Here is a 72,089-nt window from a genome sequence, read left to right as displayed (position 1 = left end):
GCTGGGTGGTATCTTGAGCATATATGAGACCTGAAAGCCTTCCTCCACAGTGACACACTTCCTCCAAAAAGACCACACCTACTCTAACAAGATCCCATCTCCTAATATTGCCACTCCATTTAGGGGCCATTTTCTTTCAAAGTACCACATTCTACTCCCTAGTCCCCAAAGGCTTGTAGCCATATCATACTGCACAAATGCATTCAGTCTAACTTCAAAAGTCCTCATACTCTATCACAGTCTCAGTAGTGTTTTAAATCCAAAGTTCACAGTATATTCTGAGATTCATGCTATCTCTTATCCATAATCTCCTCAAAATGAAAATCAAAAGGCATATCACGTACTTCCAGCATATAAAGGCACAGGATATACATTACTATTTCTGAAACATAAGGAAGGGAGTTTAGTGATGAAATACTGGACCAAACCAAGACAGAAAACCAGCTAGGCAAAGTCCAAACTCTGTATGTTGATGCCCGATGTCCTTCAGATCTCCAACTCCTTTCAGATTTGTTGACTGCAATGCACTTCTTTCTCTTGGGCTGGTTCCACTGCCTGTTAGCAGCTTTTCTTGGCAGATACCCCACAGCTCTGGCAGCTCCAACATCTTGGGGTCTCCAAGGCATTCCAGCGTTCACCTTCATAGTTTCATGCAACGCCCTCTCTAGGCTTCCATTTGGGAACACACCTGACACATGCCTGGCCTCAGTGCCTTTCCTTAATCATGGAGGAAGATTCCATAATGCCCTTTTTTTAATCCTGGAAGCCAGAAGCACATGGCCAAAGCTGCCAAGTGCTGCTTCTTACTGGGGCTGGAACGTGGCCTCTTCATTCAATTACATTTTCACCGGCTTTGTGTCTCTCACTGCTTATGCTCGGCTGTCGTAAAACTTGCTCTGTAGACCAGGCTACACTTGAATGCAGAGATCTTTCCCTTCCATCATCCCTAGCTTTCTGTTTTTGATGATTACCTCTTTTACCTGGGCTTGGCTGTTTGGAATTTGCTCTATAGACCAGGCTAGCCTCAAACTTAGAGATTCATCAGACTCTACCTTTCCAGTGCTGGAATTAAAGGTGTGCACCACCATACCTGGCGCTAAAATTTAATTCTTTTTCACAAGTTGGAAACTTAGCTGGGTGGAATCTTGCCCTCAGGCTGCCATTCCCTTTATTTCATTTCTTAATCTATTTATCTCCTTGAACATAGAATTTAGCTCCATCCCACTTCCCAGTGCTCTTTTTCTCAAATTGTTCATTTTCACTGTAAATCTTTAAAAGCATGAACACTAGTAACCACACGACAGAGTTTATATTAGGCTGTTTTGAGATTTCCTCTGCCAATGTAATTAATCTAAAACTCTTCATGTTAGCTTTAGGCAGACTCTTCAGACAAGGGTAAAAAGCAGTCATACTTTTTGCCAAAACATCAAAAGATCAATCTCTAGGCCACATATTAATATTCTTCTCTGAAACATCTTGGGTCAGCCCTTACAGCTTAAATCATCGTAAGCACAACTGTCTTCCATTCTTCTACTAGTATAGACCATTAGCAGCACTTAACACATTCAACTCTTTTTCTAATCCACAGTCCCAAGGTCCATATTCCTTCAAACAAAAATATCACCTATCATAGCAATATGTCAATCCCTGGTACCAACTTCTGTCTTAGGGTTTCTATTGCTGCGAAGAGACACCATGACATTAATAACTCTTAGAAAGGAAAACATTTAATGGAATGGTTTACATTTTCAGAGGATAAGTCCGTTATCATCATGATGGAGCAAGACAGTGTGCAGGCAGACATAGTGCTGGAGAAGGAACTGAGAGTCTTATATCTTGAAAGCAACAGGAAGTGAACTGAGATACTGGGTGTTATCTTGAGCATATATGAGACCTGAAAGCCCTCCTCCACAGTGACACACTTCCTCCAATAGGACCACACCTAATCCAACAAGGCCACACCTCCTAATGGTGCCATTCCCTTTTTCTTTCAAACCACCACACCATGTTTCCAAGTGTATCCCCAAGTTCGAAATGCCCAAAACCCTCTATAGTCAAACATAAGCCTCTTTTCATCATTCAGCTAAAAAATCCTTTCACTATTGTCCACAACAAAAGCAGACATGGCCCACCTACCTGGTCCTGTTTGTCTGGAAAGTTTTGTCTGTCTTTGTGTGCAGATGGGTCTGTGTTGTCTGGTTTGTCTGTAAGTCTCATGGCTCACATGGAAGTTGAGACAGAAATGGGCCAGGCTCAGTTGACTATGTGAATGATGGTGACCACTATATGTTTTGTTCCTGACTGGTTTCCTTTGAGTGTGTGAGTTTTCTGTATTCTGTGTTTACTGGTTTGTTTGTTTGTTTTTTGTTTTTGTTTTTTGTTTTGCTTTCTCTGCCTCTGCCGCTGCCAGCCACCAACCACTAACACCACTTGTCATGGCTGCTTTGAAGGCCAGGACTCAGAATTTATCTCTGGGCTTTCTGGTCGTTGGATTCAGTTTAGGAGATTAAATGTCTTTTGAGTATGCATAATAATAAAGTTGTTCTGTTTTATTGGAAAGCTGACTCTGGAGTTTGGTTCTGACACTCCCTCCACTAGATCCAAGCATGTTTGTTTGAAGGTTTTCTCAAAAACCTCTGTCCCATTTTAGGCATGCCACATGACTGACAGAGAGAGAAGAAGAAAACAAAACAAAATGATTTAAAGGAACTTACTTTGCAATGACTGCTATCAGTAATAACTATTTGTGTCTCTGGTAAATGGTTAAATGGAGAATATAAAAGATTAAGTAAGTTCTGAGGATCTAAGAAAATATGAAGGTCTGAGAAGGCAAAAGTTAAAGTAAGTCTGAGGGTCCAAGAAAGTATTATAAAATGTCTGAGGATATGAAAGATTAAGTTATGAGGGCCTAAGAAAGTGTCTGACCCATGCCCCAATACCCCTACCTGTTGCAGACCCAGTTTCAGGCCAGTAGGTAGGACTCCTACAGGCAGGCCTGACTACCACCACCCCCTACTGGACACCTACAAACCCACTCCACCCACTAAACCCACCCACCCCCTGAGACTACAGCTGCTCCCTGAGACACAGACTCTGCCAGTTCCCATTGGACCAAAGGTAAGTTATTATTCTCCTAGCCAGTCACACCAACCTTTAAGTTTTAGGCTCAGGGGAACAACCCATGTACCCATACCACCACCAACTGCAGCCCCAGTTGTAGGCCAGCAGGCAAGAATCATGAGGGCAGACCTTCCTACCAATACCCCCCATTGGACCATACAATGTACAAGCCCCACTCTGTCCCCCAAACCCACCCAACTACTGGAGACCCCAGCAACTTCCTGAGACACAAACACTGCCAATGTCAATTGGACCAAGAGTGCCTCCCTGAGACACAAACACCATTTGCACTGATTGGAGGAAGAGATGGGTAGATGCCAGTGCAAGAATACATTCAACAACATGAAGAGCAATATGGCACCATCAGAACCTAGTGGTTCTACTACAGCAAGACCTGAACATCCCAACATAGAAGAAGCAGAAGAAAATGACATAAAAATGACTTTATGAAGATTATAGAGGCCTTTAAAGAGGAAATGAAAAATTCCCTTAAAGAAATCAAGGAAAAGACAAACAAAAAAATGGAAGAAATCAATACATCCCTTAAAGAAAGTAAAGAAAACCAAAAAAAAAAAAAAAAAAGCAATCAAACAGGTGAAGGAAACAGTTCAAGACTTGAAAACTGAAATGGGGACAATAAAAAAGACACAAACCAAAGAAATGCTGGGAATGGAAAATCTGAGTAAATGAACAGGAACTATAGATACAAGCATAATCAACAGAATGGAAGAGAGAATCTCTGGCATTGAAGATTTGATAGAGGAAATAGATTTGTTGGTTAAAGAAAACATTAAAGCCAACAAAGCTATAAAACAGAACATCCAGGAAATCTGGGACACCATGAAAAGACCAAACCTAAGAATAATAGGGATAGAAGAAGGAGAAGAATACCAGCTCAAAAGCATGGAGAATATATTCAATGAAATCATAGAAGAAAACTTTCCCAACCTAAAGAAGGAAATACCTATGAAAATACAAGAAGCTTATAGAACACCAAATAGAGTGGATCCCCCAAAAAAGTCCCCTTGCCACATAATAATAAAACCAATAAACATACAGAATGAAAAAAAATATTAAGAGATGCAAAGGAAAAAGGTGAAATAACATATAAAGGCAAACCTATCAGAATAATACCCAACTTCTCAATGGAGACTCTGAAAGCCAGAAGGTCCTGGACATATATCATACAGACACTAAGAGACCACAGGTGGAACCCAGACTATTATACTCAGCAAAACTCTCAATCACTATAGATGGAGTAAACAATATATTCCATGATAACACTGGACTTAAACAATACCTATCCACAAATCCAGCCTTACAGAAAGCACTAGAAGGAAAAAATCCAACTTAAGGAAGTTAGATGCACCCATGAAATCACAGGCAATAGATTATCTCACATCAACAAATCCTAAAGAAGGGAAACACACAATACTACCACCTAAAATAACAGGAATTAACAATCACTGGTCATTAATATTCCTTAGTAACAATGGATTCAATTCACCTATGAAAAAGACACAGGCTAACAGAATAGATACAAAAACAGGATCCATCCTTCTGCTGCATACAAGAAACACACCTCAGCTTCAAAGACAGATACTACCTCAGAGTAAAGGGCTGGGAAAAGTCTTTCCAATCAAATGTACTTAAGAAGCAAGCTGGTGTAGCTATCCTGATACTAACAAAATAGACCCTGAAATTAAAATTAATCAAAAGAGATCAATAAGGACATTACATATATTCATGACAGGCAAAAATCCATCAAGATGAAGTCTCAATTCTTAACATTTATGCCCCAGATACAAGGACAGCCACATATGTAAAAAAAAAAAAAATTACTAAAGCTTAAATCACATATCAAACCCCACATAGTAATAGTGAGAGACTTCAGCATCTCATTCCCACCAATGGACAGGTTTGCTAGATAGAAATTTAACAGAGAAATAAGGGAAATAACAGACATGACTCAAATAGACTTAATAGACATCTATAGAACATTCCACCCAAACACAAAAGAATATAACTTCTCAGCACCTCAAGGAACCTTCTCTAAAATTGACTATAATCAGTCACTAAGCAAATCTCAACAGATACAAAAAAAAATTGGAATAACCTCCTGTATTTTATTGGATCACCATGGCTTAAAGTTAGAATTCAACAACAACACAAATTACAGAAAGTGTACAAACTCATGGAAACTGAATAATGCTCAACTGAATCACCAATGGATCAAGGAAGAAATAGAGAAAAAATTAAAGACTTCCTAGAAATCAATGAAAATGAATGCACAATATACTCAAACTTATGGGACACTATGAAAGCAGTAGTAAGAAGAAAGTTCATAGCACTAAACGCCTACATAAAGAAGTTGGAGAAGTATCACACTAGTCATGTAACAGCACACCCAGAAAGCTTTAGAAGAAAAAGAAGCAAATCCACCCAGGAGGAGTAGACTTCAAGAAATAATCAAGTTGAGGGCTGAAATCAATAAAATAGAAACAAAGAGAACAATACAAAGAATCAATGAAACAAATTTTTTTTGAGAAAATCAACAAGATAGACAAACCCTTATCCAATCTAACCAAAAGGCAGAGAGAAAATATCCAAATTAAAAAAAATCAGAAAGAAAAAGGGAGACATAAGGATTGATGATGAGGAAATCCAGAAAAATCATCAGGTCATACTTCAAAAACCTGTACTGCACAAAGTTGGAAAATCTAAAAGAAATAGACAATTTTCTGGATAGATACCACATACTCAAGTTAAATCAAGACCAGATAAACAATTTAAATAAACCTATAATGCCTATGGAAATAGAAGCAGTCATTAAAAGGCTCCCAACCAAAAAAAAGCTCATGATGAGATGGTTTCAGTGCCGAATTGTACCAGAATGTCAAAGAAGAGCTAATACTAATATTCCTCAAATTGTTCTATACAATAGAAACAGAAGAAACATTGTCAAACTCTTTCTATGAGGCTATAGTTACCCTGATACCCAAACCACACAAAGATACAACAAAGAAAGACAATTACAGACCAATCTTCCTCATGAACATTGATGCAAAAATACTCAATAAAATACTAGCAAGCCAAATCTAAGAAGACATCAAAAAATCATCCACCTTGATCAAGTAGGCTTCATCCCTGAGATGCAGGGATGGTTCAACACATGAAAATCTGTCTATAAGTAATCCATCATATAAACAAACTGAAAGAAAAAAACCCACATGATCATTACATTAGATGCTATAAAATCCTTTGACAAAAATCTAATAACCCTTCATGATAAAGGTCTTGAGGAAATCAGGAATACGAGTAACACACCTAAACATAATAAAGACAATATACAGCAAGTCAATAGCCAACATCAAATTAAATAAAGAGAAACTCAAAACAATTCCACTAAAATTAGGAACAAGACAAGGCTGTCCATCTCCCTATATCTATTCAACATAGTACTTGAAGTTCTAGCTAGAGCAATAAGACAACAAAAGGAGATTAAGGGAATACAAATTGGAAAGGAAGAAGTCAAACTTTCACCATTTGCAGACAATATTATAGTATACATAAGTGACCTCAAAAATTCTACCAAGGAACTCCTATACCTTCAGTCATGTGGTAGGATACAAGATTAACTCAAAAAAGTCAGTAGCCCTCCTATATACAAAAAAATAAATGTTCCAAGAAAGAAATCAGAGAAACATCATCTTTTACAATAGCCACAAGTAATATAAAATACCTTGGGGTAACTCTAACCAAACAAGTGAAAGACCTGTATGACAAGAACTTTAAGTCTTTGAAGAAAGAAATTGAAGAAGATATCAGAAAATGGAAAGATCCCCCATGCTCATGCATAAGTAGAACCAACATAATAAAAATGACAATCTTACCTAAAGCAATCTACAGATTCAATGCAATCCCCATCAAAATCCCAACACAATTCTTCACAGACCTGGAAAGAACAATATTCAAATTCATATGGAAAAACAAAACAAAACAAAAAACTAGGATAGCTAAAACAATTCTTTACAATAAAGCAACTTCTGGAGGCATCACCATCCCTGACCTCAAGCTCTACTATAGAGCTATAGTAATAAAAACAGTTTGGTACTGGCATAAAAAACGACATGTGAATCAATGGAATCTAATTGAAGATCCTGACATTAATCCACATACCTATGAACACCTGATTTTTGACAAAGAAGCCAAAATTGTACAATGGAAAAAAGAAAATATCTTCAACAAATGGTGCTGGCATAACTGGATGTCAACATGTAGAAGATTGCAAATAAATCCATATCTGTCACCAAGCACAAAACTCAAGTCCAAGTGGATCAAAGACCTCAACATAAATCCAGCTACACTGAACCTGATAGAGGAGAAACTAGGTAGTTGCCTAATATGCATTGGCATATTACACCAGTAACACAAACACTGAGAGCAACAATTAATAAATGGGACCTTCTGAAACTGAGAAGCTTCTGTAAGGCAAAGGACATGGTAAATAAGATAAAATGACAGCCTACAGAATGGGAAAAGATCTTCACCAACCCCATACCTGACAGAGGGCTGATCTCCAAAATATATAAAGAACTCAAGAAACTAGGCAGCAAAATACCAAACAACCGAATTAAAAAATGAGCTACAGATCTAAGCAGAGAATTTTCAATAAAAGAATCTCAAATGACCAAAAGACATTTAAGAAATTGCTCAACATCCTTAGTCATCAGGGAAATACAAATCAAAATGACTCTGAGATACCATCTTACACCTGTCAGAATGGCTAAGATAAAAAACACTGATGACAGTTTATGTTGTAGAGGATGTGGAGCAAGGGGAACACTCCACCACTGTTGGTGGGATTGCAAACTTATACAGCCACTTTGGAAATGAGTATAGCATTTTCTCAGAAAACTGGGAAATCATACTACCTCAAGACCCAAGGAGATCACTCTTGGGCATATACCCAAGGTATGCTCAATCATATCACAAGGACACTTGCTCAACTATGTTCATAGTAGCATTATTTGTAATAGCCAGAACCTGGAAACAACCTAGATGCCCCTCAACCGAAGAATGGATAAGGAAAATGTAGTACATATACACAATGGATTATTACTCAGCTGCAAAAAACAATGATATCATGAGGTTTGCAGGCAAATGGATGGAACTAGAAAATATCATCCTGAGTGAGGTAACCCAGACTCAGAAAGATAAACATGGTATGTATTCACTCATAAGTGGATACTAGTTGTTAAGCAAAGGATAATCAAACTACAACCTACAGCTCTAGAGAAGCTAGGGAATAAGGAGGACCCTGAGAAGGATGCATGGATCACCTTGGAAAGGGGAAACATAGGAGATCTCCATGAGTAAACTGGGGATGAGGGGGAAGCAGTAGAGGGGAGGGGATGGGGGATGAGAACAGGAAAGAACAGGATGGTCAAGCTGGGCGAGGGATGGATTGAGAAAGCAATGAAAAAGATACCTTGATAGAGGGAGACATTATGAGTTAAGGGAGAAACCTGGTACTAGAGAAATTCCCAGGAATCTACAAGGATGACCCCAGATTAGACTACTAGCAATAGTGGAGAGGGTGCCTGAACTGGCCTACCCTGGCAATCAGATTGGTGAATACCCTGTCATCATAGAGCCTACATCCAGTAACTGATGGAAGCAGATGCAGAGATCTACAACCATGCACCAGGCTGAGCTTCGGGGGCCTAGTTGAAGAGAGCAAAGAGGAATTATATGAGCAAGAGGGGTCAATATCATGATGGGGAAATCTACAGAGACAACTGCACCAAGCTCATAGGAACTCATGAACTTTGGACCCATAGCTATGAAGCCTGTGTGGGACCAGACTAAACCCTCTACATATCAGAGATGTTTGTGTAGCTGGGTCTGTTTGAGGGGCCCCTGGCAGTGTGGTCAGGGCCTATCCCTGGTGCATGAACTGGCTTTCTGGATCTCATTACCTATGGTTGGACACCAGGCTCACCCTTGATGCAGGGGTGAGGGGCTTGGTCGTGACTCAACTGAATGTACCAGGCTTTGCTTTCCCCCCATGGGAGGACTTCCCCTTTTGGGGGAGGGGATGAAGGGTGGGTTGGGGAAAGGTGATGGGGGTATGGGAGGAGGGATGAGAGGCGGATCTGTGCTTGGTATGTAAAAAAGTAAAACAAAAAAAAGTAAAAGTAAAAAATAGAAGACATGGTAGGGTCTGGAGACTACTCCCTCACCAACAGGTTGGCAAAAGGAGATACTTATCCCTATAATACCTAAATCATCTCCTAAAACATCCATCCCCTGTTCTTGCTTTCTCTGTGATCTTACTAAGGAATACTGTCAGTATTGGCCAGAGCCTTATGGAGGATGCCCTTATTGGTCCTGGAGGAGACAGAATGCATGTTCAGGAAGGTGTTCTACCCTTTATGCAGAATGGAGGATCTTTTCTATCTTAATTAAGGATCCACACCCCAGATGGAAGATGGAAGTCATTGGTAAACGTTACTATAGCACTTATCACAGCTACTCATCAGGCATGATCAAAATACAGAGAGGACACATCCCACTCTCTCAACCCCCAGGTATAGACATAGTAGAAGAAGTGGTTCAAAGCTCTTCAGAGGTCCTTATGTCCCTAATATCATCCCTTTGAGATGATGCTGACTCCACTTGCCTGTCACACCATCTCTTGTTTCAGACCTTAACCTCTATGTATCAGTTACTGAATAATGCTTTGCCTGACTGCTTTGGAGAATGTTGGTTGTGTGTCCCTCCTGGGTCCAACTCATAACCACCATTTGTGGCCTCACTTGTGTTATTAGACTCTGTCATCTTGCTACTCATTAAGTGCTCTAAGCCAAATATCATGGCCAGCCCTTATCTCTCCCATGGCTCTCACTTTGGTAACATAGATAGCTGCAATTCCTCAGAAACACACTGTAGGCACACTGGATTGCCCAGTGTGGTGATTTAAAAGAAAAAATGGCCCCAAAAGGGAGTGGCATTATTAGGCGGTGTGGCCTTGTTGGAGGATGTATGTCGCTGTGCGGGCAGGCTTTACGTTCTCTTGATCAAGCTTCATGCAGTGTGACTGTCAGTCAACTTCCTGTTGCCTGCAAGATGTAGCACTCAGCTCCAGCACCATGTGTGCACACTATCACACTCCCCGTCATGATAATAACAGACTGAACCTCTGAAACTGTAAACTCTGAGAGAGGGTCTTTGTTTCTTCCTCAGGGAGCAATGTTGCTTCTGTGTTATTCAATGAGGTATAGTAAAAAACAAGATCCAACAACATCAGACAGATCTCCAAAAAGGTAAGAAACAGCTGGATGCCTCTGGCCAGTGGATCATTGACAGTCCAATATGCAATTGGATATTACCCTTCTTAACCTCCTTCTTCTCATTTTTTAAATTCTATTAATTGCACTCTACCTCATACACTTCTTGTCTAGATTTCCTCAACAACAGATCCAAAAAGGGTTTTAACCAGACTTTTAATCAGTTGCTATTACATAATTGCCAACCCCTAGCTATGGAACCAGAGGCCTAAAACACCAGATTATACTCTGATGATGATCGACCTTGCTCCAAGGACTTTGATGCCCTCATTCAGCAGGAAGCAGTCCAATGACTACATTGCCTCCTTTACTGACCCCCTGACAGTTTACCAATAGTAAACAAAAAGGTGGAGGGGATATTGGCTAGTCATCCCAACTCAGACAGGACAGGTTTCCCTGTCATACTCAGACTCCTTGTAAAACCTGCCCCTGGAGACCTCTGGGCACCAGGCTCCTAGACTACTCTGGTGGCTGGGCATGACCCCTTAAGGTACATGAATGACAGGCTCCCATCTGAGGAGCTCCACCAGGTAGGCCTTGCCCCCTGACTTCCCTAATGGCCTTAATGGCTGTTCCCAGCTCCTTGAGGCAGGAAAGTGGCCAGATCCCACCCTCAGACTTCCCTAGCAGCCTTATTGGCCTTTCCCAGTCCCCAGGCAAGAGAGTGGCCAGACACCGCTTTACAGAAAAATATCCCACCAATCCCTGAGCTTGCCCCCAAATCAGTCCACATAATCCCTCTAATTCCAGGCCATCCTAGAAAGTTCCATCCCCAAGAAACTTTATATAAACCATCTTCTGCTCAGTTCTCTGCTGCTCCTCATATAAGTAAAGGCAGTCACCCTCCTGAGCTTTTCCCTCCCAATAAATCTCTCATGTGAGGTTTGTTATGTGGTGTGACTTTGTGGTATCCCTTGGCTCCAAACGGCCAGGATAACTTTCCATCTGAGGTGATACAGGGTCTCAGATTGCACACCCTTTGAGAGTTCTTTCCAGCCAGTGCACTCTTCCTTGCTCCTGGGGGTCTTGAGACCCCTAAATGTCTGGGTCTAGTCTCAGTGGATCTTACTAAGGTCTCCAAAATGTTACAGGTAGCCTACTAGAGAAGAATACTCACAGTTTATAGCCAAATGAAAAATTTTATTACAGTCAGCTGGGACTATACTTAGGTATTTGTGATCCAAATGTAGCATCCAATGTTTAGGGTAAGGGGTTTTCAAAGGCAAAAACCACATGCTTGTATCTCACTCAGCAGAAGAATGGGAGGTGGGGGTGAGGAGTTTTAGGCAAGCAAGCAGTTTAATAGGAACTAAGAAAAGCCATTAGCTGCAGAGGGAAATCTGTACAAGCAAGCAGTTTAGTAGGGGCTAAGATAAAAGAGCTAGGATATCTTGATGTCTGCTTCCTAGAATAGAGCTGGGTAATATTCCACGGGATTCTTCATCAAGGAGATCAAATTATAGTTGAACCTGAAATGGCTTCAGCAAGAACACAAGATGGAGAAACCTCTGCATTGTCTTGCACTTTGGCAATGTGTGTGGGGTGAGTGTGCTTGTTCACATATGTGTGGAGGCCAGAAACTGATGTAGCTTTTTCTATCTCTCTTCACCTTACCTATTGAATCAGAGTCTCTGGCTGAGCCTGCAGGTCACTGATTGGCTGTTCCACTCTCCTTTTCCTGTTTTGTGATGATTGGGACTAAAGATTGGCTGCTCCATCCACCCAGCATTGACCACAGCGCTGAGCAGCTGAGCAACTGAAATGTTTATGAAGCAAATGTTCTACTCAGCCATTTATTCAGTCCAAATTTGAACTATTTTCAAAAATGATTCTCAAATTTGAAAGAGTAGCAGTGAAAGCTCATTAAAGGAAAACTATTCTACACAGGTAAAAGTATTATTTGTCTTGTATGGAGACCTACCATGCCAGTTAGGCAGGCTAGTCACCTCAGGCAGGCAGATTTACATTAAGGCATGATAAACAGACAGAGGGAACAATTACCTCAGTCATCACATACCATACTTTTCTTTCTCCATTTCCCCACCATCTAGATGGAGTTACCACAGTCATTTTGAAGTTCCCTTGGGTCTCCCAGATTTTAGAGTCCTGACTCAGAAAACTGTAACTTTTCTTATTTTTTTCTTTTATTTTTTTCAGATACTTGCCAGAACCTAAGGTTGACTTTTGTTTTTGTTTTTGAACTTTGGTCTCCCTTATTTTTTCTCTGAAGCTCATATTATTATTTTTTCTGTCAGCTTATTCACCGCATACCTCATCTCCATGCCTAACTCAAAAGAAATGGCTTTCTCTCTTCATCCTCCCTTCTTCTGGCAGGTGCCAAGTTTTACAAGTTGCCTGCCATTAGGGTTTTCTTCAAAACTCTATTTATCCACAAGCTTCTTCTGGAGTCTAGTCTTAAATAATTTTGTTGATGAGACTAAGAACTTTTAGAAGGGACCCAGATTTCCCTGACAGCAAAATGATTGATGCTAAAATATAATCTCAATAAACAAATTTAATTTTTTTCCAAAAATAACTTAAAGTTTGAAAACTAACAGTATGCATGTACTTGTTTCTACTTGGCCAATTTAACTTTTAACTTGGTCATGTGCTGAAAATTCAAATTCTCTAATAATTCTAATAGTAATGTTTTGTTAGGATTGCATTGTGCTAAATAGGAAAGGTTACCTTAGGTTTGTGTTAAAAAATAACATTTATGTCTGCTAAGACAATGTAATGAACTGCTTTCCACTTTAAAAAAAGCAGAAGAGGACCCTTGAAAGAAAGATGTGAAGGTTCTAGGTGACTGAATATTTTCTTTCAAAGAAAATCCAAAGTACTGCCTTTCTCTATTTTTGCCTCCTATAATATTTAACTTTGATTAATTTACATTGTTGAATATTTCCAACATATGTTAAGAAGACTTAGAAAATTATAAACAGCAGCTATGGCCACAAATTGATTTTAATTGATAATTGGTTTATGATAGTTCACTTTAATTGTCAATTTGACACAATCTAGATTCTCCTCAGAAGAGAGGTTCAATGTGGATCGTTGGATTGTCTGCATTGAGTTTGTATGTGGACATACCTGTGAGGGGTTTTCTTAATGGGTTACTTGAGATGGTAAGAACCAATAGGAATGTAGATGGCACCATTTTGTGAGTTGGGTGTGGTGATATTTTATTTGTGCTTTAATAAATAAACCTTGCCTGGAGATCAGAGGAAAAGGCCAGCCATTATAAGTAAACAAAGAAGTCAGGCAATGGTAGCACACACCTTTCATCCTATCACTTAGCAGGCAGGGATCTGTCTGGATCTCTATGTGTTCAAGGCCACACTGGAAACAGAGCCAGGTGTGGTGGCACACACCTTAAATTCCAATACTAGTTAACCATGAAGGTCTGGAGGTCTTTATAGACAGACAGGAAGTGATAGAGCTGGGCAGGAAGAGGAAGTGATGTAGCTGGACAGAGAGAGCAAATCAGATTGCAGTACAGCAAGGCATATAGGTGTGGGTAGACAGGAAGTCACTCACATTTGGAAGCTGCCAAGTTGGTGAGGTGAGGTTAGCATGTGGCTGTTCCTGTTCCTCTGATCTCTCTCAGGCTTTAACCCCTATATCTGGCTCCGTGTTTTTTTTTTTTTTTTTAATTTAATAAGACCATTCAGAAATTCATCTACAGTTGGGCTGATGGATGAAAACAAGAGCACCAGCTGAGCACTGGCAAATATTCACCCACTCTCTTTTTGTTTGTCTGTGTTAGGACTAGCTGTTTCAAGTTCCTGCCATTTTTTTTTCCTCCTTCCAGTAATAGACTATAGCCTGAGATTGTGAACTGAATTTAACTCATTTTCCCCTATGGTATATTTTATCATAGCAGCCCAAAAAGTAACTAGGAGAAATTAATGAACTTCCTATATATCAAATAGATGCAATCTGGGTAGCAAAAAAAAAAAAAAAAAAAACAAACAAAAACAAAAATGTGAGCCTGTGGAGAATATTTTAGGTTCAAATAATAATGCAAAATAAGACTTGGGGTCATACAGTTGATGAGTAAGTCTTTTCACACTTGTAAAAAGAAATACAAATTCATGTTGTATAATCTCATGTTTTGTTTTTCAAAAAGTCAGAATACTCAAGACTTAGTTCTCACTATGAGAAGTTAGCATGTGGATAGATCAAAGTCACAAATTTCAAACAGCTGAGCTATCAAACTTTGCCAAAGGATAAGAATTGGAAGCCCGGCAGTGGTGGTGCACGCCTTTAATCCCAGCACTCGGGAGGCAGAGGCAGGTGGATCTCTGTGAGTTTGAGGCCTGTCTGGTCTACAGAGTGAGATCCAGGAAAGGCACAAAGCTACACAGAGAAACCCTGTCTCGAAAAACCAAAAAAGAAAAAAAAAAGTATTGGAATATTACTCAACATAAAATGAAACTTTTTGGGTCTATTATCACATCTCATGAGGGACACATAGCCAATGATACCAAATCTAGAGGCCTTTGTGTATGTGTGTAGGATATGCATGTCTGTGCAAGCATGTGAGGGATATGTGTGCCTGTGGAGGCTAGGCGTTAATACTGAGTCCTTTTTTATATTTATCTCCAACTTATTTTATTTTTAAAAACAGGGTCTAGACTGGCTGGCCAGTGTCCTCATCCCTTCCTTTCTTTGCCCCTCCCCACTGAATCTAGGGTTAAAGATTTGCGTCATAACAACCAGCTTTTATGAGGGAACTGGAGATCTATTCTAAACAGATATTAATAAGTTTCTTGAAAAAAAATCACCAGGGACCCCCAGGATAACCATCTCCAAGGGCTCAGTGCCAGTGACCCAAGGCCACTCCCAAATATCCTGTCACCACCTCACTAGAGTGTCACTATAGGAACAAGAACAAAGAAGATGCTTGAGTGACACCAAATTATATCCAAACCACAGCAAACAAGACGCACCTGTGTCCACCATGGTGCTTGCTTCGATTACCTAAGCCACAAGTAGAGTTCAATATCTGAATCTACCTTTTTGTTCCTATATAATCTTGGAAACACACACACACACACACACACATTATTATTTTAATCTATGTATATGGACCTCTGGTTTGCATAGCAAGAACTTTACCCCCTGAACCATCTCTCCAGACCCTAGAGCTTCTTCTTCTTCTTTTTTTTTTTCCAGGGACTTGGCCATTTAGCTTCTATAACATCTATATTTGTGTTTTAGCATCCTCACCTTTGGAAGCTATGAATTAAAATATTTCATGGATGCAAGAGAGAAAACAAAAACACAACCATTGTTGGCCATTTCAATTCAGCACAGTTAACATTTCTTTCATCTAGGCCCATCTGCATAGTTTAAAATAATAATGTGTAAGCATGCGTGTGTGTGTGTGTGTGTGTGTGTGTGTGTGTGTGTGTGTGTGTGTGTGTTTCAAAGATTATTATTATATAGTAACAAAAGGTAGATTCAGATGGTGAACTCAACTTGTGGCTTAGGTAATTGAAGTAAGCACCATGGTGGACACAGGTGCGTCTTGTTTGCTGTGGTTTGGATATAATTTGGTGTCACCCAAGCATCTTCTTTGTTCTTGTTCCTATAGTGACACTCTAGTGAGGTGGTGACAGGATATTTGGGAGTGGCCTTGGGTCACTGGCACTGAGCCCTCGGAGATGGTTATCCTGGGTTCCTTGGTGGTTTTTGTCAAGAAGCTTGCTGATAGTACCTGGTTGGATAACCCATCTCTGCTTCTGCTCCTAACATGTGGTTTTCCTCCTGTGTGCTCACCATCCACCGTCTGCATGGGTCCCTTATCTCAGCTGCCAGAACCAGCACCATGCTTTCTAGACTCTCAAGTCCAAAACGGTAAGCCGAGTAAGTCTCTTTTTCTTCCTAAGAATTCTGACATGTCTTCATTACAATGAGGAAAACGTAACTAAAGGACTAGTAATGAAAGAGTCATTTTCATTATAAAGTCACTGCGTTAGAAGCAAAACACCCCAGAGAAGGAAACATTCACAATTACCTTAACAGATGTCACCGGGGAATCTAATTAAACTGTCCTTAATTAAAGTTACTTGGAAAATAAAAGTAGAAATGTTTCTAAGTCGAAAGCTAATATGAGACTAGTTTCACGAATATTAAACTAGAAGGTACTATAAGTGCCATTACTTTGGTCTGCATTCAGAGTCTCTAGATAAAATGAGCAGCAAAAGAAAACAATGTTGTACCAATGAGAGGTGTCTAAATCTTACTTTTATGTAAATAATGTATTTGGATTATTTTGCATAGCATGTCTAATGCCAAAAAAATGATGAAGTAAGTCCACTCTCTGTCACATAAGGTTGCTAAGCACTACGCTCACGTTCTTGGAGAGGGTATGGCATATAATTTGGAGAGTAAGCACAACAGAGAAAGATACAAAATTGAAACAAGTCGATCAAGCAGAGATGAAAGGGAGAGGAAATTGGCAGGATGCCAAGACAAGGGTGAGATTTGTTGTTGTTTTCGAGACAGGGTTTCTCTGCATAGCATTGGAGCCTGTCCTGGAACACACTCAGTAGACCAGGCTGGCCTCGAACTCACAGAGATCCACCCGCCTCTGCCTCCCAAGTGCTGGGATTAAAGGCAGAGGGAAGATGCGCAGGAGGCTTTGTGAACTACTTGTTCGGATTGGACAAGTATGTGAGGAGAGGTTCAGGAGAAATGTTTCTGGGGGAGAAATAGACCTTTCAGTATGTATTCATGAGCTATTTCTAATTAAATCCTCAACCCCTTACCCTCACCCCGGGGTTATTTACACAAGACCCTAACTACTAAAGAGACTTACTGCTCACATTCCTGGGATGATGTTTCAGCTACTTGCTAGTTACTGGGTTAAAGCAGTTACTTCCCACTGACCCAAGGAGATTGCTATCAAGGTCAGGCAGGCCCTAGGTGCCTTCTTTCTTGTGCAAATTAAGTTTTAACTCCTCCTCAGTCAGGTGCTATTCCTAGATTCCCTAAATGATCTTAGCCTTTAGTTGACCCTACCAGAGAACTCCCCTTTAGTCACTCCCCTTTGGGGTTGTAATTAGAAGCTGACATTTTTTTTTTTCTTTTTTCTTTTGGTTTTTTCGAGACAGGGTTTCTCTGTGTAGCTTTGCGCCTTTCCTGGAACTCACTTGGTAGCCCAGGCTGGCCTCGAACTCACAGAGATCCGCCTGGCTCTGCCTCCCGAGTGCTGGGATTAAAGGCATGCGCCGCCGCCGCCGCCACCGCCGCCGCCACCACCACCACCCGGCCTAGAAGGTGACATTTATTGCTTTATGTGTGGATCCTTATCACCTCCGTCTGTGACCCTGAAAACTTCAAGCCTCACATTGCTTTGCCAAAGAGTTACTGCATATGTATATACACTGGTTCTGTGAGAGGACTGGGGGAATGGATTTAGAAGAACAAAGATGAGGACGGAGACGGAAAGAACTAGATAGAGATGAGAGAACAGCAGAAGGGACTGAGAGCGGGAGGGACTGACAGGAGCTAAGTATGAGAACAGAAAAGAAGCTGTGTAGATGGAATTGACTTAGAAGAATAAAGTGAATGAACTAAGGAGCTCAGTATGTTTAGATTCATTTGAGATCCCTCAGATTAGTATCCTCAGCCGCTTGTAGCATCTGTTCTGGACCCTGATAGAAATCCCCTTAAAGCAGGCACTTGGGGGGAATTCGTTAAAGTTAGTGGTGTGCCTGCATGTGGGGTGGGTCGTGTGCGTGTACGTGCAAGGAAACGCGTGGAGGGAGGTCAGAGAACAACTGGTGAGATTTGTTCTTTTCTTTTCACCGTGTGGGTTCCCAGGATTGAACTCATACTATCAGTCTCGGTAGCAAATACTTTTATTTGCTAAACCATTTTATCTCACTGACCCATCAGTTTAAAAGTTAAGTGTGATAGTTCTATCAGTGGCTCAACAGGGTAATTTTCGAAAGTCCATAAAAACTTGAACACCAAGTTTTCATTGTGGCAAGCACGTACCCTGGTTATGGGGGAGGAATAATCACTCTTGATTCAGACTTGGCATAACACTCATTTATTCACACAATAAGATTAAAAGCAATATTTATCCTGTCTTCCAAGTGGAAGCAGGAATACCTCTCCGGGTGTACAGGTCCAGACTCGCCACATCTGTTCCTCTGGATCTCGGGTCAGCCTTCCTGTGATCAACCTGGTGTGCACTGAGGACAGGATCTCACGTCTTTGGCAGAGGAGAGTCGTCTTACTCACTCGGGGGTCTGAAGAGCTCTGTTGGTCGTGTCTGAGGCTTCATCTTTTATATCCCTTTCTGGCTAGGTTTCTAGTCTTATCCCTACTTCCACACATAGCTTATAGCTTATCACTACTCCATTTACGGTTTACTTATGTCATTCTATTGTTTATCACTCCCGACCAGGGTTGTTCACCCTAGGTCTTATATGTTCCTTACATTCATTTAATGAGAAAGTGGGATGATAAGTTTTCTGAGGCTCACTATAGAAAATATAGTTCTCAAATGAAAGGAAATTCTGTAAGTTAAATTATGAACTTGTATAAAGTATTTGATACCGAATACCTACCATTATAAAGCAAAGAAATGATTATAAACTATGCAGATAGATATTTGGAGATGATCTCTCTTCGAATTGCGGAATATGGGGTTTATAAGAAAAATAGTCACTCATGGGGGCTGGGCATCATAGGTTGGGTGGTGGTGGCAGCGGCAGCGTACGCCTTTGATCCCAGCACTCCGGAGACAGAGCCAGGTGGATCTCTGTGAGTTCGAGGCCAGCCTGGTCTACAGAGCAAGTTCCAGGACAGGCACCAAAACTACACAGAGAAACCCTGTCTCAAAAAACAAAAGAAAAAGAAAGAAAGTGCATAGTGACGGTTTGAACAGGAATGGCCCCCATAGACTCATGTGTTTGAATATTTGGTCCACACAGAGTGGCAGTATTAGGAGGCATGGCATTGTTGGAGTAGATGTGGCTTTGTTGGAGGAAGTGTGTGACTGGGGGTGAGCTTTGAGGTCTCAGAAACTCAATCCAGCTCTCTGGCTGCTGGCTGCTGATGCTACTGTCTGCTGTTCCAGATGTAGAACTCTCAGCTCCTTCCAGCACAATGCCTGCCTCCATGCCATCATATTCCCTGCCATGAGGATAATGGGATAATGGACTAAACCTCCAAAAGTGTAATCCAGCCCCAATTACATGTTTTCTTTTATGAGAGTTGTCATGGTCAAAGTGTCTCTTCACAGCAAACTTAGACAGGCATCCTGGTTATACTATATTTATTTTTTGTAAGTATGAGTGCTTACCTGTACATATGGATGTGTTCCAAATGTGAACCCGATGCCTGCAGAGGTTAGAAGAGGATACCAGATCCCCTGGAACTGGACATATGGATTGTTGTAAGCTGCCATGTGAGTGCTAGGAATGGAACCAGGGTCCCCTGGAAGAGTAGCGAGTGCCATCAGAACACCTCTCCAACCCTGTTACTGGGCGCTTAAAACCAAAGAGTGTTGTTTATGAATTCACACTCTATTTAAAAAGCCTATGCTTCAACTTCCTAACTGTATAACTGAGTAATTAGATCATCTCCAATTTGTTTAGTTTTTCTTATAACTATTTAGGAGAAATGAAAGGCTAAGAGAATCAGTATATTTAAGGCATCTAATTTAAATAATGCACTATTAGAAGAAAATAGGCATTACAATTTTTAAAAGTAGTATAAGATACAAAGTAAGCAAAGGCTTACCTCATGCAATGACAAATTTTCAGAGGAATAATCTATACTAATACTATGTAAGATTTGTTCAAAGCATAAACAAGTTGAAAGAGGTAATGGTCTTCAAAAGTAGTGAGTGTGGTTTATGCACTTTAAATTTATGTTAATCCTGATAATGAAATAAATGTTTTTAATGCTGCTGACTCTGGCTGTTTTATTTGTAGACAATGTATATAAAGATATGAACTATTTCATATCGACTCCTAGAGAACAGGTAGGCCTAATGCAGATATTCCCTTTTCTCTCTGCTCCTCCAGACCCAAACCCTGTTTCACCCCCAGCGCTGAGAACCCCCGCTGCAGCCTGTTTTGCTCCACCCTGCATCCCAAGTGTATCCCATTGACCTCTTCCTCCCAAATAGGTTCCCTTCCCTCATCTGTCCCTTTGTCCCAGACCCCAAATCCAGAAGGCGTTCCCTGGGAAACCACAGGCCACTCTGGCCAAGCAGGCAGCTTCACTGCAGATCTCTGCCTCTTGCTCTGCTCTTCCAAACCCAGTTCTCCGATCTCATATCCAGCTATGTAGCAGAACATGCATGGCAGCTCCCCTCCTCCCGTCTTCAGTGGATCATACAGATCTTCCACTCCAAACTTCCTCCTTTCCGCCATTGCTTTGTCCTAGCCCCCAACTTCAGCTGACACTCCCTAGGAACCCACTGGCACTCTGACCAGGGAAGCAAGTAGGCTAAGGGCAGATCTTCACCTCTCCCTACATTCTTCCAATTCCTATCCCCTAGTCACTTCTCCATCTCTGTTCTCCCCAAACCTGATGTGGCCTCTCCTCACTCTCTGCCCCAATTCCCAGGGAACTAACTAAGTAGATCCCGGTGTAACAGCTTGCTTTACTCCTTCCTTTGAACCACCTTGGTAACCACCCAGCACATCCCCATTCCTAAGTGTCAGCTCCCAACACACAGAGTCACATTTTACATGGCTGCCCAGGAGGCCACAGCTGTCAGGACCACAGAAAAATGTCCCAATAAACAAAACATAGCCACTACACTCTCCAAAGAACCAGAGAGGAAAGAAAAAACAAGGAACATAATGCCTACCCAACAAAGACAAGACCAGATAACAGCACCTAGAATTACAATCGTCACAATCTCAGATGCCTAAAACTTATGACAGTATAAAAACAAAATCAATAACAACTAGGACAAAATGTCTCCACTAGAGTCCAGAAACCTTAACCACACCAGGTCCTGAATATTCCAACATAACTGAAGCACAGAAAAAAGATGTTAAAATAGCTTTTATGAATATGATAGAGGTCCTTGAAGAGAAAAATGAATAAATCCCATAAAGAAATCTATGACCTCACACAACAACAACAACAACAAACAAACAAACAAAAAGCAAGGAAGAAAATGAATAAAACAGTTCTTGAAAGGAGACACAGAATTCATAAAGAAAACCCAGACAGAGAAATCTAGAAAAATTTAGGAACTCAAAGAGGAACCTCAGAAGAAAGCCACAGAATACAAGAGATCGAAAGGGAATCTCAGGCACTGAAACCACAATAGAAGAAATAGATGAAGAAATCCCTCAAACAAAGTCAGGAAAACACAAACTAACATTTGGAAGAAATGAATAAATCCCCTAAAGAAGGCCAGGAAAAACCAAACAAGGAGCTTAAGGAAACAATTAATACTTTTCAAGACCTGAAAATAGAAATAGAAGCAATATAGAAAACAGAAACTGAGGGAATCCTAGAAATTAAAATTTAGCAATGCAAACATGAACTAAAGAATACAAGATATGGAAGAGATAATCTCAGGCATTGAACAGAACACAAAAGAAATGGATATATCAGTTGAAGAAACTGTTAAATCTAAAAAATTTAGAGCCTGGACAGATGTACTGCAGACTCCAAGAGACCACAGATGCCAACCCATTTACTATACACAGAAAATCTTTCAATCACATAGATGGAGAAAATAAGATACTACATAATAAAGTCAAATTTTAATAATATCTATTGATAAATCCACATCTAAAAATATACTAGAAGGAAAACTTCAGCTATACCTATGAAACACAGGAAATAATCCTACACAAGCAATACCAAAGGAAGGGAAACACACACACACACACACAGAGGCACACACACACCACTACCAACAACAACAACAATAACAAAATATCAAGAATCAACAATAACTGGTCATTGATATTTTTCAATATCAATGGTATCAATTTCCCCCCCAAAAGATATAGACTAACAGAATGGATGTGGAAACAAGATCCATCCTTCTGCTGCATCCAAGAAACACACCTTAACATCAAGGATAGACATTACCTCAGGGTAAAGGGCTGGAAAAGATATACTAGTTAAATATTCCTAAGAAGCAAGCTGATACAGCTATTTTAATACCCAACAAAACAGACTTCAAACCAAAACAAATCAAAAGACATGGGGAAGGATACATACTTATCAAAGGAAAAATCCACCAAAATGACATTTTAATTCTTTTTTTAACATTTCAATTCTTAATATCTATGCCTCCAAAACAAGGGCACCCACATTTGTAAAAGGAACACTACTACAACTTAAATCACATATTGACACCCCCCCACACACACACACACTTATAGTGAGAGATTTTAATTCCTAACTCGCACCAACAAACAGGTCACCCAGATAAAAACTAAACAGAGAAATACTGGAGCTAACTGATTTTATAAACCAAATGGACCTAACAGATATTTATAGAACAGTTCACTCAAGCAAAAAAATATGCTTCCTTCTCAGCACCACATGGATCATTCTCCAAAACTGACCACATGCTTGGACACAAAGCAAGTCTCAACAGATACAAGAAAATTGAAGTAACTCCACAATCCTATCTGACCACCAAAGATTAAAGCTGGATATCAACAACAGAAATAAAACAGAGAGCCTACAAATTCATGAAAACTAAATAGCTCTCTACCGAATGAAAAATGGATCAAAACAGAAAGAAATGAAGAAGTTAGACTATCTAGAATTCAATGAAAATGAATACACAGCATACCCAAACTTATGGAACACAATGAAAACGATGCTAATAGGAAACTTCAAAGAATTAAGTGTCTAAGTTAAACATCAGAGAGATCACATATTAGCAACTTAACAGTCACAATAGTTAAGTTGCTAATGGATGCTCCCATGCTGATGAATCAATAGGATTAATATAGTAATAAATGAATAAATGGTCATCCTAACAAAAGCATTCCACAGATTCAATGCAAATCCCATCAAAATTCCAACACAGTTCTTCACAGATTCCATAAAGGACAATTTTCAGCTTCATATGGAAACACAATAAACTCATGATAGCTAAAACAGTCCTCAACAATAAAAGAACTGCTGTATATATAACCGTTCCTAACTTCAAATTATACTACAGAGTTATAGTGATAAAAACAGCATGGTACTGGCACAAAACCAGACACTTTGATCAATGGATTGAAATTGAAGCCCCAGACATAAATCCACACACCTATTTGACACCTGATTTTTGATAAAGAAGCAATAAATACGCACTGGAGAAAAAGAGAGCATATTCAACAAATAGTGCTGGTCAAACTGGATGCCTAGGTGTAGAAGAATCCAAATAAGTCCATACTTATCACCCTGCACAAGACTCACCTCCAAATGGATCATAGACCACAACGCTGAACCAGATATGCTGAAATTGATAGAAAAGAAAGTGGGAAATAGCCTTGAACTCATCAGCAGAGGAAAATCTTTCTGAACAGAACACTATTATCATAGGCACTAAGAGTAACAGTTATTAAATGGGATCTCATGAAACTGAGAAACTTTTCAGGGCAAAGGACATGGTAATTTGACAAAGCAGCAGGCAGGCTGCAGCGATGGAGGCATTTTCTCAATTGATCTTCTCTCCTTTCAGATGATGCAGCTCATACAGAGTTGACATAAAACTAGCCAGGACAACTGACTCCTAGTCAGCTTGACATGCAAACATATCACTGCTAAACCACAACTTTTCCTTTCTTGTTCATCCCAAACATCAAACATAAACATCAACATTACAATATAAAACATTTTACAAGTATCTCACTCTTTACAAATTCAAACACTTTAAAATTCAGTCTCTTTAAAAATCCAAATCTCTTTTAAAACTTAAAATCAGCTGTGATCTCCTATAAAATAAAAATAAGTTAAATACTTTCTTAATTCAAGAATGAATAGCAGGGACACACAGTCACAACATGAACAAAGCATAATCAAACTCCAAAAGTGTGAATAACTTAATGTCTAATTATCCAGGATTTGCTCACAATTTTTCGGTCTCCGCTAAAGTCCATTCAAGTCACTTCTCTGGCTTTCCCCTCTGCAGCACACAAATTGTCTTCTAGGCTCATGGTTGGCTCCACTTGGTGATCATTCCATTTTAGTGGCATCTCCAAAATGCTGAGGTCTTTTGTTGCAACTAAGCTGCACTTTACCAAGCCTCTCCTGGCTGTCTTCAGGGACTCCTGACCCACCACACAGTACCAAGCCTCAGCTGTTCTCAGGGACCCCTTCATGCCTTCAAATCCAGTCCAACTTTGGTGACTCTTAAACTACCAGGTTCCACTACCAACAGTAGGTACAACCTCGGCCACTTCTGGAACACACCTTCTGTGTGCTCACTCTGAGCAAGCACTTCCCAGAAGACATTATCTCAGTGGTGCCAATCTTTCCTCAATCACAGCTGATTCTTCAGCCCCAGCTGACCATTCTCCATTGCCCCAGCGAAGCAAAGGTTTCTCTTTAGTAGCTGTTGTTTCTTCTCATCACAGCCAAATCTTCAGCCCTGCTATCCAGAAACATGGATTCTTAACTAGAATAGCCCAGTAAAGTATTTACTTCCTTCTGAAACATCAAAGTCCAGGCCTGCAACATCTGTGCTGGTCTCAACATTATCATCCTCCAAGCTCCTACAGAACAGCTTACTAAAGTCACAATGCTCAGCGGCTTTTCTAGTCCAGAGTTCCAAAGTCCTTCCACAAGCCTCCAAACCAACACTGTCAGGTCTGTTACAGCAGCACTCTGCTCTCACGGTACCAACATGTCTTAGCTAGGGTTGTTATTGCCGCAATGAAACACCACGACCAAAAAGCAACTTGGGGAGGAAAGGTTTATTTGGTTTACACTTTGCGTCCTAGTCCATCACTTAAAAAAGCCAGAGCAGGAACTCAGACACAGCAGGTTCCTTGCGGCAGGAGCTGACACAGAGGCCGTGGATTCGGGGGAGTGCTGCTTGCTGGCTTGCTCCTCATAGCTTGCTCACACGGCTTTCTTGTAGAACCCAGGACCAGGAGCCCAAGCATAGCACCACCAATGGGCTGGGCCCTCTACCATTAATCCCCAATCAAGAAAATGCCCTGCAGCTGCATCTTATGGAGGCATTTGAGGTTCTCTTCTTTCAAAGACTCTAGCCTTTGAACTACAATGGTATCCTACAGCAAAATATGCTAGGGCAGTGGTGGCACAATGCTTGTGGGACTAACCAATTGATGTCTGATTTGGCTTGAGGCCCAGTCCCCAAGATGGAAACCATACCAGACACTGCTTGCGTGGCTAAGAACCAGAGATTACATAGTCCAACAGCCTAGTGTAAAACCAAATACAAGTAAAATGACTCCCAGTGACATTCTGCTATACTCATAGATCAAAGCCTTGCTCAGCCCTCATCAGATGCTTCCTCCTGCAGCAGATGGGAACAAATAGAGAGGCTCACAGCCAGACAGTACACAGAGAGTAAAGGACCTTGGGACACTAGCCCTTAATGGGATGCCATAGTCATCAAATTCCTCCCCTCAGGGCTCAGAGAACCTTGCAGAAGAGGAGGTGGAAAGAGTTTAAGAGCCAGAGAGGAGAGAGGACACCAAGGGAACAAAATCCTCTAAATCAGTTTGACCAAAGCTCCTATGAACTCACAGAGTCTGAGGCAGTATGCACAGGCCTGCCTGGGTCTGCACCAGGCCCTCTGATTTTGTGCCATCTCCTTATCTCTTTTCCTATTGTTTGTTTTGTCCCACTGTGATGTGATAGTTTTTATTTTATCTTATTATATTTTATTTTGTCACATTGGTTGTTATCTCTTAGAATTCTGTCCTTTTCTAATGAGAGACAGAGAGGGAGTGGATTCAGGAGGAATCGGATGTGAGAGGAAGGGGGAAGAGTGGAGGAAGGGAAAATGCAATCAGGATACATTATGTGAGAAGCCAACCTATTTTCAACACAAGGAAAAATAGAAAATATTTCATAAAATTTTTATAGGCATTTAGAATACTAACTAGTAATGTCTTAAATCCACATGTAGAAATAGAAGTTCCTGGGAACATGTAAATTTGGGGTAATTTCAAAATTGTCTGTGAGGCTGTTTTTCCAGTTTTCCTTAAATACATTTCAGTTTGTTTCTTTGTTGTATTATTTATTTATCATTGTCTAATTGTAACCCTTTGAAGAGAAACTCCAAATGTAATTCCTATTGCATATTAATATCTCTGTATCATTCTTGATTATTCAAGGACTACCACCTTTTTAATGAAATGAATGAGATGTGCTTTGTGAAGATTTTTATTTTTGTTTTAAATTGTACAAATTGTATTTAAACTTTAGTTCAGAAAGGAACACTGCGAACAGTTTGATCATAGGGCCAAACTTGAGAAGAAAACAATGCATAGATTTCCTCTTTAGTTCTGAAAAATGCAGTGGTTATTATGAATTGGAACTGACTTCATAGCTACCCTTAATTTTCCTAATAAATTGAGGATTTTAACCACCCAATGTGTGACATCAGTGGAATATACTAGCTCACAGGAATTTGGATTAACATACACAGTAGGTCATTTGGCACTCGGGAAGGTATCATGGTACAGTGGGTAAATGTCTAGACAAGGATGTGATCTGCTTTGACTGAATCTCATCCTAATCCTTAACATCTGTGCAGTGTAGTTGTGAGCCCCTTCCTGCAATAGTAACACAGGCTTGCTACTTCTGTGGGGGGCCTGGTAACTTTCAAGATCTTCAGAAAACCGTGACAGAAAACGTTATATTCCCCCATAGAGGTGGTCTTTGAAGAGGAATGTAATATGTGATAATTTAGATGATATTTAAGAATAATTTTGACAGGCTCTCTTAAAGAAATTCTAGTGATCAAATTCAGGCTCCTTATAAATGAAGGGACTCTAGGAGGCCAGAGCATGGCAAACAGGGCTCTGGCAAGCCTTTTCCTTCCCACAGTCCTTCTTCCTTGTTAAAACCGTTATATTACAAGGTCTATTCCCTTATTTGGCTACTTCCTCTTCCTGAGGCTGACTACCAAGGTCCAGCTATCAAAGTATTGAAGTCCAGCAATCAAAATTCCCCATTTGGTTGCCCTAATTAACATGCCCAGTTAAAATTACACACCTCTTCCTAACATGGGGTTTCCCCCTTTACCTTTACAAACTACCGTTCTCCTGTGGGTCATGTCCGTCTCCTTTTTATCCAAGGCAGTCTTTTTGTCCCCCACACCACTGGGACAACTATCTCTCCCCCACTCCCTTGTTCCTTTGACCTTCTCCCTCATCCTCTTTCTCTCGTCTTTATCTTTTTTCCTGCCCTTTGTCGTCTGTGGCAAATGAATCTCCTTTGTGCGGAGAACTTAGTCTTGGGGTGTCTTGTGCTAATACAGGTCCTTTAAGTATAATTTAGTCGTCATCTACCAAGGAAAAGATAGTGAGTAACTGGATTCAAAATACATTTTGTTGGGGAGAGTCGTCAGAAATGTATATTGTAGGTAATTGCTAGGTGGGGACATTAAGGTGGGATGGTCAGGAAATACTGTGAAGCAGCAGGGACATTCAGGGCTCAGAGAGCCCGTGTAGAGTCCTGATGAACGTTTTGTGTCCTGATTCTGTCACCTATTGCTTGTATTCTGAAAAACCGATTTAACTATGTGTTCCTCAGTTTCCTTAATGTGCGACAGAGGGAATGATAGCACTAATTTATTAGGACTGAAGACAAAATGTGCCACCCTGCAGAAGGGTTTAGAATAGTTCCTAACACAGTGAGTAACAGTGACTGTTTTCTTGTGAGAAGCACTCAGAAAGATCATCCAGGTGGGCAACGAATAATGCACATTTCTTGGGCCCTAGTTTTTCTCAGGTCTGTCTCTTGTTATTTTTATTGCCCCAGACTGGCTGCACTATGACCTTCTTAGAAACTGTTTCACATCTGTGTGGAATTCTTCATGTGAAAATCCAAGCAGAGGTCTGACCTCCCTCACAGGATTAGTTGCTAAATGATTGCCAAGCACTTGGAAGACATGAAGCTTTCTGAAAAGGTTGTTTGCTAATTCTCCTCATTCTAAGAAGGGCTGGCTGATGACAGCCCTGGCCTGAAGTGTCTCATCTCAGTCAGACACTCGGGCCATAGTCACTGTGGAATTTCCAATTTGCAAGTGGCCAGAGGGCACACTGAGACATTCATGGAGAAACAGCCCATCCTGCACCTGGCATAGGATTAGTGGCTGCACAGGGAAAATGTTATTTCCGGCATTCAGTTCTCAATTTAGTTTTTTTTTTCCCACATTTTCTCTGTGGGTTTTGCATAGCAATCTTCCTGTCATAGGTAAGGAGATCAAATGTTGAAAGACAATATTACCTGAGAAAAACCCATTAGAATGAGATTATGGAAATAAATAGGTATCTTTAGTGGTTTAGCAAGGTCTGCAGATGACATCATTTCCACAAATTTTTACTGCATTTAGACCTCTAATAAAGATACTTAAAGGTCCCAAAGGCATCTTCAGCAAATGTGCAGGATGCAATGGAAAAGGAAACAGTTTTCATGGAATTGTGAATTGTACAGGAGTACCATCTAGAGATACATATTCATAAGTCATTAACAAATTCCAGATCAGTTCATGATTATTCATCATTAGAGGCACACTTACTTGACTTTACATGAATTATTCATTGGCTTTGTTTATGAACATCTTTAACTGATTAATAGCAAATCTTGATGAATATTCCCGAATTGTTCAGACTGAAGCCGAGATCAGACTGAATGAAGTCATGCATCACTCCTCAGGAGTGTGGGATGAATAGCTGATACAGGAAGAGAGGTAAGTTCACTGTCATTTTGCAAATATGTCTGGTTTAGAAATCTGAGGGCTTAACTTTTTATTAGTATCATATTGGCAATCAACATCCAACTCTTAAAGTTCTTGGCTATAGAGTCAGAAAAGGTGATGTAAGGCACAGTCAGGAAGCATGCCTCAGGCGCCTCTGTGGAATTTTTCTGGCCTGAATTTCTGAAACCAGTCTCAGACCATGAGTAGGTGGACTGTGTATTTCATTTGCTTCCTCAAATAAAGTATTTTATTGTAATATGATACCAAATAATGTTCACAGTCCCTCCAAATAACCTTAATTTTTCATGAAGTTGAAGTTTCTTAATGAGGAATTTGAATGAAAGTAGATCATCGAAGAGCATGAAAAATTAGGGAAAAAAGATTTCAAGTTATCTGTATTTTTATTTGGGAGGTTAAAACTGTGGTGCATGTGTGCATGTAGCTGTGAGTTAGTTTTCATAGATATATTTTATTTCCGTACTTTAATGCATTTTCCGGAATACCAAGATATTTATAATAAAACAATATGAGGAAAGTGGACAGCAGTGCTTTCTTATTATTGTTTGGGACAACACGGAAAGACTAAAGCCAAAGTGATTTTGTCATGTAGGCTACAGTCAGAGTTCATTACTAACTTATTAGACTCAGCCATTGAGTAAGAATGAATCACAAAATGAAAGTCGATCCTATGGGAAATCAGGACAAAGGGGAAAAACTAAACTATACAGGAAGTATGTAGTAGACAGAGTAAAAATACAAAATATGGGATATAAGAAGACCTTATTGAACCACAGCTTATTATTTATTGTGTTTGACTTTTGTGTTCTACAAGGCAACCATAAAGGGTTAAATCATAAGACCCAAGGAAGGTAGTTACTTAAGTATCATGTGTTTCTTTCTTTCGTTCTCCTCAATTTTGGTGTGTAGCTTAAACTTTGTAAACTGTTTCGACAGTATCTAAAATGCAAGCATAATTTTAGAGGGCAATCACATAACCCTGTCATACCTCTGTCATTATTTTTACTACTCTGGTTTTTCTCAATCAGATTGTAAATTTAGATCATCTGTGTGGAGATCTGATTACACTGACTCCTTCCATGGGATTGTTTGAGGGAAAGACACAGTGGAACCTGCCGTGGAGGAGTTTTACTCTTGATGGGATTCGGTGTATTCATGGCCTATGTGAGATGATTTCATTACTGTGCATTTATTTTCCCCCATCCCTCTGGCCATGCTCTTTAAATAGATATGATTTGGCTATTGGAAAGCAATTGTTTCAGAAGCAGAGGCTTAAGAAAGAGTTTGTATATTTTCATTGTATATTATGAGCACAGAGTCAGGTGTGACAATCGGAGAACCAAATAGAGATAAGAAAAGCCTTCATTAGCCCATGGAACTGGATGTCCAGTTTCCAGTCAATGTAAACAAGTCCAGTTGAGTTCACTAAACCGCTTGTCCACTCATGATGGTAAGCTGTTGAGACTGCAGGTGTGTGGCTATCAAGATGGGAATGTCAAAAGAAACCTGACACACGATTTCAGGAAATAAATTATTTGTATCTGATTCTGATCATCATTGTTTAGATAAAATTCAAAAAATGAAGAAGAGGGTTTTGTACAATATAGCCAAATAAGTGAATACACATAGTGGGAAATAAGCTATTTCTTTCAAGTTAGTAACGGGTGATTCAGACAAGCAGGATTTGTGCCTGACACATATGTTATAAATATTTAGTCCATTATGCTTCCTTCACAAGTGCCACAGTTAGAGTTACATCACTGAAGATAATTAAATCTGCATCTGAAAATATGCACTAAGCAAGGCTAGTGGAATAAATAATATGCATACATTTGAAGGATTTTTTTGTTCAGGTGTTTACACTTAATATTATTTTAGCTTTTTATGGACAAATACATGTCAATTATCACTTATGAGTAACAATACATGAAAATGCCATTATGGAAATTAATACTATAAATAAATATACACATAGAATACATATTTACATATAAAAGTATAAGTAAGAAATATTGTCTCTCCCCAGTATAACCAATTTATGTTCATTTTTATAGCACACTAAATGATCACAAGGAATTCATATGTATTTTAAATACATATTCTGCCATGCAGCTGAATATAATTATCTGTTTTCAATAGTCTTTTAATAACTGATATATTACCATGTATGTAGAGGAGATGTATATGGAGATGCACTCTGTTTGTTACTCAGGGGAGAAAAACAATGAACAGAAATAACCGTTACCTGGGGACTGTCTTTGTCTCTCAGTTTTAACCTAGCAGTCTCTAGCACTTTCAGTAATCTGGCCTACATACACCAGAATGTTTGAGGACCTTACTAAGTAGCAGTCGCCTGTGCATTTAATGTTTTGTAAAAAACCTAGCATGAATGAAAAGATCAGGATATGTAGACAAAGTAAAAAAAAAAAAAATGGATCAGCCTGGTGGTGGTGGCACACATGTTTAATCCTAGCACTGGTGAGACAGAGGCAGGTGGTTCTCTAAGAGTTCAAGGCCAGTGTTTAGCTGGTCTACAGAATGAGCTCCAGGACAGGTGGAGCTACACAGAGAAATCTTGTCTTGAAAAACAAAACAAAGCAAACAAAAAAAGGTATCCAGAAAGAGGTTTTAAAGGAAACTCTTTAGGACATCACTCTTGTGATTTAAAGATTCTAGTTGTTCATTATACACAGGATGCCATGATGTAGAAACCTAGAGGAAAGACAGAAAGGTGATTGGATGCAATCTTGAAAACACGCACCAAGTTTTTATTTCAAAAAAATTTAAATGGAAAATTCCATGCTATAGTGTTTAATTTTTTCAGACAGTATAATGTATTGTAAATTTTGAATTTGGCAAATTAACCATATTTTTTCTTCTTTTTATTCAGAGAAACAAAATTCCAGTGCAGCTATTTAGAACGTATACATTTCTATAACACAGAAACCCCATGAAGGATGCTTGGCTTGAATTTCTGATCCTTCCTGTGTCATTTGGTTGTATAACTTTTCTTGACAATGGAGTATCTGAAAACTCCTCCACGTAAGAACTTAAAGGACAAGAGCTGTTTCCTGTAACAATGCAATCACTCAATCAGTAGAAGAAAAGCAAGAGGATAGAAACAAAGAAAAGAATAAAACAAAAAGACATTTAATATCCAGGCATGACGGGTCTTGAAGGGTTCACAAACTGGGGTGACTAAGTCCATGCCCACAAAAATGTTACAGTTATGTGAAATACCACCGATGTTAGCAGACCTCAATAAATAAGTTGTCAGGAAATGAATACATATATTCCTTTGGATCAAAACGAGATTGTTTTTGCCACTGGTGAGAATAGAGAAGGAAGCCAAGCCCGAGTCGACATTTTCAGTGCAGCAATACAATATCTTGCCCCAATAGTGAAGCCGTTTTCTTTCTTTGACAAGGTTACTGCTGCTTGTTTTTAAATCTTCCTTTTCTGTTTTGTTCTTTTGTCTCAAGCTTCTGTCTTCTTCACATTTAGACTGAGGTAACTGAACGCTTAGGAGTTGGGTTTACTTGATGGCATCATGTGTCTAGTGCCTCATTTCATTTCAGGATTGTCTCCTCAGGTCAGAACATTTCGCCTTCAGCCACTTAGACAAATTGAAGTAGGAAGGTTAAGAGGCAGCAGAAAAGGCAAGTGTAGAATGAAGTGTCAAAATAAATTGTGGCAGGAAAATTAGTCCAGAGCCATCGGGTTCACGGTCGGAAGACCAGTTATTTGGCACATAATTGCTTTTTCCAAAGATGATGTATCAAAAAAAAAAAAGCAGGTATGTTGAAAACTACTGTTAATTTTACATAGGGAAAATTGTGATAGAGTTTGTGAAAACACTTGTTTTTAATCTATAAATGTTTCTTGGTAATTTTTTCCTATAAAAATCTATATTTGAATGAATATATTATTTCCTTCTTATCCCTTTCACGTACCATGAGAATCTATTCTATTATTTAAATTTCTTTCCTTTCAATTCTGCTTTACTTTTCTTTCATTTTAAAATATTTATTTTAGGGGGTTAGAGAGATGGTTCAGTGCTTAAGGGCACTAGATGCTATTGCAGAGGACCCAGGTTTGATTCCCAGTACCTACATAGCAACCACCTATAACTCAAGTTCCAGGAGATCTGGCACCCTCTTCTGCCCTCCACCAGGACCAGACACACATGTTGTAAAGCATGTGTACATGTCCAGCCAAAACATTCATAAAATAAAATAAATAAAAATATTAAAAATGATAAAATCAAACTGTTCATTTTAGGAATAGAATGGCCATGCTTCAAATAACTATGTAAGTGGACAAAAGAAGTAGTGGCCATAGGATTATATGGTTATTATAAGAGATATGTTGAGTAATCACTGTTAAATTTGCCACGTTTTAATAAGTCTTCATTGGATCCACTAAGGCCATACCAGAACAGAATGCTTTTGATTTACTGAATTTTTAAAAATGTTATAAAGATTTCTGTAGAATGAACTATTCATTTTTTTTTGCTCAAATTCTGAAGAAACAGAGCTATAGCTGAAACTTATTCAGAATCAAAAATCAAGGGGAAAATTGGGATTCAAAAAGGAATTGGGGCTCAAGATTCCTTGGTAAATAGCCAATTTTTTGTAGTCCCAGATGATGTAAAATTGCTTTTCAACAAGGAAATCCAGGATTTACTGTTTTCCATGTTGAAAAAAATAAGAAAAATTAAAAGTCTTTTAGTGAAATAATTTATCCTGGTTTTGAAAACCTTCAAAAAGCTAATTAAAAAGTCCAAAGTTTCTTGAAGAAAGGGACATTCAACTATATAAGTGCTCCCCATTTCTCTTTCTCTCCATTTCTTTTCACCACAGATTGAGCCAGCTTCTCACTCTGTAGCTCAGGCTAGCCTGGAATTCACCCTGCAACCCCATGTCACATCTAACTCCATGACGGTAGACATTAACCTCAATGCCAGGCTCTATAAGCATTCCTTCACGGTACTTTTGTGTTTAATATGAGTATGTATGTGGAAGTGTGCACATGTGAAGTGCTGGTGCTTGCTGGCTTCTGAAGAGAGCATTGGATCCCCTGGAGCTGAAGTTGCTGGTGGGTTTGACATGGAACTTGGAACAAACTCTATTCCTCTGTAAGAACAGTGAGACCTCTCAATAGCTAAGCCATTTGTCTGGCACCTCTATAAGTTGTAGATAAATTTCTAAATTGTCTTATTAAATAAAAAACACAGAACCAAATATAGGGGTGAAAGCCTTAGAGAGATCAGGGAAATAGGGAAAGCTACCAGCCAACCTTCCCTCACCACCTCTGCAGCTTCCAAATGTGAGTTACTTCCTGTCTACCCATGTTCATATGCCTTGCTGTTCTGCCATCTGATTTGCTCTCTCTGTCTAGCTACATCACTTCTTCTTCCTACACAGCTCTGTCACTTTCTCTCTGTCTGTACTGACCTCCAGACCTCCATGGATAAAAAGTGTTGGAATTTAAGTGTGTGCCACCACACCTGGCTCTGTTTCCAGTGTGGCCTTGAACACACAGAGATCCCTGCCTGCTAAGTGATAGGATGAAAGGTGTGTGCTACCACTGCCTGACTTCTTTGTTTACTTGTAATGACTGGCCTTTTTCCTTTGATCTCTAGGCAAGCTTTATTTATTAAAGCACATATAAAATATCACCTCATTTCAGCACAAATAAAATATCACCACAATAAGTAGTCTTCATATAATACATTATAGATATTTGAACAATTGATTTAAAAATGCATCCTTCATATTTTTATCATTCAAAAATCAAGTGGCCCCAGTCTTATTTAGTCTTTTAATCTGTAATTAGTGGAGTAGATTAGTTATATTAACTTGTTTAAATAAAAACTAATACCAAAGTTTTAAACAAGATGCCTGAGACAAGTACAATCTCAAAGAGAGTTATTCTCTGCTGTTAGTGTGAGAAAAAGTTTACGGTATGTTTCCAATATCCTGACAATATTTTTGGAAGTTTTGATTATGATTCAATGGGCCTTTTATTTTATGGTCAACTTTTGATCATATTGCCAACTTTTAAACTAATTTTAATTCTAGTTCCTTTATTCTTTAGAGAAAGTGCCACTTTACTCCATAGTATATGTAGGTAGAGGAAGACTGTCAACAGATTGGAGAAAGAGTAATTGAGGAAGAAGGAGTTGGGACTAATTCTGCAGGTGAGAGCATGCTGCCCTTATTTCAAGAACCGCAGGAAGTGTTGAGTGCAGAGCAAGTTAAAGAGGACTAGTGGGGTGGCAATGTCAGGACAAGACCATGCGCTGCCTCGCAGTCCTCAGCAAAGTCACGGTGTTGACTCGGAGTGGACACGGTCAGCTCTTAGTGAGTTTTGAGGAATGGAGGAAAATGGTCATATTTCCATTTTACAAGAGCTACACTGGCTACTCTGTTGAAAATAGGTTTGAAAAAATAAAAATAGCATCAGGAATATTGAAAGTTTATAGCATTAAGTTAGAGCAGAACAGATTGTGACTCTGAAGAAGCTGATCATTATGGATGGAATTTTCATCAACTGAGGTAAAAAAGGTAGGTGGAGAAAATCATGTTAAGATGATTTTTAAACATAAAGACAAGCAGTACTGATGATACTCACTGTTCAAGCTAAATGACAATTGTATGTAGAAACCTGAGGTTCATAAGAGAGGTACAGCCTGGGCATACACACTTAAAATTTAAGAAAAAAAAGTTTCACTGATTATAACAAGAATAAATGAGATCACCAAGTCAGTGACTGCAAACAGAAAAAGACAAAGAATCTAAAAACTTAACTCTGCAGTACTGCTATAGTAAGTCATCATGCAGACAAGACTTAAAGCATCCACAAAACACATTGAGAATTGTGGATGGTCAGCTAGGAGGAAAAGAAAAGATTGGCACACAGGAAATGATTGGAAGAAAAGAGCAACTGGTGATCTGTATGATGAATAATTGAGATGTTCACTGTATCAAGCCAGAAAAAAATTTTTAATCAAAGTTTAAACATTGATAAGTACTTAACAATTTCCACACTTACTGAAGTGCTATTAATAGTTAAAAATTAGATTTTGAGAATTGGTCTTTCGATTTCACAATGTAAACATCTTTGACACATAGAGTTGATGCAAGGCTCAAGAGGAATGCATTACAAAGGAGTGATAAGAAAGGAGTGAGTGGCGATAAGCACAGATGATGCTTTTGAACTTCATCCAAAAGGAAGGAAATGGAGGAAGGGATGTTAGTAAGAGAAAACTTTGTTTAGGAAGGAAAAATCTATGTCTCTTTGCCAGTGAGAAAAATGCGATGCAGAATCTGATATACTGAGAAGACTCTAAGATTGAACAAAGAGGAAGTATGGTTAATATGTTCACTGAATAGACAAGAATCCACATATGAATTTTACACATAAGTGATACCATGTGCACATAATTTTCCGCTCTCAAATGTAAAGGTTAAATGATAATTGTGCAGTTATCTTCCCCTCCCACTGTCACAGTACCATGGACAGTGACTCACTCGCACCAACTGCTCAGCCCAGTCTGTGGATTAATCTGGAAGATTTATAAATACCACAGGTTTTAGAAAGAAGGTCAGCTGCATAACAGGGCTTTTAAGGTGCTAATTAAAATCAGATATTTGACTTGATTTCCAGTATTCTAGGAAACATGTAGTATAATGGAAGGGAAATTGGAATAGAAATAAAAATGACACGAAATACAGAGAACTTGGGCATTTTAATCAGTTAATTTAATATTTCTGGGGCTCGATGCATCCACTGGACAATGATGATTGGAAAGAGAGTTAAATAAATTTGTCAAAGACAGTCTCATGGCCTAATTTCAAATATGGTTGCTATACATTGACAGAAACACAATGCTTATTTCCAGACCTGCATCAGTGACAGCTTTTCAGTGTTCCCAGTTCCATCTCAAATGCAATAGAATGTTTCCTATAAACACTTGCCTTTGTGTATTGGATAACAGTATAACTCTTATCCAACTAAAGGAAGAGTCAAAGACAAATAACTGGGCAACGAAGAAATTCAATATTCCATATTTAAAAAGAGGCAGAATGACTGGCTGATGTGCTAAGTTACACCAGAAGTACTCATGCTGTCCCTGTGATTTTCCTCTGTCTACGTATGTGCTGAATTAAACTCTTATGCCTCCTCTCCTCGAGTTCTCAAGTGACTGCCAAAATTTCATGTGTAGCAAAAACATCCAACAAAAAGTATTTTACTTTTACTTGTTGCTGGTGAGAATAATAGTTACTTTGTACACGTCCCTGTAGGTGTTTTTGTTCATGTCTCTTGGACTAGAGTTCCAGAATGCATTCTATATACATGGCGGAAATTTAGTGCAGAAATTGAATTACCATCATATCTTTCGCCGTGTGAAATTGTGACGTTGAAACTCTGAAATACATTATTATTCCTTTAGTATATCTAATGCCTAGGCTCTCAGGTCTACCTTCTCTGACTTAAAGGAAAATACAGGCTCCACTCCACTCTGCATATTTCTCTCTCTTCACATTGACACTGACAGATATGTGCAACTACTTTTCAATGAGATATCACTTAGGAAATTAACTTTGTTATAATAGGAAGTCTCCTGTCTCTCTTTATTCATGATTTATCTAACATTTGGAGGATTAGCAATAGGTTATGCACAGATTTACATAATTCTAAAATAGTAAGTAGAAATTATTTTAATGCAGTGCTTAAGATGTTGATCCCACTAATCCATTATTATCAATAACTGTATACTCTCACATTATTTAAGACTGATTGCCTGTACAATATTAATGAATAATACATAGAAAATAGAAGTCAATTCTATAGCTTATAATGCTACATTTTACCTTCAGAAATAAAATTTTTTTCACTTATTACCTTTTTTGTTTTCAATTATTCTAAATAATTATATATGCATATATTTATCTTATTACAATGTTAATATATTCCATATGATATATTTATGCTATTATATTAATTTTAAAATTTAAATGTATCAAATGCATTGGTTTCTCCAAAAGCCTTTAGTAAACTTCAAATTTTAAATCTTACTAATTTCTAATTAGATGGTAAGTTATATCCAAAGCTACTGACTGAGACATCAAATATCAGAAATAATGCTTTCTAAATAAAAACTCTTTTCAAATCTTTACATTAATACATCCTTGAAATCCCAATAGACTTATTACCAACATTTTTATTTTAATGCCAATTAAACAATTTTCATAAAATAATGAAATTATTATTTGTCAAAATGTATATATTCTGATTTTCTTTCCCATCAAAAATCAGTAGAGACTGAATACCACAAAAGTTTTCAGATAACACATACACAAGAATAACAACCACATAAAATTACATTCTGTAGCCCTGAGCTAGTAAACTGGTATTGGACATTATTAACCTTACTTATGCAATAACCCATGAACAGACTTGTCACTGGATTTGCAACCTCAAACTGGAGACTAAAAACCAAGTCACCTTGAGTTTAATAACCAACTCTGTACTCCACTTAGTCACAAAAATATGATTAATATAGCAAATGTAGGTCTTTTCCCTGTGGGTATGACATAATTCTGTCTGTCTCTTCACAAATATATTCCATGTGTGATGTTGATCTGGTTTTCTGCAGAGAACACCAGGAATGCATTACAGTCTCTGTTCAAGAGGAGGAAATATTCAGACTTATTCAATAACAGAAAGTGTAGATTTATATTGCTAAGTGCCATGTGCCATTTTAGAGGGGCCTCTGGTTTTTGCACATGCAGCATCATAATTGTCCTGTGAAAAAAACAAGAAATAAGAAAAATAATTATTCATTGAGCCCTCAAAGGCCAGTAATTATTGGACCTAAAAATGGATCATCAAATAATGATTTGAATTTCTGATGTGAAATTATTGGATTATTTAGTTAAAATAAATGCTGAAAAAGTTTTTTCCCCCAGAACTGCAGGCTTTAAGTTATGTTTCATCCCTCATGTTAAAGTCTAAAGTCAATGAGCAATGACTTTAAGAACATAACAACAATCTTCCCACCACATAAAAATTTCATTTTTTGGAACTATGGAATGTAGGAGAAAAGATGAAGAGTGAAAATGTCTGAAGACCATTTAGAATGTTGGCATACATTAATTATTTATTAATGCATTTAATACATGTACATTATATTTATGAGAGATTACAGGTAAAGTCTGAAAATAATGACTAAATTAATATCATTCTTGACAAAAAATCTGTGCTATAAATAAAAAGTTTATGAAAAATATCAATTTATCAATTTGATATATCTCACATGTACTAACACTGAGAAGAAGAAATCTGCAATAATGTACACTATTAGAAGAACATTGGCACGGTTGACACTTCAGTCAATGTCTGAAATACTGTTTCAATGCCTTTTAATATAAAGTGAAGAAGTAGCTAGATCAGCAATCAATGTAGAAAGAATCCTTATTCTTCACCATGAAAAGTGTCACTGATGGAAGCTGGCATTTTGCATTTCTGTTAAAGGAAAAATTTTATGGAAAAGCAGAATAATTCTATCTACCTAGGGTCATTCATTGTAAGAAAAATGATAATGGAGATTTGCAAACTGGAAGACAAAAATAATTATCATTTGAGTTTTCTATGAAATACACAAGAAGGAAAAGTATGACAAATAATGTTAACCCTAAGGTAAATTATTTTCCTTTTTTTTCCTTTTTCATCTCTTCAAATTATTGGATAAAAGAATATGAAACTCTAAAATCATGGGTATTGAAATTATTATGAAAGTGTGAGAGCATACTCCCATCTTTTGAAAGGTTCTCAGGTGGAAGAGAGAGAAATGAGGAAATGTCAGATAGAAAGAGAGACCTAGCCAATCAGAAGAAAGACAGAAACACAGGATAGCTTCAGGAGGGCCTGAGTCAATATCCAACAGTCTCATCCTTTGTTGAAAAGGGCTTTTTATAATATGCCAAGGGGAGAGGTAAAAGACCTCCTCTTTGCAAGATCAAAGCACACCGTACAGCCAAATGTAGACCCTTCCAAACATATGGTAAACACACTCATGAACAAATTATCTCTTTATGCAGCCCTGCTGGGTAAAGCAAGCTCAGATTCTTTGACCCTGAGTAAGTTCTCACTAGGAAGCCTCTGTGGGCTCCCACATAAAAGATGAAAATAAAGAAACTGAAAGTAAGGGTTGTTAGTAGGGAAAAAGTATTAAATAATTAGTGTGAACAGAAAATACTACAGAAATAGATTATTAAAACAACCACAGGCTTAAGAACTCAGTGAAATGCTTACCACATACACATGAGGATCTGAATTTGAATCTCCAGTAACAGCATAAAAATATAGTTGTAAGTGCCTGTTAATCTAGAACTTAAGAGGTAGAAACAAGAGGCTTCCTCAAGCTCCCTGAATAGTTAGTCTTGCCCAGTCAGTAAGCTGCAGATTCAGTGAGCAATCTTGTCTCAAAAATATAAGGTAGAAAGCAACAGAGAAAAACATGTGACATCAACTTCTTGCCTACAAATAGACATGCATCCTCATGCATATGTGCACACACATAAACATGTACATACATATATACTACATATAAAATAATTAATAAAATGATATATTAGATAAGGAGAATGAAGATAAACAAAATATAAATAATCTGTGACTGTTATATAGACCATCTAACTCACAAATAGGAAAATATTAAAAGAGACACATGAACAACATATTTGTCAGTTGTTGAGCGGGTGTGGGTTCACCACGTGGGTCTGTGGGAAGAAGACACAGCTCACTTTAAGGATATTTTAGTCTTTCCAGCTGCAAGGGGACTTAGCCTCTCATGGACTGAGACACCCACCCTCCAATTTACACTTTTAGAAAGTTGATCCCCATTTCCCCAAAACATCCTACCTAAGCTTCCAAAGGGACAACAGCAAATGAAAATTCTCAATTAAGGAATATCACAGTGTGCTGGATTTTTCCCAGCCAAGTTTTGCATAGGCTTTGTACCCTTGGGAAACTTTCAGACAAGATTCACATGGAGGGCAACAAGAGAAACAAAAGGTAACCAAGAAACAAAAGGAGGGTTAAGGCTAGGTGTTAACACTCTGGAGCCAGACCAGGGGTGTTCAGTGGGAATTCTTCCATCGGTCAGTGAAGGAAAACAATAACTTATTAAGTTATTAAGCATTTGGAAAAGAAGTCAGACTGGCAGACTTCATCACATGTTTACATGTATTTCAGGGTTTTCTAGAGGAACATAAGCAACAAAATTAATTGTGTGGAAATGAGATTCACTGGGTTGTCAGGCACAGTCTTGTCTGTGCAGTCCAACAATGAAAGATGTTCACACTGGAGAGACTGAGAAAATAGCTGCTCAGTTACTCAAGCTGGGTGCCTCAGTGGTCTCGATGTAGATCTGAAGGTCTGGAGGAATCCTGGAGAGTCACTGGTCAGTCTGCAGGGGAGGGCCAGAGAAGCTTGGTTCTCATGGCATTAGAGGATGACAGTTGCAGGGAAAAGTAGCAGCAGCAGGGTAAATGAATTTGCCAGGGAGAGGCAAAGGCAAGCAGGTAGATATCAAATGCCTCCCCTTTGTAATCTCACATTGGGGACAAGGAAGATGTCATCCATTTTGGGAGCGCACATTCCAATTTCAACTAGTCCAAAAAAGAATCCTTCATAGCTGTGCCAAGAGGTTTGTCCCTTAGCTGCTTCTCAATCCAGTTAAAATTACAACCAAGATGAGCTATTATTTCATCAATATGTCCTACCACAAATATAGTAGAACAAAGACTATGATTTTCAGGTTAAAAATATGGTTCACTATTTCCAAGCTCAATTTACAAGAGAAAGATATGGCACAGAGAGTGCTACACTAGAAATAAGCCACGATAAAGAGAAATTATGACTTTTTTTCTACAAGAGAATACGTGATAAAATTCAGTCTGGCATAACATTTCAAGAACCATGGCATAATCTACCCTGCCAAGTTCCTTCTGTGCTGCCACAATGCCTCCCCGCCTGACTAGAGGAAAAGAAGAACCAACAGTAAGCACTTCAGGCTTTGCAGGCTTCCAAACCTTTGTTGTAGCTATTGGCCATTCTGCTGTAGTCTACAATAGCCATGAACAGTGCGTAAACAAGTGGGCATGACTGTGACACAGGAAAATTTTATTTATAAAAACAGCTGCTTGGTTACTGTTTGCCAAACAATCAGCCAGACAGCAACTACTCTTTTAGATATATAGTAAGGACTGCTGGAGTGGAACTCTCAATTTCTCAGAAATAACCAGAAGTGTCACAAGTGAGAAATATACTTGGTTTTAATCTGAGATTTGTTTGCACGTATTGAAGGCAGCGTAACTTAGTTTATTGTAAAACTTGGATGATACAAATTGTCTTTAAATTTGATGATATGTTTTCCTGAGTTATTCCAATGCTCTTAACTAAATGCCATGTGTATATCACAAACAGAATGATTAAAATGCTCACAACAGAGAAAGAGTTAAAAAAAAAAAACACCTTCCCATGGATGACAAACCATACAACGATTCTTCAGCAGCATCATTTCGTGAATTAGCTTTTTGCTGTTATGATAACATACAATGACCAAGGCAGCTTACAGAATGAAGAGTTTATTTGATTTGGTTTATGGTTCCAGATGGAGAATCCATAATGATAAAGGAAGTGTGGCAACAGGAGAATGGAGCAAAAAGCTGGAAGATCACATCTTCAACCAGGAACAGGAAGCAGAAAGAACTAGACGTGAGACAAGACGATGTCTCTCAAGCCCACTCCTGTGATACATTTCTGCCAACTAGACTCTACCTCCCCAAATTCCACAACCAAACAGAGCCACTAACTGGGGAACAAATATTCAAATACATGAGCATGACCTGGACATTTCTCATTCAAACCACCATGCTCATGAAAAACTGTTTTTTTTGAAACATTTGTCAAATGAAAAAAATTAAAATAGAAGAGGAATATTTAAAAAATCATCTTTTTGAGTACTTTTTCTACTTAGTTCAACAGTAGAAAGAATATCCAAAGAAGAAAAAACTGGATTGAGCAGGGTATTAGTGCAGACAGTTGCAATTCTTTGCTTCATAAATTTCACCATCAATACTGTTTTGTCCCATTTTTCACCAGTGTGTGTTACTGAATAATTTGGGGTCTTTGAAACTTTTTTTAATATGATACTGAAAATTTTGATCACATCAGAACATACATTAGGCAGTGAACTAATTATTCTCTTACACTAATTACTTAATGTGTAAGCCTACTTGCTTTACTGTTATTTCTTACATTTCTTCATTTTAGAGTGTCTTTTGCTCTGTGCTACACACACATATGTATGCATATATGTGTATAATAAAGAGAGAAAACAGAGACTATAAATATACATGACTACACACGTATCAGAAGCTTTTGTTTTGTTTTGTTTTTCGGTTTGTTTTTTTTTTCGAGACAGGGTTTCTCTGTGTAGCTTTGGAGCCTTTCCTGGAACTCACTTGGTAGTCCAGGCTGGCCTCGAACTCACAGAGATCCGCCTGGCTCTGCCTCCCGAGTGCTGGGATTAAAGGCGTGCACCACCACCGCCTGGCTATCAGAAGCTTTTTGTGTATGTGTGCTTGTGTCTATACATGTGTAGCAGATTGCCTGTGCACATCTGTGTGTTTGCGTGTGGAGGCTGGTGGTGTGTATTCCCCCAGTAAGTCACCATATTATATATGGTCTCTCCTTGAACCTAGAACAAACTGATTCATCAAGACTTGCTGCCCAGTAAGCCATCAGGACTCTCTTCTCTCTGCCTTTCCTAGCTCTGGGGTTACAAGCTGTCTCAGCTAGGATTTCTCTTGTTGTGAAGAGACAGTAGGACCATGGCAACTTCTATAAAGGAAAACATTTAATTGGGGGCTGGCTTACAGTCTTAGAGGTTCAATCCTTTATCACCACGGCAGGGAACATGGCGGCATGCAGGTAGATAAGGTACTGGAGAGAGAGCTGAGAGTCCTACATCTTATAAGCAATAGGAAGTCAACTAACAGTCAGTCACACTGAAAGAAGCTTGAGCAAAAGAGACCTCAAAGCCTGCTCTCACAATTACATACTTCCTCCAACAAGGCCACACCTCCTAAGAGTGCCATTTTGGGGGCCATTTTCTTTTAAACCACCACACAAGCACAAATCACTGTGTTCAAATTGTGATGTGAATGATGGAGATTGACTAAATTCTTCAGGCTTAGTCAGCAAGTGCTTTACCAACTGAACCCTCTCTCCAGCTTCACATAAAAGTTTTATCCTGTATGTATTAAATGCGTATTCTCATTTTTATAAAGTATACTTTTAACTAAATTGTAGTAACCATCTCTCATCTCTGTTTTTGTATGATCCTATTATTGTAAATATCCATCTTAATAATTTGAAATTTTGCAATAAACTATTAGATGACATATCAGTTCCACTCATTAGGAATTCCTTGAGAGCCAGGAGGTATCACTTTCAGACTGACAGAGATGTTTTTTTATTATATAACCCTCTTAAACACCATGTGTGTATTGAATGGGACTAATTTTCTCCTGGAAGTCTCAATACCATTGTCTACTCTCCTATACCTTATTAAAATTTCTCCTTAAATGCTATTTCTAGACATGTTGTAGTTGTTGCGTTAATGAACTCAAAGCTACTGTGCTTATCTGGACAGATTTGCATAAAATCAAGCCAGTCAAAATCCAGCATGGAGGCATGGACGGGCTCACAAGGTTCTGCCCTTAGCTAAGGAGTTATTGGCAGTGAATGGCTTCGGGATAAGGGATGATTATGTTCTTGTGGATAACCACACCCCTGTGTGTATATGGGCAGTACTAACTGGTCTCAGTGTAATATAAAAAAGAAAAATAATAAAGGACATGGAACTGGAAAGGAAATACGTTGAAGGAGACAGCTGGAGCAAGTTGGAGAGAGAAATAAGGATGTTTATGCCCAAAATATATTACATACATGTATGAAATTCTCAAACAATAAAAATACCATAAAGAGATCTCTTTTCAAACATAGGATTGAACTATATAAAAAATAAAGAAGTATGAACTTTATGTTTTACTCACAGAATCTGGAAGTGGAGAGTCAGTGGAATTATTGAGAAAATATCTTAATCTAATCTAACCAGTTGCAAACAAATTCCTTCCTTAATTGCCCAGTTCCTCATTTGTTTTCTTTGTTTAGACACAGATAAATTACTTGTGAATGAGGGGTTCAATGATGTCAACAGTAAAACATGTGGCTTTATTTGTTCAGAGAAAATTACTGACAATCAGCATTGAATGTAGCATAAACATTAGAAGAGAAATGACTATTTAATTAGATATTTAATTACTTTTAATCAATCAGAAGACATTCAGATATTATTGATGGCACTGTTGATCCTGATACTTCTTGAGGGGATATTTACTGAGGAGTTCAATGTGTTTTCAATCTATGATTTTGCAATGAAAAAGGCATGACTCTAAGGGATCAATGAACTGAAAGCCTTAAACAATGTGTGTAGTCCTTGTTTCAAAAACATGTTTCCAGGGCCATGCTCATTTCTATTCTTCTTCCTATTATTCTTCTTCCCATAGAGGTTCTTAATCTCCATTCTCAGTCCCTTTAAGCTTTTATCATGCTGAAAAGTTAGGGTGAAAAACACAGACTTTAGTATTTTACACCATAATCATCATACAATTTGACAATATAAATGATTAAACATATTTTGTTATAAGAAAACTTGTGAGGAAAGCATTTAGGCTAATTGAAGATCTTTACTTTCCTTTCACTCCTCCAAGTCCCATCCTCCAGCCCCATTCTCAGCTCTGTAGCAGACCATCTGATACAGCGTCCCTTCCCTTCCTGCCCTCAGCTCCAGTGAATCACAGAGAGTTTTCCTCCAACTCACCCCTTTATGCCAGAAGGCATTCTCTGGAAACTGAAATGCCAGTCAGGCCAGGGAAGCAGGTGGGCTAACTACAGATCTTCACCTCTCCCTTCTCTCCTTTAAGTCCAAGGCCCCCTCACCCCAACTCTGTGGCAGACAGCTTGCTGTGGCCTACCTCTCCTCTCTGCCCTCATCTTCAACATAGCAGGCAGATCTCCTACAACCTTCCTCACCATTCATCCTGTTATCCCAGCTCCCAACTCTTGTAACAGGCATTTCCTGGGAAGCCTCCAGCCAAGCTTGTCAGAGAAGCAAGAAAGCCCACAAAGCAGGAAGGTAAACTGCACATGTCACTTCCTTTCCTTCCTCCAAATCTAATCTGCCAGTCCCATCTCCAGCTCTGCAGAAGATTACCTGTTGTAGCCTCTCCTCATTCTCTATGTCTATTCCCAAGGAACTAAGAAGACCCCAGTGGAACACCTTGCTTCCTCACTTCTGTGGACTCCATTAGTCCCTTCACTCCCAAACCATTCCCATTCATAAATGTCAGCTGCCAAGACCTAGAAATACATTTTAAAATGAACCCTCAGTGGCCACATTTAGCAGAATCCAAGAAGAATTCCCTACTATGCAACAAAAAGGCACAACATCCTCCTAAGAACCAGAGAAGACAATAAAAACCAAAGAACAAAATGCCCACCCAACAAAGACAATACCACATATCAGCACCTAGAATTACAATAGTCTGAATCCAGATGCCCAAATTCAGCATAAATACACAGTAGCAATGAGGACATATGTCTTTATTACAGTTCAACAAACTTACTACATTAGGCCCTGAGAATAGCAACATCACTGAAACACAAGACAAAGACCTTAAAATAGTGTTTATGAATTTAATAGGGATCCTTAAAGAGGAAATGAATAAATCCTTTAAAGAAATTTATAAAAACACAACCTGTGGAAGGAAATGAATAAAGCAATTCAAGACCTGAATGTGGAAATAGACCCAATAAAGAAATTCCAAACTGAGGAATTATCTGAAGTAGAAACATTAGGAATTCAAACAGGAACCTCAGAGGCAAGCCCTACAAAAGATGGAAGTGAGAATCTCAGGCAAAGTGGACACAGTGGAAATAAATACTTCAGTCAAAGAAAACTTTGAATATATAAAAAAAATGCTGCCAAAAAAGATCCAGAAAATTTGGGAAGTCATGAAAAGGCCAAATAAGAATAATTTAAGAATTAAAAAAAGAGTAGTAAGAATAAGCCCAGGTCAAAGACACAGAAAATATTTTCAATAAAATCATGGAAGAAAATTCCCATGTACATATCAAAGTGCAAGAATTATACAGAATACCAAATAGACTGTACCAGAAAAGAAATTCCCCTTGGCACATAATAATCAAAACTATATATATATATAAACAAAGAAAGAATAATACAAGCAGCAAGAGAAAAAGAACAAGTAACATATAAACACATAACTATCAGTATAATATTTGACTTCTCAATGGACACTCTAATAGCCAAAAGGGACTAGAACAATGTTCTACAGATTCTAAGAAACCATAGATGCTAAACCAGATTACTATACTCAGCAAAACTTTCAACCACGATAGATGGAATAAATAAGACATTCATAATAAAACCAAATTTAAGCAGTATCTATCTACAAATCCATCCCTACAGGAGGCATTAGAAGAAAAAACTCAAACCTAAGGGAGTTAATGACACCCCAAAATATGCAAGGAATAAATAATCTTATACCAGCAAATCAAACACACACACACACACACACACACACACACACACACACACACACACACAAAGACACCATCACCACCACCAACAACAACAATAACACCATCACTACCCCGAACACCAACAAAAAGTAGCAAGAATCAACAAACACTGCTCATTGATATCTCTCAACACCAATGGTCTCAATTCCCCAGTAAAGAGACACAGACCAAAGTATGGATTTGGAAACAGAATCCACCTCTCTGCTATATCCAAGAAATATTTGACATCAAGGACAGACATCACCTCAAGGCAAAAGGTTAGAAAAAGATATTCCAAGCAAATGGACACAAGGAACGAGCTGGTTTGATTATTTTAATATTTAAAAATATAGATTTCAAACCAAACTAATCAGAAGAGATAGGGAAGGACGCTACATATTCATGAAAGAAAAATTCTGCAAACAGGACTTTGCAATTTGTAACATAACCAAACACAAGAGCACCTACCATGTAGCAGGGTCCTTGCTGTTCCCTTTTGGGGCGGGGGCCAAGTAGGCGCAGAGTCAAACCACACAGACTCCGGAGAATGTCGCAGCAACAAGCTCAGTTTTTTCAGGAAGAGGCAAGCCTTATATACCCTCCAGCCCACCCTTGGGCGGAGGTCTGATGAATATGCATTAGCTGGTGTGACATGGCTGCCTCTCATTGGTCCAGGTCATCTCCAGATCATGTTTCAGCTGCTATTACTAAGACCATCAGGCAGACCCAGGCTGGCTCTCAGAAAGTATCTTTTTTACTTGTTTGGGCTGTCTGGTCCTCAAGCCCATGAGGGATGAGTCATCCCACACTACCACATGCAAAAAAAGTAACACTACTTTTCCTGGTCTCTTTTTCTTTTCTTTGTTTTGTCCTATCCCAATATGTTAGTTTTTGTCATATCATATCATCATATCATATCATATCATATCATATCATATCATATCATGTCATATCACATAGTCATGTCACATTATATCATATCATATCCTTAGGTTCTAAGGCTTAGAAGCCTATTTGTTTTCTTTTTTTCTTCATTATTTATTTATTTATTTTACATCCCAACTGCAGTTTACCCTACCTCCTCTCCTCCCATCCTCTTTACCCTACCTCCCCTCTACCACTCTCTCAATCTATTTCTCCTGTTTTTGTTTAGAAAGGGGAAGACCTCCCGTGAGTATCAACAAAGCATGGTACAGCAATTTGTAGTAAGCCTATGCATCTTCCCTTGTATTAATTCTAGGCAAGGATACCCAGTATGAGAAATAGGTTCTCAAGAACAAACAAAGCAATAGTGACAGTCCTGCTTCCACTGCTAGAAGTCTCACAAGTAGACCAAGCTACACAGCTATCACACATGTCGAGGGCCCAGGTCAGTCCCATGAAGAGAGGGAGAAAGGACTGTAGGAGTCAGAGGGGTCAAAGACAACAAAAGAAACACCCACAGAAACAACTAACCTAGCTCATAGAAACTCATAGTCTGAACCAACAACCAAGGACCCTGTTTGTTTTCTAATGATAGACAGAAAACAGTCGATTTGGACAGGGGTTGAGGTGGGGAGGAATTGGGAGGTGTAGGGGGGGGGAACCATAATCAGAATATATTATGTGAGAAAAATGATCTATTTTCAATAAACTTGATAATAGAAAATATGTTTGTTCTAGATATTTCTCAAAAGGGTGTTTTGTTGTAACCGTGTTGTGAAACCCCCAGAGACCACCAAGGAGCCAGTGTCTGATGCAAGTACACAAGGGCCTTTTCATTGTCAGATTCAAACCCAGACCACTGTCCTACATAGTGGATGGAGGGAAATGGGGGAGCAGCAGGCTCAGGGGTAGGAGAGCTTTTAAAGGAAAAAACTGCAAGCCGGGAGCTACATGCCTTGGTGTTTGGGGATTGGGTAAAGAGATATGGGGCAAGGTGATTTTTTTGAAACTATTGGTTAAACTTTTGGTGTGAAACCACAACCTGCTGACAGGATGTCTGGATATCTGCAAGGTCCATAAACCACCAACAGGATGCCTTTGGGAACATCTGGATCTTGTTAAACTTCACTGTCCTGTTTCTTAACTGGCTGCTTCTAGGGTATCTGTTCAGATTTCATTGTCATGGCACACTCCTGAGCTTCTTCCTGGAACTAAGTACAGCTCCCAGTCACCAAATGGTCTAAGATGATAGCCCTTCTCTAAAAGATGGAGTCTGTAAAGTCAGGTCTAGGCCTTCATATTGCCTTCACATTTTCAGTGTTTTATAAATGTATTTATTTATTTATTTATTTTGGATCGGAAAGATGATGTCATACAAGCAGTTATAGAATTGTGAACCCAGACCACCTGAGCTCACATACAGATCTAATAAAGATGTCAAAGACAGCACAAGTATAGTGTGTCAGTTGAAGAGCTGGTGTGGGCTTGAAGTGAGATTAGAAGCACCATGGGCTCTTTGTTTCAAGTGGAATTTTGCAGATAATAGAAATTGTTATCATTGTACTCTGAAAGATTTTCAATATATATTTTCTTTAAAACTGTATGTTTATTTGAATTTGATGACATTTTGTTCTTAATTTTGTAGTTTACCCAAAAGTCAATGTTTAAAAAACTTTTTATATAGGCCGGGCGGTGGTGGCGCATGCCTTTAATCCCAGCACTCGGGAGGCAGAGCCAGGAGGATCTCTGTGAGTTCGAGGCCAGCCTGGACTACCAAGTGAGTCCCAGGAAAGGCACAAAGCTACACAGAGAAACCCTGTCTCGAAAAACAAAACAAAACAAAAAAAAAAAACTTTTTATATAAATTTTAATGTATCAAATTAGTAAAAGCTGAAAAAGTCATAAGACATTCCTGACAAAAAAGTTAAGAACAACCCCCAAATTTATCAAATCAGTGTAATCATGATCAATACCTGGCCCTGGTAAATGTATTTGTAGTTTTCTTCATCATATTTGTAAAAATCTGTTGTTTATCTCTCTAAGAAAATAAACCAAAACATGTTTCAGCTCATATTTCACTATACTCTTTTCTTCCACACAACTAATAATTACCCAACAACTACCAATAGCTACCACCCCATTCTTAGTCAAAATAGTAATGTGTAGCATGAATCTTAAAAGGTCTCATTAATAAAAACAAACGCAGGTATTGGGGGTAAATTCTGAAAGATCAGAGAGACAGAACTAGCCACAGTCACCTCACCTTGCCAGTTCCTCAGCTGATCCTGTTTCCTCAGACTGGAAGTCTCTGAGTCCTCATCCAAATGAATCTCAGCTAAACTGCTGCTAAAAGCCTGAAAGCTTAACCATGTTAGTTCCTGGTCCTCACACCTTATATACCTTTCTGCTTCCTGCCATCACTTCCTGAGATTAAAGGTGTGAGTCACCATGCCTGGCTGTTTCCAGTGTGGCTTTGAACTCACAGAGATCCTGATGGATCTCTGCCTCTGGAATGCTAGGATTAAAGGTGTGTGCTACCACTGCCTAACCTCTATGGTTAATATTATGGCTGTTCTGTTCTCTGACCCCCAGATAAGTTTATTGGGGTGCATAATATATCAACCACATTTCCATTTTTTGTCTAAAATAAAAAGCTTATAACTAATACAAGAAATCCATATCCAATAAGTATATACAATATATACAGTCAAAAATTATATTAACAATGTCTAGTCCATTAACATTTGACAGATTCAGACAAAAAACTCCATTATATATAAACAATGTCCAGTCCATTAACATTTGATAAATTCAGACAAATTTTCATTAATTAACTTATTTAAAAAAAGTAGTTCCTTTTTAAAAGTAGATTCAATAATTGACCTTTTTGCCTTATCATATCCATATTCTCTTTTTTCTTCTCATAATAGATTCAATAATATACCTTTTGTCATTTTTATATCTGTAATGTCACTCTTATCCTAATTTCTAAGTTAGAATGTCAAGATTAAATCCCATTTCTCCCTTAATTCTACTCATCTCACACTGCCCAGTAGTGTGAGACTACTTTATCTCCTGGATGTTTACTGAGATGTGAAATATTGAAGTGACCTTAAAGCAGAATCCAGACAACTTTGTTAAAAAAAATAAATTCAGTCTCCAACTTTCACTTTTATATTTCCTTGAACATAAAATTACTCTGCTTTTCACTTTTTAAGGATAAATTTTCTCTTCTTTCAAAGAAAAATAAAGGACTTTAAAGGACTGTCAGAGGAACTGCTTGAAATAGTTTATGCAACAAAATTTTCATAGTATCTATCACATAGTAAGTGTTCAAAGATGGCACCTGCAATCAGCATCTTTGGAAGCAGTGATAGCATCACTACCCTCATCAACACTAGCATTACTGTCTCCAGCACTATTATCATAATCATCACTTTGATTTATACCTACTCATGCTTCCTCTTTCTTAACTTGAATCTTGAGCCCATGACTCTTGATGGAGATGATACATTTCTAATTATGCTGTTTCCAAAGTTATTACTTTTCAAGAGTTATCTTTTTTAAGAAAAAACTGGTCATATTTCCTTTCTGCTTAAAATATATATTCAGCAAAACTCTAAGAGGATAAACAAGTTTTAAATTAGGATGAAGTATACCTGATGCTCAAACATCTCACCCTAATTTCTGCTGTCTGCTACTACCTAATATGTATTCACTTTTAATTTATTCATTAGTTACATTCTCTATTTTCTGTGTCTTAAGGCATATACTCATGTAGCCCAAGGGTGAGCTTGGACTTTTAGAGAGAAGGACAACCCTGAACTCCTTAGATGTTTGTCTTTACCCTCCAAGTGCTGAGATTAAAGGCATGTAGCACTACTCCTGGCTCACTTTCTCTTTCATCTAATGTGCCTTTACAGTATTTTTTAGCTGGAATTGCTCTTCCAAAGGATAGAGTAGGGGGTATCATTTACTTTCTCAAATTCAGACTCAATTGTGAGTGTTTCTTTGTTGCTTTCATAATATAGATTTTAGTAGACACATTCTTTGAATTGTTATTGCACAATTGTGCAGGAGTTAAAACAGGCTTTATTTGAATGTTGTTTCAGTGTCAAAACCTGAGACCAGTGGTTATGGACTCAGCAAAATCAACCTTTTCTGATTTTCAGTTGCTATAAAGAGGAGCCTTACAAACTCCCTATGACAATTCAAACGCATTGCTATGTAATTAAAAATTAAAATTGTGGGAGACCAGTCCCCATATTTATTTACCCCAGGAACTCTTGAGGAATGAGGGATAAGAGACTTAGAAATAAGGAGAGAAAAATAGAGAGAAAATATAGGATAGACTTGAGTGGTCCTGGATCCTTATCCACTGACGCAGAACTTTATTTTAAAGGTCTATTTATAACAATGCCCAGGGGTGGAGCAAAAGACCTCCCCCTTGCTAGTTACAGTCACCTGGTACCCAGTCCCATGGTCCAATCAACCTCTTATGTGGTCCTGCTGGGTACAGCCACTAGGAAACCGAGTGGGCTCCAACATAAAGCATTGTTTGTCCTTATTGACTCCATCTTAGGATACCTACTCTTTCTTGATGATTCTGTTTTTTTGTTTTAAAATATGCTCTCAAATTTTTAAGTCTCATAAGCCATGAATATCTCTTCAAAATTGGCATGAATTTAAACAACTGAAATAATTCCCTCTTGAATAACTTTAGAAGATTAAAATTTTAATTTAAAACACATACTTAGTTGAGAATCATTGTCTCTTAGCCATAAAAACTAATACTCCTCGACATAATCTTACTTAAATATGACTATTCAGAGTATACTATTTCTTTCCAAAAAGGATTTTAAAATGCTTTTGTTGCACTGAAGTCACACTTGAAATACTAGTGTTTTGAATATGAATTGTAGAACCATTCCTTTGGGATAAGCTCCTTTCTCATAGCACAGTGGACATGACATCCTGGCACTCACTTGAATCACTGGCCTTCCTTGGCTTAGGCATTTACTGAATGCCATCTCAATAAATAGCTGAAAGTAAGGAGAAAGTTCCCAATTGAAAGTGTGTATCTTCCAATTGTGCTTTTCATCTAAAGGAAATCTCTTCTGGATCTTTTGTAAAGTTTATGATCCTACATAAACTAGGAATACTTCTGCTATAGTCAGTCAAATTCATATACATGTGAACCAATCCTTTATTTTATGGTATAATTTTAGGAATTTGCTATAACTGCTAAAACCCAAAAGATTGAGAAATTCACCCAACCTTTCTAGTAATGTATGGCTTTCCCATAATGAATATTCACCATTTTTAGTGTTCAAATCTTAGTGACTGGTATGGTGGTGCAAGCCCTTACTCTGGAGGCAGAAGAAGGAGATCTCTGTGTTCAAGGGCAGTCTGCTCTATAATGGGAGTTCCAGAGCAACCTGAGTCACATGCTGAGACCCTTTCATATTTGTTTAAATTGTTATTATAAAACAATTTCCCATGATATTTTTTCTTTTTATTTTAAATCTATTTATTTATTTTATATCCTGACCACAGTGTCTCCTCTCTCTTCTCCTCCCTGTCCCTCCCCTCCCCTCCAATATGCCCTGCCCTCAATCCAGTCTCCCTCCATTTCTCTTCAGAAAAGGGCAGGTCTCCTATGAATATCAATAAAACATGGCATATCAAGTTGCAGTAAGATTAAGCATCCTCCCATTAAGGCTGGACAAGGCAACCTACTATGAGGAATAGGGTCCCAAAAGCCAGCAAAAGTGTTAGAGACAGCCCCTGCTCCCACTGTTGGGAGTTCTATAAGAAGATCAAGTTACACAACTGTCCTATATATTCAAAGGGACTAGGTCAATCCCATGCAGGCTCCCTGGTTGTCAGTTCAGACTCAGTGAGATCCTGTGAGCCCAGGTTAATTGATTTTGTGAGTTTTCTTGTGATGTCTTTCACCCCTCTGGTTCTGACAATCCTTACTCCCTCCCTTCAGCAGGATTCCCCAATCTCAGCATTATATGGCTGTGAGTCTTTGTCTCTGTTTCCATCAGGTGTTGGTTGAAGCCTCTGTGACAACACTTGGGCTAGGCACAAACCTAGAAATATAGCAAAACATCATTGGGCATCATTATATTGACATGTTTTTTTCTTTAATCGTGTTTGGTTCTATCCTAGGTGTATGGGTCATTCTGCCTCTGGGTCATGGTGCTCCAGGCAGTGTCACCGGTGGGATTGCTCTCTTGGCATGGGTCTCAGGCTAGACTAGTCATTGGTTGGCCACTCCCTTAATCTCTATGCCATCCTTACCCAGCATATCTCACAGGCAGGACAGACTAGGTAGGAGGTTATGTGGCTGGGTTGGTGTCCTAATCCCTCCAATGGAAGTCTCACCTAGTCACAGGAGATGGTTGGCTCAGGCTACATATCCAAATATTTCTAGGAGATTTTCTAGTTGTTTGTTTGTTTTCCCATTTTTGCTTTTTGCTCTTTGGAGGGCCCACCATCCAGCTCCTCCCCCCGAAAAAAAATCACACAAAGCTCCTTATTCTTAATTATAAATGCCTGGCCTTAGCTTGTCTTGTTTCTTGCTTGCTTTTTTTTTTTTTTTAACAATTATGCTGTTTAACTTTTGCCTCTGGACTTTTTCCTTTTCTTCTGTATATCTTACTTTCACTCTTATTCTGTGACTGGCTGTATGGCTGGGTGGCTGGCCCCTAGCATCCCCCTCTCTTTGCTTTCTTGCTCCTTTTTTTTTCCTCCCAGATTTCTCCTTCTATTTATTGTCTCTGCCAGCCAGCCCTGCCTACCCTTTCTCCTATCTTGCTATAGGCTGTTCAACTTTTTATTAGACCATCAAGTGTTTTATATAGGCAAAGTAACACAGCTTCACAGAGTTAAACAAATGCAACACAAAAGAACGTAACACAGTATTGCAACATTAAATAAATGTTCCACAGCATAAACAAATGTAACACATTTTAAAATAATATTCTACAACATTTCCCTCTTTTTGTCTAAATAAAAATGCAAGGTTTTCACTTTAACATAGTAAAACTACACACAACAAAAACAGTTACCAAGTAAAAATTATATTTACAATATTCTTATTTATAATTAAGAAAAATGTTGTTGTTTATTTTTGGTATTTTGGGGGACCCACCACCCAGCTAACAAATAAATCACACATGGAGATTTATTGCTACTTGTAAATGCCTGGCCTTAGCTTGGCTTGTTTCTTTACAGCTTTTCTTAACTTTAAATTAGCCCATCTACCTTTTGCCTCTGTTTTTCTTTCATTCCTTACTTCTGTATATCTTACTTTCACTCGTACTCCATGGCTGACTGTGTGGCTGGGTGGCTGGCCCCTAGCATCCTCCTCTCCTTGTTCTCTTGCTCTTTCTTCTTCCTTCCTCCAAATTTCTCCTTCTATTTATTATCTCTGCTACCAGCCCCACCTATCCCTTATCCTGCTTGCTATTAGCTATTCAACTCTTAGACCAATCAGGTATTTTAGACAGGCACAGTAAGACAGCTTCAAAGAGTTAAACAAATGCAACACATCTTTGCATCATTAAACAAATGTTCCAGAGCATAAATAAATGTAACACATCTTAAAATAATATCCTACAACAATGATAGACCTGCTTGCAGAGCAATGTGAATGTGTTGTAGAAGTCACATATTTTATATCACTCATCAAGGAGACTGAAGCAATACACCCAAATAAGGTATGTAACACTTTGAAAGTCCAACAATTCACTTAATAGTTTTATGCTTTATGGGTGATAGGAAAGGCCAGCTGTAGCAATTCCTTCTAAATGATTGAAGAAAATAATTAACATATTCTAGACTATGAAATTTCTGCAATGTTTTATATAGATTCTTTTTTTTTCAGATTTTACTGTCAAAAATCTGGCACAAAAGTTATCTTGTCTATGTATCTAGAGTAGTTGCTACTTCCTGCTCATCAGATAAATCTCATGAAATATCAAGTTTTTAAAGAATCTCTTATATGTACGTACAATGTATGTTGAACATATCAATCCTCACATTCTAATTTCTCCTAGAAACCATCCCTAAATTCTATTATCAAATTCATGTCCCTTTTTCATAACTCATTGGATCTAATCAGTGCTGTCTATATGTGCACAGTATAGGGTTATCCACTGGAGTGTAGACAACCTACCAGGGGTCATTTCCCCATAACTCTTTCTACTTCAGGTGCCTGCAAACACCAGAGATCCTCAATTATTTTTTAATGTTGATGGTTAGTAATCCCACCACCATATGTACTGGAGTTTTGGCTGGTTTGATCTCATGCAGACTTTGTAAGGTAACCTGTGAGTTCATGCGGACAATAACCATGTCCCGCCTAGAAGACACTGGTTTACAGCAGTCTTTCCTAACTGATGATTCTTACAATTTTTCTGCCTCTTATTCTACAGAGGTTCATGAGCCATGTGGAGAGGTGGAGGATGCATACTGTTGATGGAAAATGTAGGGCTAAACAGTGCATACTTACATATTCTCTCAACACTGCACAGTTGTTACTAATCTCTGTATTAATTACCATGAACAGTAAAAAGGAGCTTTTTGAGCTTTAAAGTTTTCTCAGTGGTTAAGAGAACTTTCTCTTTTTACAGTGTACTTGGGTAGGTTTAGCACACCCACCTGGTACCTTACAACTACCTGTGACCCCAGTTCTAGGTAATCTATACACTGACATACGTAATACAAATATAAATCTTTGATAAAAATCTTCTCTGATGAGGGTTGATTCACTAATGTAAGGTTATAGAAATAAGTATTTAAAAAGCAGTTTAATACTATATCCATTTATCAGAAACACACTAATAGGTTTTCCCCTAGTGTTTATGACCTCCTCATGGTTCTCTGCAAGATTGTAGTACCAGACATGACCTTTGTCACTTGGAATGGCCCTTAAATCAAATCAGTGGTTGGTTAGCCCCATGGTAGTCATATCACTGTTGCACCAATGGGCATATTATTATTGTGGCATCCAGGATTTACACTTGGTAAAACTATTTATTGTTACTATTCTCTCTCAACAGCCTGTGTAGCATCTTCTGAATCTAAAACAAGCTAGTTCCATGTTCAGTACCAGCTCAATTTCTCTATGTCTTGTGACCCACATGTGCAGTGTCTTTGACAGTAGGATCTTACCATTTAGTTCTTCTGAACAACCACAAGCAATGGCAATAGTTTATCTTGTTTTAGAGGTTTATGTAACTTAACTGACCAATAACACAAAGGATGGTATCATACATGTGACAATGGGCTGTTTTGGATTATCTATGATATTATATGCCCATATAAAGTAACTCAATTTGTATTCATATATTTTGTTATTCATATAGATTCATATATATATATATATATATTTTTAATGAATTTTTTTTCTTTTGAGATATAGATTTTAGTTGACCAGTAGGCTTTAGAATGGATTCAGTGTTTGGCCATGACCCCAACTTTATCCTGTAAATGGATCACCTATCATAAACTGAGTAGTGCCTGACTTAGTAAACTATAAACATATGTGGTAGTTTAAATGAGAATGACCTCCATAGGCTCATATGCTTGAATGCCTATTCTGAAGTTGGTGGAATTGTTTGGGAAGAATCAGGAGGTGTGGACTTGTTGAATGAATTGTACCTCTAGAGTTGGGCTTTCAGGTTTGAAAAGCCCACATCATTCCCTGTTAGCCTTTTTCTCTGTCTCATGGTTTTAGGGAAAAGAGGCTGGTTAAAGAAACCCACCCTGATCCTGGAGCCCAGAACTAGGGAAAGATGGCTCAGATCAGGGCAGAAAGAAACACAGTTTGTCTCAATCAGATCAGAGGATCAGAGACATCTCTACCCCTGGCCAACTGACTTGTGAAACCAACCAATCACTGAGCAGGACAGTAGAACCCTGGACCCCAAGTCAACCCCTGGTTGACTCCACCCCCAAGATATCCTGTGTAAACTGCTCTGCCTGGTCAGTTAGAAAAAGGCATTTCTCTCCATCCTGGTAGAGGCAGCTACTCTACTGGACTTCTCCTTCTCAAATAAATCTCTTTCTTAAAAGAGTTTTGGGTGTGAAGATCTTCATTCACTGGCATAGAGAAGATCCTTTCTGAGATGTCCCCCAGTGAACAAAACAAGGAAAAGCTGAAACATCAGAGCAAGGAGAAGCTGAACAGAAGATCTTTGCTGAGACATCCCTCAGTGGACAGAGCAAGAGAGAGCTGAGAAGTAACACTTTTCTCAGGAGCGAGAGGCTATTGCTACATTTCTGCAGGGGTTCCCCTCTTGCAGAGTGAAGCAAAAGAAGCAACATCTTAGGCCAGAGAAGCAGAGCTCTGCTAGGAATCCCCCTTAAGTGGGGTCTGAGCAAAGCTCAGCTGTAGTAGCTCTCCAGGAGAGGAGCAGGATTGCTATATCCTGCAGGGAGACCATCCCCCATCAGTTCCAGGCCTGACTTTGCCAAGAAGTCAGAAAAATTTCCCTTCCAGGGTTGGGCTACTTCTTTGCAGTTCCAGCCTTCAAAGCTGTGCTAAACAGCTCCAGGTGTCTGGGACAACTTCCCGGCAGAGCTGTTGTTCTGAGGAGCTCAAGGTGTCCTGGATATCTTGCCCTCCAGGGCTGAACTGTCTCCTTGCAGCTTCAGCCAACAGAGCTGTCCTATGCAGCTCAAGGTATTACCTGACTTCCTATGTAGTCAGGACACCTTTCCCCAGAGTTGCAAAATTCATGTTTTGGTACCAAAATCCGGGACCAAACCTAGAGTTGTTGCAACCAATTTACTTATATTGTTGGTGCTGAAACCTGGGACCAAACCCAGAGTTGTAACCAATTTACTTACAGTGGTTGTTGTTCCAACATTTAAGTTCTCATTAGTGCTCCAGAGTCATGCCTGCCTATTGCCATGCTCCTCACCATGATGACAAGGAACTACTTTCTGAAACTTTAAGCAAGCTCCCAATAAACTCTGTCTTCTATAAATTACATGGTTTCACTACCCAGCAGTGGAAAAGTAAGATAGCATGTATATATGGATATTGATGTACCATCATCAAATGGAACTGACATTCTTCAACAGGTATTAGTGCCTATGCTGCCTAGTTTATGTCAACTTGTCACAAGCTAGAGTCATTTTTAAAAAGGGACCTTCAATAGAGAAACTGTCCCCATAAGATTGGCCTGTGGGAAAATCTATGGTACATTTTTTTTATTGGTGATTGATATGAGAGTACCCATCTCACAATGGGTAGTACTACCCCTGGCCTGCTGGTCCTGGATGCTATAAAAAGGTAGGCTGAGCAAGTCAGGAGATACAAGCCAGTAAGCAGTATTCCTCTATAGCATCTTTTTCAGTTCCTGACTCCAGAGGTCTGCCCAGTTTGAGTTCTTGCTCTGAATTCCCTCAGTGATGGACAATGAACTGAGAGTAGTAAGTTGAATAAACCCCTTCCTACCAAAATTGCATTTGGTCATGGTGTTTTGTCACAGTAGTAGAAGCTCCAAGACAATGGTGCAAACTATTCAGATGAGCAAATGGTGTGAATGATGATGATGCTTATTCCTGTAAAGTTACCTTCTATTACTGACTGCGGACCTATGCTTTTCATTGAAAATGTCTATTATAATTTGAATAGAAAAAACTTGAAATTAAAGTACATAGATTATGTAATAACAAGTTGCCATCCAAATTTGACAAGTTGAGTACAATAGTTTTTGGAGTTGCTCTGACAAGCAGTGATCAAGATAAATATATATGTATTGATTATCATTCCAGGGCTGTCACAAAGTCTTGACAACAGCAATTTAAAGAAGGGAGGGCTTATTTTGACTCATAATTTGAGGAGGTACAGCCCATCATAGTGGGAAAGTCACAGCAATAGAGGTATAAATGGTTGGTCACATTATGTCCATAGGATGAATTAGAAAGAAGAATGCTGGTGCTCCACCTACCTTTTTCCTTTTGATTTAGTCCATGACACAAGTCTATGGTACAGTGCTACAGTGCTACCTACATCAAAATGTGCCTTCCTTCCTCAATTAAATCTCTCTAGAAAAACCTCCAAACACTCCTAGAGGTATGTTTTTTATATGACTACAAATCCACTCAAATTAACAAGGAGGTTAACCATAAGACTATAAAAGCAGCAGTAGTTGAAAAATGTGCTGCTTCTAGTGGAGAATATATGGACAGAAAATGTCTTATAATGAATTCATGAACTTTGGCTTCTACTTTCACTTAATTTTCAGATAAACTGGACATAATTGAAAAATTCTTTTCAAGTATGACATTTGATAAACATTCCTGAATGGACAACCAGCTGGAGATATTTGTAGCATATGTGACTCTCCATGGAAGCATGCCCTAGTAGGAAAAACTATCAGAGATGGTCATACAGTTGGCTTGTGAAGTAAGAAGATAGGAAAGTGGTGGGAGGAACAGAAGTTCTGCAGAGATCCTGCAACATATGTTTCTTCTTATCAAGTTTTAATTGCTTTTCTATAAGTGTACAACACAAGACTTGAATGTGTTTTCAAAGGAAATTGTTTCCTGAAGGAGGAAGGGTAAAAGGTTAGGCCAGCTACCCTGTGACAGGATGGTTAAACTAGATGACTAGAATTCCATTTTCTGAATGGAATTTGCACTTGCTCTTGACATCCATTTGCTTTTACCAGTCCCAGAGCTTATTCTAAAACCACCATTCTTGAATTTAAAGCATAAATGTTAGTTGAAGATTTATTTTTCAGCCAGTATAGGACTGTGTTTTATATTCATGGAGTTCACTGATGTTACTCTATACTTCTGTGATGGTTATTCATGGTTGTGATGTTGACTATATCTAGAATTAGCCAAAATCTAAAAAGGGATATGCATACCTGGAGGAATTTTTGCTTAGTTAGATCACTTAAAGTGCGAAGATCCACTTATGATCTGGATCTTTGAGGTGGGAAGACACAACTTTAATCCAGATCTTTGGAGGTGGGAAGACCCATCTCTAATCTGGGCCATGCTTTCTGCTGGGAGCCTATATAAAGGACATGGAAAAGGGAACCTTTTGCTCTTTGCCTGCCAGCTCTTGCCCTGCCAGCAAGTTCATTCCTTCACTGGCATTAGAGTCTACTTCTCCAGCATTCCAGTACATACTGTAGGCCAGCTGAGATATCTAGCTGAACAACTACTGGATTCTTGGACCTTCTATACATAGGCAGCCAATTTTAAATTAGTTGGACTGAAGCTTGTAAATCATTCTAATTAATGCCCCCTCTCTGTAGATATAGATGTATATGTTATATCTTTGTCTCCATCTAGTTTAGAAATTGGAGTAATACTATATTCTATAAAATAAGTAAATAAGTTTACTCCACTATTCCTCTTGTTGGTGATGGCCATGTAATATGTGACTAAGATGTTAGTCCCTGGTGGAACTGGTGTCCCAGGGTGTTGTATTTATTCTACAGAAGCAGCCAGTACTTGGTACCACTCTCCCACTGCCAACATTCATTAGTCTGGAGAGGCAGCAGTAAGAATGTGAGACGCTCTGGATGCTGTACCTCTAGGGATTCCTTTAAAATGATTCCCTTCCTGGTGTGTGAAATGGCAGACTTCCATTCTGGGATCAAGGAATAAACAATCACACATATAATGTCAACAACAACAATGGAACATAAAATATCATAGAGCAACATTAAAAGATAAAAAGGAAGTTCCTGCAAATAATTTATTTTAATAAACTAGTAGCAGACTAGTAGGAAAAAAAACTTAATATATATTAATCAAAACTAATTCCAAAGAAAATAAATGATCTGGAAATTCAAGTATCAAATACAGTAAATTCATGTTTTCACAGTCTTCAAAACTCCAATGCCTATGTTCTGAAAGTACTCTTGGCAAATTCCACCAAAATTTTGAAGATGAAATGCCAGTTACATGAAAACCTCACAGTACATAGAATAGGGAAGAAATATCCTGACTCTTTTTATAAAGCCATTATTTAACTGAAAGCTAAACCTGACAAAGATATTTGAAGGAAGGGAAGAAAGGAAGAAAAGAAGAAAGGAAGGACGGAAGGACGGAAGGAAGGAAGGAAAGAAGAAAAAAAGAAAGAAAGGAAGGAAGGAAGGAAGGAAGGAAGAGGAAGAAGGAAAACATGAAGGAAAGAAAGCTACAGAGCAATATCCCTAATGGATAGGGGTTCATAAATATTTATGGCATGAATAGTAAATTAAACTACAAGTAGAAATATATGACAAAGATAATATTTCACAAGCAATTCTGCCTATCATAGAAATGTAAGGAGAGTTCAACTTCAAAATTCAATTCATATTATTGATATATCTTATTGTCTAAAGGAGAAAAATCATGCATCATTTTAATAAAGAAAAGACAAAACATAATATTTAATAATGGGAAAAATATGGCTGGGCGGTGGTGGTGCATGCCTTTAATCTCAGCACTCGGGAAGCAGAGCCAGGCGGATCTCTGTGAGTTCGAGGTCAGCCTGGGCTACCAAGTGAGTTCCAGGAAAGGCACAAAAGTTATACAGAGAAACCCTGTCTTGAACCCCCCCAAAAAAAAGAAAAAATATAGGCAAATTTTTCTTTTCCTGTCTGTCTGCTCCCAAATAACCAACACAGAGGCATAATATTACTTATAAATGCTCAGTTGATAGCTCATGCTTGTTACTAGCTAACTCTTACACTTAAATTAACCCATATTTCTTATCTATATTCTGCCATGTGGTTTATTGCTTGTTACCTCATTTTCTACATGCCCTGCTTCCTTTGGGGCTGGCTGGCATCTCCCCTGACTCTGCCTTTCTTCATCTCAGTATCCTCAGTTTGAATGTCCTGACTAAGTTTATCCTGCATTGCTAATAGCCACGCAGATTCTTTACTAACTGATGAGAGTAATACATATACATAGTGTACAGAAGGATTATTGCACAAAATTTCTCCCTTTTTATCTAATTAAAAAGGAAGGTTTTAACCTTAACACAGTAAAACTAAATATAACAAAGCAGTTGTTAAGTAAAATTCACAGCTACAATATCCAGTCCATTTGTATTTAGCAAATTTAGAGAAAATACTCTATTATCTATCTTATCTTAGTGAGTCTAAAGTTTTATGCCTATTGTTTTTCTATCATAACTAAGGAAAACTGTAAGTTTAACTATCTAATCTTCAACTCCATCAAAGACCCCAGAAGGATGAAATGTTACCTAATGCCAGGGGCATCAGGCTGTCTGGACAGTCACACAAAGTTCTTCTGTAACATTGGGGCATCCAGCTCTGGCCTACAGGCCTAGCATAGCTGACAGACTTTTCTGTAAAGCAGGGAATTTGGAAGGACTGTCCTTCCTTGTCTTGGCAAAATTTAGCAATCTCCCTTTTGGTGTCCTGCTAGTCTAGTTTGGACAGTATATTGTCAGCAATTGAGACAAGGGCAGTTTCTTTGCCCACACAGCTAGCTTTTGTCATAGAGAAAACAAACTCCATATGAAGTTTTTTCATTGCTCATCATCTTCTATGAAGTAAATTGGTGCTTCCAGGAGCAAACATGTCTCACTGTCATGAAAAGCCTTAGGTTATTAAACATATTAAGTGCCATATTCTGCAGTTCTTTGAAGTGTTTGAAGACCATCTATCTATCTAAATATATCTGTGTATGACATTGAAAACATACCTAACATGACTATAAGTTTGACTATTATAGATGACTATTAATCTGTGTTTATTAATTATACATTACATTTTTAAATGAGCTGCATAAACACAATACCTGAAAGAAGAGTAGAAATTACATACAGTACAACAAATTAACTTTAAATCTGAACCAGTAAACTAATATCCATAACACTGTAAAATATTTAAGATTAATAGTTGTTTTTGGATTCAAGATTTAATAATCTACCATTTTATCCTATCATTTCTATATCCCACCCTTTTCTTTTTAGAATGAGATCCCTGAATCTAATTTCCTTTATTCAACTTTTTTGTGTGACCATTACCAATAACTTGTAACCAGTCTATCTTAAATTATAATACATATCCATAATCCATTTTTTGGGGGAAATGTGGGCATATTTTTCTAGACTACTTCCTGTTGATTGGGGGTTCTGGTAATCTTTGATGGGCCCTTGAGAAAATCTGGATAATTGTTAGGTCTTAGCTGTATTATTCTCAGGCTGTATCTACTCAGTCAGCAGCCTGGAAACTGTTCTTGATGCTGGATCATCTAGGTCATTGTTTTCATTGGTGTGTGGTCCCCTTGTTCTGATAATATATAAACTATTAAAAGTAACATATATATCTATATTAGTAAAGTATAGATAGTGCATTGTATATAAGTCAGTTAAAGATGATTTATTGGTATGTGTTTGAGCAGGTAAAATATACATCATGTGTCTTGGAGTTCTTTTAGGTCTATTTATTTTTTGTTTGTAGTCAGGATTTTCAGGGGGTCTTCCTTGATCAAACCTGATTTTCCTTAATGCAGAATGAATCCATAGCTTCTCATTTCCTGTGGAAACAAAAGCATGACCTCCCCTCCAAAGTAACATATTTTTTAACTTAAATTTTGAAGTCAAGATATTTAAAAAATATATAGATTGATTTAATCCAGTAGTTTCCAATGTCTCTAAGCAGCCTAAAAATTCAAAGACAACACAATAACATAAAAGATCCAAACTCTTTGTATATTTTCTATCTTTATGTGACTTATTACCTTTATATTACTTTATTCTCTTTTTAAGGACGTCTTTTTTATTGTTTTAAAATTATATTTTAAAATCTAAGTCTGTATATACTCTTTCTCTTTTCTCTGAAGCCTATGCATGTTTTCAAACACACTGTGACCTGTTTAGAGGCTTTTTTTGGGTCTCAATCTGCCCTTACTGTGCATTTATATGCTTTTCTGTCAGCATGAGCAAGAAAACAAACAAACAAACAAACAAACAAACAAACCTGCTGTGTAACTTAGATCATGGCATTTTGACAGCTTGTTTCTCCCCCTTGGTTCCCTAAGAGGCTAGTCTTATGGTGGAGGCATGTTTACACCACCAGCTCTGCAGAGCTTTTTGTCCCAACTGCCTGGTCCCAAATAAAGACACAGAAGCTCATATTAATTATAAATACTTTGCTGATGGTTCAGGGTTATTACTAACTAGCTCTTACACATAAATTAACCCATTTCTATTAATCTATGCATTGCCACATTTACTGGTCATCTGGCATCTTGCTTCTTGGGTGGCTCCTTATATCTCTCCAGACTCCACCCCTCTTCCTCTGAGTCCTTAGTTTGATTTTTCCACCTAACATTATCCTGCCTTGCCATAGGCCAAAACAGCTTTATTATCAACCAATGAGAGCAACACACATTCACAGCATACAGAAGGCTCATCCCACAACATTTCCCCCTTTTTGTTTAATCAAGAAGGAAGGTTTTAACTTTAACATAGTAAAATTACATAAAACAAAACAATTATCAAGCAAGAATTATAATAACAATATTTAGTCTATTTGTATTTGATAAAATCAGAGAAAACAATCAATTATTTATCTTATCTTGGTGAGTTTAAAGTTTCATATTTAATTTACCTTTTATCATAACTAAGGAAAACAATAATTATAACTACACCCAAGGTTCCTCTGTAACATTGGGGCATTCATTTCTGGCCTATAGGCCTAGCATATCTGAGAGTCATTCCTGTGAAACAGGGAATTTTTAGAAACTATCCTACCTTGTTTTGACAAAGTTCAGCAATTGCCTTTCTTGCACCCTGCTAGTCCAGTTTGGACAAAAACTGTCACCAATTGAGGCAAAGGCAGTTTCTTTGTCACAAGACTAGCTTTTGCCAATAGAGAAAACAAACTCCATACAAAATTTCTTCAGTGCTCCTCATCTTTTCTGGAGTGTATTGGTGCATCCAGGAGCAGACATGTCTCACAATCATGTAAAGTCAAAGTTATTAAAACATTTTAAATGCCATATTCTGTAGGTCTTTGAAGTGTTTGAAGATTACCTATCTGAAATACATTCATGTATACCTGGAAAATCTAACTAACATGACTATAATTTTGACTACTATAGGTGACTATTATTTTGTGCTTCTTAATTATACATTACAATTTTAAATGAGTTGTATAAATATAATATCTTAAACAAGAGTAGAAATATACATATAACAAAATTAACTCAAATTTGTATCAATAAACTAAAATTCATACCAATGTAAAATATTTTGAGATTGATAGTTGTTTTTTGGACTAAACCATATTCAATAATCTATGATTTTCCCCATCATAATAATCTACCCTTTTCCCCATCATTTCTGTATGCTATACATCTTTCTTTTAGAAAAATATTGACTGACCAATAATAATTTATAACCAACCCCCCTTAAATGAAAACAAACATTTATCATCAACATTTTGGAAATGTGGGTATAGTTTTCTAAACTACTTCCTGTTGATTTAGGGCACTAGTAATCTTTGAAGAACCTTGACAAAATCAGGAAAATTGATAAGTCTTGGCTGGAGTATTCTATGAGGCTAAATCATTTTAGTCAGTAGCCTTAAAGTTGTTTTTGATGTTGGATCACCTGGACCATTTTTATAGGTGCCTTGTCACCTTGATCTGAAAATATATAAACATTTAAATATAATGTACAAATCTGTATTAATGCAAATATAAATTGTGCTTTGTACACAAGCCAGCCAAACATAATTTTTTTTGTTTTATGTTTGAACAGATAAAATATACATCATATGTCTTGTAGTTACCTTAGGTTTATTTCTCCATGTCTGTAGTCAGGATTTTGAGGAGGTCTTCCTCAATCAAACCTGATTTTTCTTAACCCAGAATGAATTCATAGCTTCTCAATTCCTTTGGAAACAGAAACATAACTTTTCCCTCAAAGTAGCATACCTTTTGACCTACATTTTAGAATCAAGATTTTTTTTAAATTTATAGTTTGGTTTAATTTAGCAGCTTTTAAAAATCAAATATCTTATAGCAGTGCAAAATTTAAAAGATGACACAATTATATACAAAATGCAGACTCTGTGTATTTTTCATCTTTACATGGCTTACTTTCTTTATATCCCTTTACTCTTCTCTTTAAGAACTTTATTTTATTATTTTTAGTCTAAGACTGTATATACTTTTTCCCATTCTCTCACTCAAGCCTATACACATTTTTTAAACATACTGTGACCCATTTAGAGGCCTTTTTGTTTGAATGAGCAAAACCCAAAACCCATTTCACAACATGTTGACTTAGCTCATGCTGGCGGCTTAAGCACACAGCTGGCAGCCAGGAGATAGCTCTCTGTACCACAGCCTGTATCAGAGGCATGAGACTAGGAAGCTGCTCTTGGCTCCATTTTAGAAACATTTTTTAAGCTCTCTCAGGTTTTACATGGATGAAGTTGCCCCACGTTGAGCACCATATGTAAACAGAGGCAGAGCTTTCTGTTCCTTCCACCCAGTCCCAAATAAACACACAGAAGCTTATATTAATCATAAGTGCTTTGTGGATAGTTCAGGCTTATTACTAACTAGCTCTTACATTTAAATTAACCCATTTTTATTTACCTATGTACAGCTATGGCTTTATAGGTCCTCTGGCATCTTGCTTCTTCAGTGGCTCCTGGAGTCTCGCTCAACTCCACCCCTCTTTCTCTGAGTCCTTAGTTTGATTTTTCTGCCTAACCTTATCCTGCCTTGCCATAGGCCAAAATAGCTTTATTATCAACCAATGAGAGCAACACACATTCACAGCACACAGAAGGACCATCCCTGAGGCAGGTAACATACATATCTGTATTAGTACAATTATAGATAGTGCATTGTATATAAGTTAGCTAAAGATGATTTATTGGTATGTGTTTGAGCAGGTAAAATATATATCATGTGTCTTGAAGTTCTTTTAGTTTTTTTTTGTTTGTAGTCAGGATTTTCAAGGGGTCTTCCTTGATCAAACCTGATTTTCCTTAATGCAGAATGAATCCATAGCCTCTCATTTACTGTGGAAACAAAAGCATGACCTCCCCTTCCAAAGTAACATATCCTTAAATTAAAATTTCAAGTCAAGATATTTTAAAAATATGTAGGTTGGTTTAATCTAGTAGTTTCCAATGTCTCTAAGCAGCCTAAAAATTCAAAGACAACACAGTAACATACAGGATCCAAACTGTCTGTATATTTTCCATCTTTATGAGACATTATGCTCAGGCCTACGCACACACTGTGACCCATTTAGAGGCTCTTTTTGTCTGAATCTGTCCTTATGTGTATCTGTAACCCTTTCTGTCTGCACGGGCAAAAAAACCCTGCTCTGTGTCTTAAATCATGGCATTTTGGTGGCTGGCTCCTCCTCCTTGGTTCTCTAAGAGGCTGGTCTTATGGCTGAGGTGTGTTTACATCACCAGCTCTGGGAGCCATGTTTACCACCCAAACTCTGGGATATTTCTGGGTCCATGCCACCACCAAATAGCATGCTGCCCACTGCTCATAAACACCATATAAGTGTTTGGTAGCAGGGCAGCTTAAAAGAGCTGCCTGTTTTTGCCACTAGCACCATGCCAGGAAGCGGTCTCTTAAAGGAGCCGTGCCTCTGCTCCCATGCCTCTGCCAGCAAACAGAGTACACTTAAAAAAAAATGCTACCAAGAAGCTGGCTTGACTCTGTTCTTGTGTGTCTAGAATACTTTTTAAAGTTTTGTCAGGTTTTATATGGAAATCTCAACCACATGTTGGAACACCATATGTAGGTGGAGTTTTCCTGTCCCGACCACCTGCTTACAAGTAACTAACACAGAGACTTAATATTATTTATAATGCTCGGTTGATAGCTCAGGTTGTTACAATCTAACTCTTACACTTAAATTAACACATAATTCTTAACTGTGTTTTGCCATGTGACTTATGGGTTGTTATCTATTTTCTACACATCCTGCTTCTTTGGGCTGTCATCTCCCCGACTCTGCCCTTATTCATCCCAGTCTCTTCAGTTTGATTGTCCTGCCTAAGTTTATCTTGCCTTGCTATAGGCCAATCAACTTTTTTATTGACCAATGAGAGTAAAACATATTCACAGTGAACAGAAGCAGAAAAACTACATATACACATACAAACAAAAGGTGTAAAAGAAAGCTGGGCATAATGACACAAACCTATTATCCCAGCACTAGGGATTGGCAGGAACGCATATTGCATTGGAGGCCAGCCTAAGCTTTAAAGATTCATGGTCTCTCTCTCACTCTCCTTCTTTTGCTCTGTCTACTTCACTCAATTTAGAAAATATTAGAAACTCTCTCAACTTAATAGCACCTATGACACTCTGACAATTAATATAGTGTATGTAATATTGAGAGACTGACTTTTCCTTTCCAGAGTTGGGGAAAAGGACAAGAGTAGCTTCTCCTTCTACTCCTAGCAAGGATTATGTTGAATATCACAACCAATTTAACTAGGAAAAATAAAAATTGCACATTTTGAAAATTAAGATATAAAAATATCTTTGGTCACATATTACATATATATTTATGCAAACTACTACAAAGACCATTAGAAAAAATGATACTAGAATTAGTATGTAAAAGGAAATTCAGTAAGTTTCCAGGATAATGAGGTCAATGCAAGCATTTAATTTTATGTTTATATACTAACAATGAAAAGATATGAATAAAATTGGAATATTTATAATGACATGTAGAAATTATATAAATTTACTGTAATACATGAACTTTAAATCTTTGATGACTGAAATTACAGAACATCCAATTGGAGATTTTAAAAAAAACCCAACCATATAAATACAGTATCAGCTCATTGCTAAGATGCCAATTACCTTTAAGTAAAATAATAGATTCTGTAAAATTGTCAACGTTTTCAGTTAGATCTAAATATGATGAGAATATACACTGTGATCTATAGCATATTTCATGCTGAACTATAACATATGAAGTGGGCTTAATCGGCTTGTCTGATAAAAAATTTCAAAATTCAAATTATAAACCAAAGAGCAAAAATTGCCAAATTAATTTGAAAGATGATAAAAGAGAATTTAAGCTATCTGATTTAGATGTTGTACGTCTGTTTATAAAATTGAAGGCAATCTGTTATTGACTGCTGGAAAGACATTTTGATTCCTAGAATATCTTATGAATCTAAATATACACCCAATATATGGTCAAAAGAGTTTTGACAAATACCTAGTTAATTTGGTGGAGAAAAGATAACCTTTTCATCAAATTATTGTACAATACAAATGAACTTTATTTATACTTCACATGCTTGATTCAAATGTATTACAGAATGCAATGTCAGACCTAAAACTGAAACTTCTAGAAGGAATCATACGAGAAAGTCTTTTAGCAACTCTGGATAAAAGGATAAAAACATTTATTTCAATAGATATCAAACATTTTTCATTTTTGAAAAGTCACTGAGATACTGAAAAGGTTCTAGATATGACCCCCCCACTCCCCACTTTCCCCTTTCACCAGCAGAGGACCTCATGGTACTCCATGTGTTGCCCCCGAGTAGAGATTCATGCTGAAATACTTTGAAATTTTTCAGCATCTTTAACTATTGGGAAAATGCAAATGAAAACTACTTTAAGATTTCATCCTAGGCCAGTTGGAATGGCCAGATCAAAAACCAGGTGACAACAAACACTGTCATGAATGTGGAGAAAGGGCAGACACTATGAAATCAGTGTGTAGTTTTTTGGATTCTATATCCTTTACAGAGATGCTTTCTCATCCATATTTATTGTGGCTGCATTCATAACAGCCAGGAAGTGGAAACAACATAGATGTGCTGTGGGATAATGCTTTTATAAACTGGTTTAATAAAATGCTGATTGGTCAGTAGCCAGGAAGGAAATATAGGTAGAATAAGCAGACAAGGAGAATTCTGGGAAGAAGAAGGCTGAGTCAGGAGATGCCAACCTGCCATCCAGGGAGCAGCATGTAATGGCACACAGATAAAGCCACGGAAAACATGGCAGCATAT

The sequence above is a fragment of the Peromyscus californicus genome, unplaced genomic scaffold (assembly GCF_007827085.1).
Source record: "Peromyscus californicus insignis strain IS unplaced genomic scaffold, ASM782708v3 Scaffold_15__1_contigs__length_86483966, whole genome shotgun sequence".
NCBI classification, from domain to species: domain Eukaryota; kingdom Metazoa; phylum Chordata; class Mammalia; order Rodentia; family Cricetidae; genus Peromyscus; species Peromyscus californicus.
The sequence above is the reverse complement of the archived record's forward strand: the minus strand, read 5'-3'. Positions refer to the sequence as shown.